Source organism: Pseudophryne corroboree, unplaced genomic scaffold, assembly GCF_028390025.1.
Source record: "Pseudophryne corroboree isolate aPseCor3 unplaced genomic scaffold, aPseCor3.hap2 scaffold_412, whole genome shotgun sequence".
In the NCBI taxonomy this organism is placed as follows: Eukaryota; Metazoa; Chordata; class Amphibia; order Anura; family Myobatrachidae; genus Pseudophryne; species Pseudophryne corroboree.
The window spans coordinates 496691-568220 of record NW_026970046.1 but is presented as its reverse complement, the minus strand read 5'-3'; the positions used below and the strand labels follow the sequence as shown (position 1 = coordinate 568220).

The following is a 71530-nucleotide window of genomic DNA, read 5'->3' as shown; positions in this document are numbered from 1 at the left end:
TTTGCATATATAGATATAGTGCAGCAGAATATATTGGTGGTTGTAGTCAATTGTAATTACCTGTAGGTGACAAGAAGAGAAGAAACGTCAATTCACAATCAATATCAGCTGAAGATAAATTAACGCTGATTGAACGCTGCTGTTATGTGTCAATTTTATCACGCTTTGATAAAAATGCACGCTTAGATCAATAAATGCACAGCCTACACCATTGGACTTAAGTAGAAGACTATCACAAGTGAAACCAATAATTGAAATCTGTAACCACACCCCACCCCCTCAAATGCCAGGCAATAAATTATCGTAAAAACAACAACCAGGCATTCCACAAAGATTAAACTGGGTCTATATCATTCAAAACTTTAAAAAAGTACTTCAAAATCACATACTATGCAATAATGTTTCAATTTGCATAACCCAGCAGAATTAGCTTTGCATATATAGATATAGTGCAGCAGAATATATTGGTGGTTGTAGTCAATTGTAATTACCTGTAGGTGACAAGAAGAGAAGAAACGTCAATTCACAATCAATATCAGCTGAAGATAAATTAACGCTGATTGAACGCTGCTGTTATGTGTCAATTTTATCACGCTTTGATAAAAATGCACGCTTAGATCAATAAATGCACAGCCTACACCATTGGACTTAAGTAGAAGACTATTACAAGTGAAACCAATAATTGAAATCTGTAACCACACCCCACCCCCTCAAATGCCAGGCAATAAATTACCTTAAAAACAACAACCAGGCATTCCACAAAGATTAAACTGGGTCTATATCATTCAAAACTTTAAAAAAGTACTTCAAAATCACATACTATGCAATAATGTTTCAATTTGCATTACCCAGCAGAATTAGCTTTGCATATATAGACATAGTGCAGCAGAATATATTGGTGGTTGTAGTCAATTGTAATTACTCAGCAGAATTAGCTTTGCATATATAGATATAGTGCAGCAGAATATATTGGTGGTTGTAGTCAATTGTAATTACCCAGCAGAATTAGCTTTGCAAATATAGATATAGTGCAGCAGAATAAATTGGTGGTTGTAGTCAGTTGTAATTACCCAGCAGAATTAGCTTTGCATATATATAGTGCAGCAGAATATATTGGTGGTTGTAGTCAATTGTAATTACCCAGCAGCAGCTCTACTGCACTCAACATCACCAGTGCTCACAATATATATAATGCTATATACTATGCCATAGTGGTGCTTACTATATAACACCTCCTACTGCGTTCCCCCTGGCAATGAGCATGACACCCAGAGAGTGAAACCCCTGGCAATGAGCATGACACCCAGCACGTGAAACTCTTGGCATTGAGCAGTTTTTGTAAAAGTAATTAGAAGCTTTACTGTAGGGCATAGTGTATCACAGATATTGTGGTGAGTGACATAATATGTTCCAAAGGGCATTAATGTGTGGGGCTTAACATGGTGGAAATTACTGTACTTTTTTCCCTGTGGTGGCCGAGGTCTGTTGGTGCAGGGTCAAGAACTGGGGTGTAAGGTAGTCTTTGCCTGCAAGGCTACGCCCATTTTATGGAGACCATACCCATTTTTGCGAGGTCACGCCCCCCCATCCCGTCCGGAGCGCTCACGCAAATATAGTTTTTTATATATATATATATATGGGGGAGGGGCACAATTTTTAATGCCAATGGTGGCGGGGGGCACGCATTTGAAGCCAAATTGTTTAGAAACACCCCTGCAAGAAAATATCTGCAAATCCAATGTTACCATAAGTGTGGCATATACCTGCGCTTGCTCGCGGGGTGAGAACATCTCCCTAATTGAATTCAGCGATATGAATAGAGGTTGTGCAGCAGCCACAGAAAGGGTTAATCTCTGCAGCTTGTCACGAAATTACATTGTTGCAATTTTAGCTGGGAGCTGCAATAATTACTCTAATACATAACACAGCCAACACTTCTATATTCACACAATATACTGCATGGTGAATATAGAAGTGGTGCTTACTAAACAGCACCTCCTACTGCATTCCACATCACCGCTGGTCACACTCATATCAGGCCCATAATGCTGTATACTATGCCATAGTGGTGCTTACTATATAACACCAGGTGCTGTGCAGTGGTCAAAACACACTAACTGGTCCCATGCTGTTGTTGAACTAAAGGCCTATACACACACGATGAGATTCGGTCTTTGCTAATAGGTTTAAAAAGGTTACATAAAAGCTACTTTATGTATTTATTCATTAAAGTTTTTAAGTTGTATTTTACAACCATACAATGATATGATATATAATGTATCGTATAATCATTACATAATGTTGATGGCATTGAATTGTCTCTGCCTTGACTAGTGGCAGCAGCTTCAGCACTAGGTGGAAGTGGATCTTGATCTTTCCCTATTTTCTCTGACGTCCTAAGTGGATGCTGGGGACTCCGTCAGGACCATGGGGAATAGCGGCTCCGCAGGAGACAGGGCACAAAAGTAAAAGCTTTAGGATCAGGTGGTGTGCACTGGCTCCTCCCCCTATGACCCTCCTCCAAGCCTCAGTTAGATTTTTGTGCCCGGCCGAGAAGGGTGCAATCTAGGTGGCTCTCCTAAAGAGCTGCTTAGAGTAAAAGTTTTGTTAGGTTTTTTTTATTTTCAGTGAGTCCTGCTGGCAACAGGCTCACTGCATCGAGGGACTTAGGGGAGAGAAGTGAACTCACCTGCATGCAGGATGGATTGGCTTCTTAGGCTACTGGACACCATTAGCTCCAGAGGGAGTCGGAACACAGGTATCACCCTGGGGTTCGTCCCGGAGCCGCGCCGCCGACCCCCTTGCAGATGCCGAAAAGTGAAGAGGTCCAGAAACCGGCGGCAGAAGACTTTTCAGTCTTCATAAGGTAGCGCACAGCACTGCAGCTGTGCGCCATTGTTGTCAGCACACTTCATAGCAGCGGTCACTGAGGGTGCAGGGCGCTGGGGGGGGCGCCCTGGGCAGCAATGATAGTACCTTATTCTGGCTAAAAATACATCACATATAGCCCCTGGGGGCTATATGGATGTATTTAACCCCTGCCAGGTCTCAGAAAAACGGGAGAAGAAGCCCGCCGAAAAGGGGGCGGGGCCTATTCTCCTCAGCACACAGCGCCATTTTCCCTCACAGAAATGCTGGTGGGAAGGCTCCCAGGCTCTCCCCTGCACTGCACTACAGAAACAGGGTTAAAACAGAGAGGGGGGGCACTTATTTGGCGATATGACTATATATATTAAAATGCTATAAGGGAAAAACACTTATATAAAGGTTGTCCCTGTATAATTATAGCGTTTTTGGTGTGTGCTGGCAAACTCTCCCTCTGTCTCCCCAAAGGGCTAGTGGGGTCCTGTCCTCTATCAGAGCATTCCCTGTGTGTGTGCTGTGTGTCGGTACGTGTGTGTCGACATGTATGAGGACGATGTTGGTGAGGAGGCGGAGCAATTGCCTGTAATGGTGATGTCACTCTCTAGGGAGTCGACACCGGAATGGATGGCTTATTTAAGGAATTACGTGATAATGTCAACACGCTGCAAGGTCGGTTGACGACATGAGACGGCCGGCAAACCAATTAGTACCTGTCCAGGCGTCTCAAACACCGTCAGGGGCGTTAAAACGTCCTTTTACCTCAGTCGGTCGACACAGACACGGACACTGACTCCAGTGTCGACGGTGAAGAAACAAACGTATTTTCCTTTAGGGCCACACGTTACTTGTTAAGGGCAATGAAGGAGATGTTACATATTTCTGATACTACAAGTACCACAAAAAAGGGTATTATGTTGAGTGTGAAAAAACTACATGTGGTTTTTCCTGAATCAGATAAATTAAATGAAGTGTGTGATGATGCGTGGGTTTCCCCCGATAGAAAATTATTGGCGGTATACCCTTTCCCGCCAGAAGTTATGGCGCGTTGGGAAACACCCCTTAAGGTGGATAAGGCGCTCACACGCTTATCAAAACAAGTGGCGTTACCGTCTCCAGATACGGCCGCCCTCAAGGAGCCAACTGATAGGAGGCTGGAAAATATCCTAAAAAGTATATACACACATACTGGTGTTATACTGCGACCAGCGATCGCCTCAGCCTGGATGGGCAGCGCTGGGGTGGCTTGGTCGGATTCCCTGACTGGAAATATTGATACCCTTGACAGGGACAGTATTTTATTGACTATAGAGCATTTAAAGGATGCATTTCTATATATGCGAGATGCACAGAGGGATAATTGCACTCTGGCATCAAGAGTAAGTGCGATGTCCATATCTGCCAGAAGATGTTTATGGACACGACAGTGGTCAGGTGATGCAGATTCCAAACGGCACATGGAAGTATTGCCGTATAAAGGGGAGGAGTTATTTGGGGTCGGTCCATCGGACCTGGTGGCCACGGCAACAGCTGGAAAATCCACCTTTTTTACCCCAAGTCACATCTCAGCAGAAAAAGACATCGTCTTTTCAGCCTCAGTCCTTTCGTCCCCATAAGGGCAAGCGGGCAAAAGGCCAGTCATATCTGCCCAGGGATAGAGGTAAGGGAAGAAGACTGCAGCAGGCAGCCCATTCCCAGGAACAGAAGCCTTCCACCGCTTCTGCCAAGTCCTCAGCATGACGCTGGGGCCGTACAAACAGGTGCGGTGGGGGGTCGTCTCAAGAGTTTCAACACGCAGTGGGCTCACTCGCAAGTGGACCCCTGGATCCTACAAGTAGTATCCCAGGGGTACAGATTGGAAATTCGAGACGTCTCCCCCTCGCAGGTTCCTGAAGTTTGCTTTACCAACGTCTCCCTCCGACAGGGAGGCAGTATTGGAAACAATTCACAAGCTGTATTCCCAGCAGGTGATAATCAAAGTACCCCTCCTACAACAAGGAAAGGGGTATTATTCCACACTATATTGTGGTACTGAAGCCAGACGGCTCGGTGAGACCTATTCTAAATCTGAAATATTTGAACGCTTACATACAAAGGTTCAAATCAAGATGGAGTCACTCAGAGCAGTGATAGCGAACCAGGAAGAAGGGGACTATATGGTGTCCCTGGACATCAAGGATGCTTACCTCCATGTCCCAATTTGCCCTTCTCACCAAGGGTACCTCAGGTTCGTGGTACAAAACTGTCACTATCAGTTTCAGACGCTGCCGTTTGGATTGTCCACGGCACCCCGGGTCTTTACCAAGGTAATGGCCGAAATGATGATTCTTCTTCAAAGAAAAGGCGTCTTAATTATCCCTTACTTGGACGATCTCCTGATAAGGGCAAGGTCCAGAGAACAGTTGGAGGTCGGAGTAGCACTATCTCAAGTAGTTCTACGACAGCACGGGTGGATTCTAAATATTCCAAAATCGCAGCTGTCTCCGACGACACGTCTGCTGTTCCTAGGGATGATTCTGGACACAGTCCAGAAAAAGGTGTTTCTCCCGGAGGAGAAAGCCAGGGAGTTATCCGAGCTAGTCAGGAACCTCCTAAAACCAGGAAAAGTGTCAGTGCATCATTGCACAAGGGTCCTGGGAAAAATGGTGGCTTCTTACGAAGCGATTCCATTCGGCAGATTTCACGCAAGAACTTTTCAGTGGGATCTGCTGGAAAAATGGTCCGGATCGCATCTTCAGATGCATCAACGGATAACCCTGTCTCCAAGGACAAGGGTGTCTCTTCTGTGGTGGCTGCAGAGTGCTCATCTACTAAAGGGCCACAGATTCGGCATTCAGGACTGGGTCCTGGTGACCACGGATGCCAGCCTGAAAGGCTGGGGAGCAGTCACACAAGGAAAAAATTTCCAGGGAGTGTGATCAAGTCTGGAGACTTCTCTCCACATAAATATACTGGAGCTAAGAGCAATTTACAATGCTCTAAGCTTAGCAAGACCTCTGCTTCAAGGTCAGCCGGTATTGATCCAGTGGGACAACATCACGGCAGTCGCCCACGTAAACAGACAGGGAGGCACAAGAAGCAGGAGGACAATGGCAGAAACTGCAAGGATTCTTCGCTGGGCGGAAAATCATGTGATAGCACTGTCAGCAGTGTTCATTCCGGGAGTGGACAACTGGGAAGCAGATTTCCTCAGCACGACCTCCACCCGGGAGAGTGGGGACTTCATCGGGAAGTCTTCCACATGATTGTGAACCGTTGGGAAAGGCCAAAGGTGGACATGATGGCGTCCCGCCTGAACAAAAAACTGGACAGGTATTGCGCAGGTCAAGAGACCCTCAGGCAATAGCTGTGGACGTTCTGGTAACACCGTGGGTGTACCAGTCGGTGTATGTGTTCCCTCCTCTGCTTCTCATACCTAAGGTACTGAGAATTATAAGACGTAGAGGAGTAAGAACTATACTCGTGGCTCCGGATTGGCCAAGAAGGACTTGGTACCCGGAACTTCAAGAGATGCTCACAGAGGACTCATGGCCTCTGCCGCTAAGAAGGGACTTGCTTCAGCAAGTACCATGTCTGTTCCAAGACTTAACGCGGCTGCGTTTGACGGCATGGCGGTTGAACGCCGGATCCTAAGGGAAAAAGGCATTCCGGAAGAGGTCATTCCTACCCTGGTCAAAGCCAGGAAGGAGGTGACCGCACAACATTATCACCACATGTGGCGAAAATATGTTGCGTGGTGTGAGGCCAGGAAGGCCCCACGAAGAAATTTCAACTCGGTCGATTCCTGCATTTCCTGCAAACAGGAGTGTCTATGGGCCTCAAATTGGGGTCCATTAAGGTTCAAATTTCGGCCCTGTCGATTTTCTTCCAGAAAGAATTGGCTTCAGTTCCTGAAGTCCAGAAGTTTGTCAAGGGAGTACTGCATATACAACCCCCTTTTGTGCCTCCAGTGGCACTGTGGGATCTCAACGTAGTTCTGGGATTCCTCAAATCACATTGGTTTAAACCGCTCAAATCTGTGGATTTGAAATATCTCACATGGAAAGTGACCATGATGTTGGCCCTGGCCTCGGCCAGGCGAGTGTCAGAATTGGCGGCTTTGTCTCACAAAAGCCCATATCTGATTGTCCATTCGGACAGGGCAGAGCTGCGGACTCGTCCCCAGTTTCTCCCTAAGGTGGTGTCAGCGTTTCACCTGAACCAGCTTATTGTGGTACCTGCGGCTACTAGGGACTTGGAGGACTCCAAGTTGCTAGATGTTGTCAGGGCCCTGAAAATATAGGTTTCCAGGACGGCTGGAGTCAGGAAAACTGACTTGCTGTTATCCTGTATGCACCCAACAAACTGGGTGCTCTTGCTTCTAAGCAGACGATTGCTAGTTGGATGTGTAGTACAATTCAGCTTGCACATTCTGTGGCAGGCCTGCCACAGCCAAAATATGTAAATGCCCATTCCACAAGGAAGGTGGGCTCATCTTGGGCGGCTGCCCGAGGGGTCTCGGCTTTACAACTTTGCCGAGCTGCTACTTGGTCAGGGGCACACCCTGGCTGAGGAGGACCTGGAGTTCTCTCACTCGGTGCTGCAGAGTCATCCGCACTCTCCCGCCCGTTTGGGAGCTTTGGTATAATCCCCATGGTCCTGACGGAGTCCCCAGCATCCACTTAGGACGTCAGAGAAAATAAGAATTTACTTACCGATAATTCTATTTCTCGTAGTCCGTAGTGGATGCTGGGCGCCCATCCCAAGTGCGGATTGTCTGCAATACTTGTACATAGTTATTGTTACAAAAATCGGGTTATTATTGTTGTGAGCCATCTTTTCAGAGGCTCCGCTGTTATCATGCTGTTAACTGGGTTCAGATCACAGGTTGTACAGTGTGATTGGTGTGGCTGGTATGAGTCTTACCCGGGATTCAAAATCCTTCCTTATTGTGTACGCTCGTCCGGGCACAGTATCCTAACTGAGGCTTGGAGGAGGGTCATAGGGGGAGGAGCCAGTGCACACCACCTGATCCTAAAGCTTTTACTTTTGTGCCCTGTCTCCTGCGGAGCCGCTATTCCCCATGGTCCTGACGGAGTCCCCAGCATCCACTACGGACTACGAGAAATAGAATTATCGGTAAGTAAATTCTTATTTTACCCTCCACCTTTTTGTTCTCCATTTTTTAATGTGTGGAATTATATGCCAGTAATATATCTGGAATTAGACGGTGGTAATGTCTGGAATTAGATACCACTAGATAGATACCAGATATCACTGCATACCCTCCAACATTTTACACACAAAAATCGGTACAAATTAGAAAAAGGGGCGTGGTCACAGGTAAAGGGGCGTGGTCACGCCCCTTTTCCTATACTTTCAATGGAAGTTTGGAGAGCCAAAAATAGGTACAGACCATGAAAAAAAGGTACTGTACCTATTAAAAAGATACAGTTGGAGGGTATGTCACTGTGACTGGAATGATGACATATGCACAGTGACAGGACACTACCACAGCACCCTACAGCAGCCATATGCGGCACAAGACACTGGAGTATTAGTAATGTACTGTAGTATACTGAGCACCACAAGACAATGAGCAGTGATACGGAGCACTGATGAGATTACTAGAACTGACACAGAGCAGCCAGATGCAGCACTGGACTATTAGTAATGTTCTGTAGTATACTGAGCACCACAATGCAGCACAAAACAATGAGCAGTGATACTGAGCACTGATGAGGATACTAGAACTGACACTGAGCAGCAAGATGCAGCACTGGACTATTAGTAATGTACTCTAGTATACTGAGCACCACAATGCAGCACAAGACAATGAGCAGTGATACTGAGCACTGATGAGGATACTACTGAGAACTGACACTGAGCAGGAGAGACACACTACAATTTCATCTTGCGCCTCTTTTTTTATTTATCTTTGCATCATGTGCTGTTTGGGGCTATTTTTTTAAGTGCCATCCTCTCTGACACTGCAGTGCCACTCCTAGATGGGCCAGGTGTTTGTGCTGCCCACTTGGGTCGCTTAGCTTAGTCATCCAGGGACCTTGGTGCAAATTTTAGGACTAAAAATAATATTGGGAGGTGTGAGGTGTTCAGAATAGACTGGAAAGGAGTAGAAATTGGTTATTGAGCTTAATACTATAGGATCAAAATTACCCCCAAATTCTATGATTTTAGCTGTTTGAGGTTTTAAAAAAAAATCACCCGAATCCAAAACCCGAAAGTGTGGTTTTGCCAAAACGCGTCCGTATCCAAAACACAACTGCGGATCCGAAACCAAAACCAAAACATGAAACACGAAAAATGCCCGCTGCACATCTCTAGTTAGGGGAGAAGCATGTAGCCTTGTAGACTATGCACAGCTATATCTAGAAAAATATACGATCTAATCTTTAACCAACCAACGCAAGAAAGTATTTAATGTGAAAATACGAAACACTAGACTAATTGGAGGTGCGCCCTAAAGCAAATTACAATGTTAGGATTAGGGGGTTCGGAAAGACCTCTAGTGTATACACTACTATATACATTTTAAGATAGGAAGGTACAAATTACATATTCACATTGCATCTATGGGCTGGATTCAAATGTCCCTTTCCTCCCTCAATCGTGCCCGTCAGCAGCTATTCTAATGTTGCTGCCAACGGGTGCGACATGTTTATTTCAGCTCGCTACCCCCAGGGGAAACAAGCTGAAATGTGTGCAAAGAGACCCATTTGGGCAACCAAACGGTGTCTTTTCACGATCGCGCCCATTACTTTATTCAGGTTTAGGTGCTTTGTGCACCTAAACCAGAGTGTAATGGGCGCAATAATTGAGGGCATTTGAATTTCCCTTATATGTGTGTGTGTGATATACACATAGACACACATACTGTATTTCTTTATATAATGGACACCTCAGTTTCTATTCATTCATGTCCTGCCCCCTACTCTGTCAGACCCCTTCCCCTCTACTTTTCTGACCCCAAACGCCACTCATTCTTGTTGAGTGCTGGTGGGCCCATTCAGAATTTTGCTATGGGGCCCACAAAGGTCTTGTTACGCCACTGGGCAGGGTTATAGAGGAGGCGGTGCAAGGCATCCTGGGAACAGTCAAAGCTTTAGCCTGTTGGTGCCTTGGATCAACATCCAACTCTACACCCCGATGTTAGTGTAGTGCCTTTTGGGGTTAAGGTTTTACAGAAAGTTACAGGTTTTTTTAATTTAGTAAAATATGCCCCATTTTAAAGATAGGGCATTTAAATTTGTTGCACCTGTGCAGTACATAGCAGCCTGCAGGGCATGTACAGTGGCTTCATTTGGGTGCACATACATTGCCGGCTCCTGGTCGCAAACTGAAATGATTGTGTGTAAGTGGAATAGCGGTGTTTATGTCATACAGGGGGGTGGGGGAGGTTTGTGGTTGGCGGGGGGCACGCTGTGCGATTATTATCCTGCATCTATACATACATGCGCTAACACCTGGACATACACTGATGTACCCACACCTAATATCCATACATACACGCCCTGACACCTGGACATACACCAACATTCCCACACCTGCATCTATACATACACATGCTGACACCTGGACATACACCAACATACAAGCACCTGCATCTATATATACACGCGCTGACAAATGGACATACACCGACGTACCCACACTTGCATCTATACATATATGCACTGACATCTGGACATACAAGCACCTGCATCTATACATACACGCGCTGACACCTGAACCTACACTGACGTTCCCACACCTGCATCTATACATACACATTCTGACACCTGGACATACACAGACGTACCCACACCTGCATCTATACATACACGCGTTGACACCTGGACGTACACTGACGTACACACACCTACATCTATATATGCATGGATGCAAATGTGGGTACGTCTGTATACGTCCAGTTGTTAGCATGTGTATGTATAGATGTTAGGTGTGGGTACATCAGTGTATGTCCAGGTGTCAGCACATGTATGTATAGATTCACATGTGGGTACGTTGGTGTACGTTTAGGGGTCAGCGTGTTTATGTATAGATGTTGGTGTGTGTATGTCAGTGTACGTACAGATATAGGTGTGTGTATGTATGTATGTATGTATATGTATAGAGGAAGGTGTGATACATACATATAACACATACATGATAGATACATACATATATCACACACACGATAGATAGATAGATAGATAGATAGAACACATACCTACAAGATAGATACATACATACATACATGATAGATACATATATACACACACATACGATAGATAGATAGATAGATAGATACATATATATATATCAAAAAATAGGGGAGAGTTTATTGCGCCACTTGTGTACAGCACCAAATAATCTAGAGTCCACGTAAGAATTAACGACACTCCCTAGGAATTAGCACAGGGCGTCAGCTGTCCCCCAGAAAACACAGGGATGGTAGTTCCCTGAAACAACGAGTAATGCACACAGGGGGGTGGGGGATATAGCGACCGTCGGTGTCTTAAAAATAGTTCAGAAATTGTGGAGTTAAAATCGTATCTAAAATGAGTAACCAGATCTAGAAATTATTTAAAAAAGGGGGGTGATGTTTATTTAAACACTAAAACAGACAAATTAATTACATACAATCTCTAAAATTTAAGCAGCAACAATTCTTAAAAAATGGGATAAAAACAATAAACACAATGCTATAAATACCAGTTAAAAGATATAAAACAATTTTAACTTAACTTGGTATGAGGTCACTGCCAGGTAGCGACCTCATACCAAGTTAAGTTAAAATTGTTTTATATCTTTTAACTGGTATTTATAGCATTGTGTTTATTGTTTTTATCCCATTTTTTAAGAATTGTTGCTGCTTAAATTTTAGAGATTGTATGTAATTAATTTGTCTGTTTTAGTGTTTAAATAAACATCACCCCCCTTTTTTAAATAATTTCTAGATCTGGTTACTCATTTTAGATACGATTTTAACTCCACAATTTCTGAACTATTTTTAAGACACCGACGGTCGCTATATCCCCCACCCCCCTGTGTACATATATATATATATATATATATATATAGAGAAAGCAATTCAGAGGGGGCACTCACCAGACTTCTTTATATTTTACCAAATGTTCATTTATTGAAGATAATACTTTACATGATCAGCAATTCCTCAAGCGCTTTCGGCCCAAAACAAGGGCCTTCCTCAGGAGGTACTGTATAAAGATCACCAATTCCACCAACCGTGAACAATGAATCCAGACATCCAGCAGCAACACTGGTTCTGCCTGACTGGCCCTAAATACCCCAATCACTTGAAAATAGCGCCAAAACCGAATATGATGTCATCAGAGAGCGACACAAGGTTTCTCCACTGTGTAATTACCCAACCCTATGAGGGAAAAAGATGCAACAAACTAAACTCACCCCCAACACAAGACACAGGTGAATAGGCTCATGTCCGCTTGGTCTGGAGCATCAAAGGATGCCACCATAGCACATCGTGCACCGCCGGGACTCTGGAGCGGCCACTTCCGGTCTGTGAAACGCACATGTCGCACGGCCGGAAGTGTGCCTATGGAACGCAAACAGGAAGTAAAGTTCCGTTTTATCGGACACCACTGAGCCACATCAGAATTTGATTCCAAATCAATCCACTGGGTATAATTAAAGTTATAGCGTCTATAAGTGATACAGTGCATATGACATGCACCCGTAGGGTACTAGAGCCAGGCAGTGCAGAATAGAGGATTCCTATTATAAAATCACATAACACATCAACAACAGACAGACAACATGCATATTTGTCCAGATCCTCAAGGTACAGTTTCTCCACTGTGTAATTTCCCTCATAGGGTTGGGTAATTACACAGTGGAGAAACCTTGTGTCGCTCTCTGATGACATCATATTCGGTTTTGGCGCTATTTTCAAGTGATTGGGGTATTTAGGGCCAGTCAGGCAGAACCAGTGTTGCTGCTGGATGTCTGGATTCATTGTTCACGGTTGGTGGAATTGGTGATCTTTATACAGTACCTCCTGAGGAAGGCCCTTGTTTTGGGCCGAAAGCGCTTGAGGAATTGCTGATCATGTAAAGTATTATCTTCAATAAATGAACATTTGGTAAAATATAAAGAAGTCTGGTGAGTGCCCCCTCTGAATTGCTTTCTCTATATTTGGATGCCTCGGTATCCGGGTTGACACCCCAGCGTATGCATTTGGAAGATGTGAGTGCAATCATACATTGGATATATCTAAGGAAATGGCTTTTTAGAATAAGGACCGTCTCCTGATTAGTCACCCATCCGTTATTACACCTGAAACTACATCCTGGATAATTAGAGTCTTTGGACATCCAACACAGCAACTGCTGGTTTTTTGCAGTTGGTATTCCTTTTTGAATACCTTTATTTTTAACCAATTTTCTTGTTTTTGAGGTTTTTTTGCATCGGGCATGATAGGGCTAGTACCGTCCCATTGATTTTTATGTACTCTTTGTGATAGCAGCTTTTGTTTCATGATACATTGAATAGTGTCTATATTGTTTCTGTGGAGCTGAATGACTGCTATATGAAATGTCCCAGTCTGGCACGGTGGGTTTTGATGAGGGATTGTTATTTGCGGCAGAAAATCAGTTGGTATCACTAACTGACGATGATGCTGAGAAAGTATATTTCCATCACTTTGAGTTTACTAGCCTTCCAGCAGAAAAACCAATTGATCTCTTTCACAAGGTACTACGTTTAAAACGTAGAGAGGTGGAATTAACACTCCACGGCCAATTCTTATCCGAATACCACCGAACTAAACGCATACCACGTGGATTTCGAGTGAGCAACACCCCCACCATCGGTAGAACTAATGCAGCCTTCTGCAGTAAATGGTGTGGTGTTTTAAATAAATGCTCACTCGACTTAATCCTCTTGGTCATTGAAGAAGTGGGGATAGAATTGGTTAAAATCAGGGAGGAAATTGAGACCTTTGAGAAAAAATATCTACAAACCTTGAAGGCAGATAAAACGGAAACCTGGTGTGACAAATTGCAATCACAATTAGATACGTTCAAGGACCAGTTGGTGACTTTTAAAAGGAAAAAGTTACAAATTGTCACTCAGGATTACACTACCCATCAAGTCTATAGGTGGTTAACAGGTGGTACAGGGGTGACTAGACGCTTTAGACAGAATAGGCCCTATCACAATAGATTCCAACAGAATAGTGATTCCTCGACATCACAGTCAGCTTCAGATTCTGAAGCTAGAGGGACTCGCCCACCGAGTGGTTTTTTAGGCAGAGGTACGCGTCCACCTCCCTCAAGAGATCCAGCAGACCAAGAAGACCCCACCCAAGAAGAGGCAGCTTTAAAAAGAAGAGCGAGGAGAAAGAAGGATTGAACAGCATTTTCAATCTATCTGATCACGTTCTGACGAAAGGGGAGATTTCACTCCTGTCATTAGGTCTTTCTTTTGTACCCACCTCCAGACACGACGATTTCAACTTAGCGGTTGATCATTATAAATTTGGGCGTAAGCTGCGCTTACGCGAGTTCTTTGGGGACAAAATTATGAAAGAGGGTGTGGATTTAACTGACCCCAAAATACTTAAAAAACCCAGTCTGTTTGATCCCCCCTCATCCAGCCCAAGTATACGGACCTTTTTAAGGATGACCGAAAATGACTTTAGAAATGATACCTCTAGGGGATTCCCAAATTTGACACCTGACCAACGTACAGCTTTAAGATCTCTGAGAAATAATGATAAGATTATTATTCGGCCCGCTGACAAAGGCGGTGCCGTGGTGATTCAGAATCTTGATAGCTATGATGCTGAGGTCAGGCGGCAACTCGCGAATCCTGAAGTTTATTCTAAATGTACGCATAATCCCATGCCTCTGGTGAAAAGAAAGGTTGATACATTAATTGACAGATCGGTCAGCATGGGTTGGCTGACGGAACAGATGGCGACCTACTTAAAGGTAGATTTTCCTATCTGCCCGATGCTTTACACGCTTCCCAAGGTCCATAAGTCTTTGGTCAACCCCCCTGGCAGACCTATCATCTCTGCTAGGGGGTCGCTTCTACAACCTTTAGCCATATTCTTGGATGGTTTCCTTCAAGAATTAATACCATTTATACCAAGCTATCTTAAAGATACTGGTGACTTTCTGGACAGAATTGTGGACCTTGGGGACATTAAAGAGAATGTGTTACTTGCAACACTAGACGTATCGTCACTGTATACGATCATTCCCCATAGGCTAGGCCTAGAGGCAGTAAGGAATTTACTTGTATCTACTGACTTTGGTACCATTCCTATTGATTGTATTCTGGCATTCTTAGAGATGATATTAACTAACAATCATTTTATGTATCAAGGAGAGTACTATATGCAATGCTCAGGGACCGCCATGGGTTCAAACGTGGCGCCTGTTTATGCAGGTATATTTATGCATGAGTATGAAACGGTAAACATCATGCCGAAATATAGCACTAAGATTGTGTATTATAAGCGTTTCATAGATGATGTGTTTTTGCTATGGGACGGTACTGAACTTGAGTTTAATGAGATGTTAGAATATCTGAATAACCTGGATTCCACCGTGCGTCTTACGGGACATTCAGACATGAAGTCTGTCAATTTTTTGGACTTGACTATTTTTCGGGCCGGAACTAAATTGGGGACTACACTATTCAGAAAAGAGACGGACCGTAACACGATTCTGCACGCCACAAGTAACCATCCGCCAGCTTTAAGATCAAGCCTTCCAATCTCACAATTTATGCGAGTCTTGAGAAACAATACGAATCCAATGACTGCTGAAGAGCAGATTGAAGAGATGAAGGCTCGTTTTATTCAGAGGGGGTACAGCAATGACACCATCAGCAAATGTTTGGAAAGAGCACGATCACGCGTTGGTGAAGCTAAACCGACCAAAGAACAGCGGATGATATATGTCACACAATTTGACGCTAAGTCGCCAGCCATTAGATCATCACTAAGGAAGCACTGGCCTATCTTAAATTCAGATCCGAAATTTAAGAAAGTTTTGGAACATCCACCTATGCTAGCATTTAGACGTGGCCGAAACCTGAAACAGCTGTTGATGCACCCTACAAGACAGACTGGTGACTCGGCAAAGAATTGGTTACACAAAACAAGAAAAGGCTGCGTCAAATGTTTGGGTTGTGTGACATGTCGCTCAATGCTGGTCGGAGATAAGTTCCCACATCCGTTGAGTGGAAAACCAATTACCATCCGTTACCGGTTACACTGTCGGATGGACCATGTTGTCTATATGTTACTATGCCCATGTGGACTGCCATATGTGGGAATGACCACCTGTTCATTCAGGGAGCGAATGGCTAACCACCGCAGCTCAATTCATCAAGCGCTACAAACAGGCAGTACCGACAAACCGGTGGCCTTACACTTCCTGAAGGAAGGACACCAAGTGGCATCTTTAAAGTGCAGAATCATAGATTGGGTCCCCATCCCCACTAGAGGGGGAGATCGCTCACTCCTCCTTAGAAAACTTGAAGCAAGATGGATACACAGACTTGGTTCCGTAACACCGAATGGTCTGAATGAGTCCAACCCGCTTAATATATTTTTACGTTAGATTCTATTCTTAGGCCTTTTTTGCCCGATGCATGCTTTTTTATTGCTTTTTCTTTTGTAAAAAAATTTTTTATATATATTTTTTGGTGTTATTATACACAGTGTCAGTATTATAATGAATATTCCCACAACAGGGACACTGTATTGTGCTTATATAGATATATAAAAAACACTAAAAAATCTGTTTGGTTTTAATCATGCATGTTTGATTTGATCCCCTTGGTACAGTTTGAAATCTAGAAGGGTGCATTATATTACGGATTAGTAGCCCAGGAATGGGTGTATAAATTAATTAATAATAGCGGTGTCCGTGTTTTTACTGTACCTTGAGGATCTGGACAAATATGCATGTTGTCTGTCTGTTGTTGATGTGTTATGTGATTTTATAATAGGAATCCTCTATTCTGCACTGCCTGGCTCTAGTACCCTACGGGTGCATGTCATATGCACTGTATCACTTATAGACGCTATAACTTTAATTATACCCAGTGGATTGATTTGGAATCAAATTCTGATGTGGCTCAGTGGTGTCCGATAAAACGGAACTTTACTTCCTGTTTGCGTTCCATAGGCACACTTCCGGCCGTGCGACATGTGCGTTTCACAGACCGGAAGTGGCCGCTCCAGAGTCCCGGCGGTGCACGATGTGCTATGGTGGCATCCTTTGATGCTCCAGACCAAGCGGACATGAGCCTATTCACCTGTGTCTTGTGTTGGGGGTGAGTTTAGTTTGTTGCATCTTTTTCCCTCATAGGGTTGGGTAATTACACAGTGGAGAAACCTTGTGTCGCTCTCTGATGACATCATATTCGGTTTTGGCGCTATTTTCAAGTGATTGGGGTATTTAGGGCCAGTCAGGCAGAACCAGTGTTGCTGCTGGATGTCTGGATTCATTGTTCACGGTTGGTGGAATTGGTGATCTTTATACAGTACCTCCTGAGGAAGGCCCTTGTTTTGGGCCGAAAGCGCTTGAGGAATTGCTGATCATGTAAAGTATTATCTTCAATAAATGAACATTTGGTAAAATATAAAGAAGTCTGGTGAGTGCCCCCTCTGAATTGCTTTCTCTATATTTGGATGCCTCGGTATCCGGGTTGACACCCCAGCGTATGCATAATTGGAAGATGTGAGTGCAATCATACATTGGATATATATATATATATATATATGTATCTATCACAAACATATATGATTCATACATATATCACACACACATACATGATACATACATGAGAAAGACCTGGGATGGTGATGAGGCCCGGGCCCCCTGCTGATGTTGCGTTGAGGAAGGCAGTGTTCCAGGGCGGATGCCAGTCGGGGAGAGCGCCGCGCAGCCCGGGAAAAATACTGCTGAGGAGCTACATCTGGAAGAGCCCCAGGGAGGGAGAGTGTCACATGCCCCATCCTGCGCGGCACACTCTGCAGGCCTGCACATGGGAAGGGAGGTCTCTGGCCACACATACTCACCCTGCTGCTGAAGCCCCGCTGCTGTCCCCATCAGCGCTCTCCAGCGGGGAGCGGGGCCAGGATGAACCTCAACCTGTGAGAACTATCTTCATGATCAAGAGATCTCATATGCAAGATAAGTATATGTTGGGAAAGGGCTGGGGAGGGCGGCTGCTCGGGCACACCCTCGTCAAGTTAAGGAGATTTAACTGAGGAAGCACAAGGGAACTCTCGTCTGGGGACAACAACTGCAGGGAGACCACATCTTTTCAGATGAACATGGGAGGGCGGAAGGCTGCCTAATACTGAAGCACCCTCAGACATTAAACCATATGCAACAACTATTGCAAGCATTCCTGGGGGAAGGTCTGCAGCAGACGGATTTGCATTCGGTGATGTCATCCAAGCAGTGGGCCAAAGTTGGCTGGAACCCTCATCTGTATATGAAAAGAGAAAAGGAGCATGCGGGGCATGGCGGTCTTTGCGGCGCTTGGATAACCCCAAGTTTGCATTAAACACCCCCACCCTCCTTCGGTGTGGGGCTCATGTTGGCCATGCCCAAGCCCCTGAAGCATTCAAGCTGATTTCTTGCAGCAGCTGGGCACTGTAACAGCTTCAGAGCTGCTCTACAAGACAAGTAAAAGGGTGTGGGCCCTGCAGCACCACCGGTAGTTTGCATACACACATATATAGGACAGCATCTCTTATATGCCTCAGGGTCAATAAAATAGTATCCTTGTCTAGGCTATCCATCCCCTCAGATAAGGCATTTGTCCATGCCGCTACAGCACTACACACCCTGGTCGACGCAATTGCCGGTCTGAGTAAGGTACCTGAATGTGTATAAATGGACTTCAGGGTAATCTCCTGTTTGCGGTCAGCACACTCTTTGAGGGTAGCCGTATCCTGGGACGGGAGGGCTACCTTCTTGGATAAGCGTGTTAATGCTTTGTCCACCCTAGGGGAGGATTCCCATCGTAACCTATCCGTTGATGGGAAAGGATACGCCATAAGAATCCTTTTGGAAATCTGCAGTCTTTTATCTGGAGATTTCCAAGCTTTTTCACATAACTCGTTCAGCTCGTGTGAGGGGGGAAAGGTTACCTCAGGCTTCTTTCCCTTGTACATATGTACCCTCTTGTCAGCGACAGGGGGTTACTCTGTGATGTGCAAAACCTTTTTTATTGCCATAATCATAAATCGAATGGATTTTGCCAATTTTGGCTGTAACTTTGCATCATCGTAATCGACACTGGAGTCAGAATCCGTGTCGGTATCTGTGTCAACAAACTGGGATAGTGGGCGCTTATGAGACCCTGACAGTCCCTGCAACATAGGATCAGGCATGGGTTGAGACCCTGACTGTCCCAAAGCTTCTGCCTTGTCTAATCTTTTGTGCAATGAGTTTACACTAGCATTTAAAACATTCCACATATCCATCCAATCAGCTGTCGGCGGAGACACCACATTCATTTGCTCCCGCTCCTCTCTAATATAGCCTTCTTCCTCAGACATGTCGACACACGTGTACCGACACACCACACACACAGGGAATGCTTTTTCTGAAGACAGTTTCCCCACAAGGCCCTTTGGAGAGACAGAGAGGGAGTATGCCAGCACACACCCCAGCGCTATATAACCCAGGAATAAAACAGTAACTTAATGTTTGCCCAGTAGTGCTGCTGTATGTAATTTGCGAATTATGTGCCCCCCCCCCCTCTTTTCAACCCTCTTGTCTAACGTGGTATAAGCAGGGTAGAGTCCGGGGAGCTTCCTCTCAGCGGTGCTGTGGAGAAAAAATGGCGCTGGTGAGTGCTGAGGGAGAAGCCCCGCCCCCTCAGAGGCGGGCTTCTGTCCCGCTTAAACTGTAAAATTGGTGGGGGCTCATACATATATACAGTGCCCAGCTGTATATATGTTATATTTTTGCGAAATAGGTTTATATTGCTGCCCAGGGCGCCCCCCCTGCGCCCTGCACCCTTACAGTGACCGGAGTATGTGAGGTGTATGGGAGCAAAGGCACACAGCTGCAGTGCTGTGCGTTACCTCAGTGAAGATCATGAAGTCTTCTGCCGCCTCTGAAGTCTTCTTTTCTTCTCATACTCACCCGGCTTCTATCTTCCGGCTCTGCGAGGGGGACGGAGGCGCGGCTCTGGGACGGACGGTGAGGGTGAGATCCTGCGTACCAATCCCTCTGGAGCTAATGGTGTCCAGTAGCCTAAGAAGCAGGACCTTGCAACTCAGAGAGTAGGGCTGCTTCTCTCCCCTCAGTCCCTCGATGAGGGAGTCTGTTGCCAGCAGTGCTCCCTGAAAATTAAAAACCTAACAAAATACTTTCTGTCAGAAAGCTCAGGAGAGCTCATGAAAAGCACCCAGTCTCCACTGGGCACAGTATCAAACTGAGGTCTGGAGGAGGGGCATAGAGGGAGGAGCCAGTGCACACCCAGAACTAAAGTCTTTCTTAAAGTGCCCATGTCTCCTGCGGAGCCCGTCTATCCCCATGGTCCTTACGGAGTCCCCAGCATCCTCTAGGACTTTAGAGAAAATAGGATTTTAATACCTACTGGTAAATCCTTTTCTCTTAGTCCGTAGAGGATGCTGGGCACCCGTCCCAGTGCGTACTGTGTCTGCAGTTATTAAATGGCCCTTAACTCCAGAACATTTATGTGGAGACAACTTTCCTGACTTGACCATCTTCCTTGGATGTTTTCCCCCTGTGTGACCGCTCCCCAGCCTCGGAGGGTTGCATCCGTGGTCCCTAGGATCCCGTCCTGGATCCCAAACCATCGCCCCTCTAGGTGGTGAGAACTGTGCAGCCACCAATGGAGTGAGATTCTGGTCTTGGAAGACAGGATTATCCTCCGGTGCATGTGTAGGTGGGATCCGGACCACTTGTCCAACAGGTCCCACTGGAACACTCTGGCATGGAGCCTGCCAAACTGAATGGCCTCGTAGGCCGCAACCATCTTCCCCAGCAACCGAATGCATTGATGGATTAACACTCTTGCTGGTTTCAGAATTTGTTTGACCAGACTCTGGATCTCCAGAGCCATTCCACTAGAAGAAAACCTCTTCTGTGTCCAGTATCACTCCCAAAAACAACAACCGCGTCATTAGGACCAACTGCGATTTTGGCAAGTTTAGGAGCCAACCATGTTGTTAAAGAACTGTCAGGGAGAGTAGATGTTTTGCACCAACTGGTACCTGGATCTCACCTTTATCAGGAGATCATCCAAGTACGGGATAATTGTGACTCCTTGCTTGCGAAGGAGAACCATCATTTCCGCCATCACCCTGGTGAAAATCCTCGGAGCCGTGGACAGACCAAACGGCAACGTCTGAAATTGGTAATGACAATCCTGAATTGCAAACCTCAGGTAGCTTGATGCAGTGGCTAAATGGGAACATGTAAGTAGGCATCCTTTATGTCTACCAAAACCAGGAAATCTCCTTTATCCCCCGGACTGGAGATCACTACCCTGAGAGATTCCATCTTGAAATTGAATTTCTTTAGGTAGAAATTAAGGGATTTCAGATTTAAGATTGGTCTGACTGAGCCGTCCGGCTTCGGGACCACGAAGAGGCTTGAATAAAAACCTTCTCCCTGCTGACTAAGGCTGATTTGAACAATCGGTGAGGGGGAACTTCTTGAAACCCCAGTGTGTACCCTTGGGACACTATTTGTAAAACCCACGAGTCCAGGTCCGAATGAATCCAGAACTGACTGAAGAGTTTTAGACGTGCCCCCCAGTGGTGGAACTAGCGAGCAGTGGGCCCATGTGCGACAAAATGGCTTGGGCCCCCCCCCCCCCCATCCCTTCCCATCCAAGTCCACCCCCTCACCCCTGGAGAGGATCTGGTGAGGGGGGCCTGCTCAGGGAAGTGGATACCTAGCAACAGTGCCGTAACTAGACATTTTAGCAGTGTGTGCAAGAAACTGCATTGGAGCCCCACCCCTGCATGCAAAACAGGGGCAGTGCGCGCTGTAGGCGCGCGCAAAAAAACATAGTGGCGTGGCTTCGTGGTTAAGGGGTGTGGCCACAAAATAATACCAATTCATAAAACGGTGCACAGTAGTCTCCATTATTCAAATTACGCCGCACAGTAGCACCACTACACCAGGTAGAGACCCTTTTACACCTCACGGCGGACAGATTCCTCTTTTTACACATTACAGCAGACAGCGTCCTCTTTTTACACATTACAGCAGACAGCGTCCCCTTTTTACACATTACGGCAGACAGCATCCCCCTTTTTTACACAACGGCAGACAGCGTGCCCTTGTTACACATAGCGGCAGACAGCGTACATTTTTTTCACATAACGGCAGACAGCCTGCCCTTGTTAAACATAGCGGCAGACAGCGTACACTTTTTACACATAACGGCAGACAGCCTGCCCTTGTTAAACATAGCGGCAGACAGCGTACACTTTTTTCACATAACAGCAGTCAGCCTGCCCTTGTTACACATAATGGCAGACATCGTACACTTTTTACACATTACAGCAGACAGCTTGCCCTTGTTACACATTACAGCAGACAGCTTGCCCTTGTTACACATTATGGCAGACAGCGTGCCCTTGTTACACATTACGGCAGACAGCATCCCCCTTGTTACACATTACGGCAGGCAGATTCCCCCTTGTTACACATTGCGGCAAGCAGATTCCCCCTTTTTACACATTGCGGCAAGCAGCTTCCCCCTTTTTACACATTGCGGCAGGCAGATTCCCCCTTTTTACACATTGCGGCAGGCAGTCCCCCTTTTTACACATAGCTGCAGGCAGATTCCCCCTTTTTACACATAGCGGCAGGCAGATTCCCCCTTTTTACACATTGCGGCAGGCAGTCCCCCTTTTTACACATAGCTGCAGGCAGATTCCCCCCTTTTACACATAGCTGCAGGCAGATTCCCCCCTTTTACACATAGCTGCAGGCAGATTCCCCCTTTTTACACATAGCGGCAGGCAGATTCCCCCTTTTTACACATAGCGGCAGGCAGATTCCCCCTTTTTACACATAGCGGCAGGCAGATTCCCCCTTTTTACACATAGCGGCAGGCAGTCCCAACAAAGAAAGAAAGAGTCGAAAGAAAGAAAGAAAGAAAGAAAGAAAGAAAGAGAAAGAAAGAAAGAAAGAAAGAAGAATTATACTTACCCTCTCCGCTGGCTCAGGCTTCTCGTGCAGCTTGACGATTCCCGGGCAGTAGAGAAGGAGGAGGAGGGAGGTGGAGGAGGGAGCCGCAGCAGCGCTGTCTTATTGGTGGAGGCGCTGCTGCTGCTGCCCCTCTGCTTCACTATAGGCTGTTCTCGGAAGACAGCCTATAGTGAAGCAGAGGGGCAGCAGCAGCAGCGCCTCCACCAGTAACAAAGCGCTGCTGCGGCTCCTTCCTTCACCTCCCTCCTCCTCCTCCTCCCCCCCGTGCCGCTGCTCCTCTCATCTCCAAGCGACCCTCCTCCCTCTTCGTGTGTTACAGAGGCGGCAGCGTGTCTGGTGCTGCGGCTGCTGCCCGTAGTGCCCTGGCCTGATCTGTTCGTTACGACGGGCGGGCGGCGGGAGTCGCAGGACGCATACCTGACGGGAGCGCTGGTGTGCGGCTGCGGCATGATACAATGAGTCATTGTGACTCATTGTAATGCCGGCGGCTGTGGGCCCTTGAGTGCGGCGGGGCCCCAGTGCAATGCACTGCCTGCCCTGCCAGTAGTTTCGCCCCTGGTGCCCCCCACTGGTGTGGGCTCCTGCAAGAGAGCCCCAGCGTCATGCAGTGGATTTGGCAGAAGCAGAGGACTCTGCTCCTGCGATCTTGAAGAGGCTTCTTGGAGTCAGCATCAGCATTCCCTTGGTGAATCCACAATGCCCTCCTATCCGAGACTGCCATGAAATTGGCCCGTGAGCACTTGTGCCCGGTGTAGGATTTTTAAATATGTGTAGTTTACTGTATGCAAGGGTTTAAAACCTTTTAGGAACTGAGATCTAAGGTGTATTACATGTAGTTTAAAAAAAACAAAAAAGGTTTATTTTATGGCAGTAGTTTCCAAACTGGGGTTCTTGCACTGGTAGCATAGTTTGGTGGTCCAGGACCAATTAAAATTATTTATACTTTATTAAATTGGCAAAACCATTCCCTCACAACATAACTGAACCTGAGGATGACATGCTATAAACACAATTTACTTGATTTTATATTTTTTTCTGAATTTCTCAATAAAAAAAACTTTGGCCTAGGGGTGCCGTGAAACAAATTTTGATACTATTTATTTATATAGTGCTCTTTCTCCAACAGGACTTGAGATATGGCTTCTGGAACTGAACACAGGATTCTAAATGTGGCTGTACCAAGGACCTATACAGTGGCATTACAGGTTGAGTATCCCTTATCCAAAATGCTTGGGACCAGAGGAATTTTGGATATCGGATTTTTCTGTATTTTGGAATAATTGCATACCATAACGAGATATTATGGTGATGGGACCTAAATCTAAGCACAGAATGCATTTATGTTTCATATATACCATATACACACAGCCTGAAGGTCATTTTAGCCAATATTTTTTATAACTTTGTGCATTAAACAAAGTGTGTGTACATTCACAGAATTCATTTATGTGTCATATACACCTTATACACACAGTCTGAAGTTCATTTAATACAATATTTTTAATAACTTTGAGTATTAAACAAAGTTTGTGTACACTGAGCCATCAAAAAACAAAGGTTTCACTATCTCAGTCTCACTCAAAAAAGTCCGTATTTCGGAATATTCCGTATTTCGGAATATTTGGATATGGGATACTCAACCTGTATTACTTTTTTCTGCTACTGGTTCTTTACCTATGCAAACAAGCATCTGACTTGCCTTTCCTATTGCTTTGTTACATTGCTCACCTGAAATAGTAATACTTAGATAGCTTTCCTCTTGCCATTATAATGCCCTTAATATTATAGTTAGCCTTTGTATTTTTGAGACGTGTATGATTTTGCATTTTTTGGCATTAAATGTTGCCATGTTCTTGACCATTCCTCTAGTCCAGGGGCGGAACTGCCAGAGACAACGGAGTCAGTTGCCGCCGGGCCCCAGCCCTAAAGGGGCTTCCTCCATTGCCCTCCGGCTGTTACGTGCCCTTCCTACTAAATAGACAAAGGCGCTACCAGCAGGGTCTCGCAGTTTGTACATTCCATGCCGTAACACCCTTCTTTCCACCTTTTTCAAGACCCAGCCCAGCAGCCTCGCCGCTGCCACCACCGCTAGCTGCAGCACTGCCAGCGGTGGGGTGCCCCTGCTTCTTCTCACACCACAGATAGCTGGGCAGCACTGCAACTGCCTGCCTGATTGCTCCGCCCCCTTCCGGCTCCCAAGCACCTCTGCTGCCCAGTGATCCAGGAGCCTGCTGCTAGGAAGAAGTGGCCGAGCTTCAGCAAGCGAGTCTGGACACTGGCGGAGGAAGCCATGATAACCAGATAATGGGGAGTGGAGAGCCAGTTCCAAGGTAATACTTTATACAGCTGGTTGAGATCCTGGTCGGTGGATATGGATTCCAAGAAAACCCTGGAGGTGCTTCCTTTCAAGGGAGACACTCTCTTTGGAGAAGACCTCAATAAGATTGTAGCTGATCTGGCTACTGCTAAAACAGCTTGCCTACCTAGTATGACTCCTACCACGCAGAAGGCTAAAAGTACTTTCCCTTGGCCCTTTCATCCTCAAGGTAAAGCGTACCCAAGGTCAGGCATACCCAAAGCAAGCTCATGCTTCCAGACCTGCCAAGCCCAGACTGAAGCAAGCCTGGGCTGCCCATCAGCCTGCTTCCAAAACGGACAAGCCTGCCGCATGACGGTGCAGGCCTCCCTCTGGGGGATCCCAGGGTGGGGGGCCCGACTTCTAGGTTTGGCATAATTCTAAGCTAGAGAATTCTGTTTGGAGCTCACCTTGTACTTTGTGAAGAAATAATCAGCATTGTGGCTGAGCAGATACATGTAGTGTGTGGCTGCAAACTGCATGGATCTCCTGCGTTGTAATGCTGATACTTTTTTTTTCAAAGTACCAATAGCTTCATATAATGTTCACAATTTTTATGCAGGATCAAATAGCTCAATAGGTAGGGTGTTTGATTAGAATTCAACAGGTTATAGGTTTGAATCCTGGGTATGGTAGTTTGAGATGTGTTATTTAATAAAGTATGTTGTTCTGACTGCCGGCATCCTATCACCTGGGATATCATACTAAATAAATGGAGTTGATCAATTTTTTTTTATTTTTTTTTTAAACCAGGGACAATTTCCAGATACTTTTCTTTATAACTGAGATTGCCCCCTGGAACTTCACATCAGTTGACAACTATGCATGAGTGAGCAGTGCTTGCTCTGGATCTGCCCACCCATTTATGTGCCGTCATAAAAGAAAGCACAACTGACAGTTATCCTGGGCGTACACTACACAATTATCTGTCAGGCTATCTATCCAGTCTGGATGGATGGAATGAAAATCTGGTAATGTATAGGAGCAAATGTCAATTAACCATTTGCTCCCAAACACTAGAAAAGTGGTCAAAAATGGTCATTACACAAATTGGTTAAACCCAAAATTTAACCAATTTGTTTAGGGGACCATTTTTGTCCATTTTCTAGTGTTTGAGAGTAAATCGTTGATGGTCATTTGCTCACATAGATAACCGGATTTCTATTCCAACCAGCCAGTGTTGGAGATATGGTCTGCCAGATTACATAATGCATACCAGAGCCATAACTAGACTTTTTGGTGCCCTGTGACAGATAATTATATGCCCCCCCCCCTCCCCATTTTTGCAATATGGACAAAAGGCGCATGCCTTGTGGGGAAGGGGCATAACAAGATTGGTCTCAGAGAAAGCACATGAGATATGAAGATATATCTAGTATACTTGACACTCAATGGTTTGTGGTATTGCCGGGGTGCCCTCCTTAAATGCATATACAGTCACACATGGCGTGTTTGTGCAAATGGCATATCAGCAGTCAGCACTAACTGGTGACATGCCATTTGTACAAGTAAGCCATGTGTGACTAATATATAAACATACTTTATTAAATAACACCTCAACTATCATACCCAGGATTCAAACCTATAACCTGTTGAATTCTAATCAAATACCCTACCCATTGAGCTACTTGATCCTGCATCTATTCTAACCTCCAAAAACAGATTCAGTTGCATTTTCCAGCGTGTTTTGTTTGCGCCTTTGCAAATGTCTTACATCGACAAACTTATTCAGTACTATTTTGCAAATAGGGTTACATTGTCGCAACATTGTGTTCCCTAATTGCTTGATTTTTTTAAATGCAACAATTGATAAAGACACCTGATAATTGCTCTGTGGAGTCTTATTTTGTGTCTACTTCTAATCTACATTTAATTCCCTACCTCTAATCAAGGCATTTTTAAATGCTGGGGGCTGCCAGGACGTGAGGCCTACCTAGACTTTAGATCTGAATTTGAATGTACTTGTGAACTAACTTAATTTCCTACTTCTAAATTCATTCCTAAATTCACTACTTACATGAATCCTGTAGTTGGGCATTTTGGGACTTCGATTGTGGGCATTGTTTTGTGTCCAGACCAGCAGCAGGTGGTGTGCATTTGCTGGAAAGGCATCGAAGACCTCCGATATGCTGCATCTCCTGATGTGTGTCTCCCTCAAGTGTCTGTCAGCAAATGCCTGCTAGACACCCCATTCCAAGCTGATTGTGACATCACGGTACATGCATCATAGAACAGGCATGCTAGAACATGGGTCTTCAACCTGCGACCCTCCAGCTGCTGTGGAACTACACATCCCAGCATGTCCTGCCTCAGTTTTAGCATACCTTAATAGCAAAACTGTGGCAGGGCATGCTGGGATGTGTAGTTTCACAGCAGCTGGAGGGCCACAGGATGAAGACCCATGTGCTAGAGCCAAGCCGCAGGTACATTGAATGCTAGCAAGCTGAATATTTAAATCCTTTTTGTTCCGCAGCATTCCAATGTGGAAGATTCCATGGAACCAGAGATCCTTCCATTGAGAAGGACATGCTGCCTGGATGACTACACTGTGCAAATTAAATCACGGAGCCAGTTGGTTTGTGGGTGGCTCTGGTGACTGGGTGGTTGGGTGGGTGGTGTGTCGGAGGTGGAGCACATGCAAATGATTGTGTATCATCCAGCTAGTGAGAGAGAAAACTCATGCAGGAGTGTGCCTGCTTGTCAGTGGGTTATGCACCTTGCCAGACGTCAAATCTACATAGAGCAGCTGGAGGGGACAAGAGCAGGTTTGCAAAATATAGATAGAAGAGCATATATGCTGGCACATTCTCCATGATTGTGTCAGCTTATGTTTTGGTGCACTGCACTTTCCTCCACTAAGTTTTAGCCATTTTTGTTAAGCTCAAGTGTAGTTGCTTCTCGGCCTTTTGGCTGTGATCTTGTATCGTGGTTGAAGGGTCTGCTGGAGGGAGGGATTGTTTTCTTCATTGGCGAAAAACCAAAGATATTCCAGGATGGAAGGCTTGGGAACACTATCCGTTTTTCAGTTGTGGAAGAGCACAGAGGTCGGATTAGACTACATTCTATAGTAAAGGATACCTTTCTATTTATTGCCCCTCCCCTTATATGTGTCTGTGTTACAATAAAGCTTCGGTCTTGTGATTCCCTCACCCTCTTACACTCCACACACATAGCCTTATTAACTGTTGTATTATTGTATAGTTTAAATGTATAGTGCAGTTCATGATTTATAGTGTAGGCTGGCCTGTGCTGTAGTTCTTGAACTGTACTATACCGACAGCATTTGTATTGTGTTTTATCTGTGCTGCAACACAGTACTTATGTGTGTAATGTTTATGTATGTTTTTTTGCTTCTTTATGTCAATAAAGACTGCTTTTTCAATACAATATCTGAAAACAATCAATGTTTATCTTTGATGGCAATAGAAGTGGTATGATATTTGCTGCTTTTGAAAGGCAATATCTGATATGTCCCCTATCTGGGAACCATATATTAAATGGCTTTTCAGAAAAGGGAGATGGTAGAAGAGCTTTCAGTACTTGTAGGACCGATGCACATTTCCTATTCTAGCCTCCAAAAACAGATTCAGTTGCATTTTCCAGCGTGTTTTGGATGCGCCTTTGCAAATGTCTTACATCGACAAACTTATTCAGTACTATTTTGCAAATAGGGTTACATTGTTGCAACATTGTGTTCCCTAATTGCTTGATTTTTTAAATGCAACAATTGATAAAGACACCTGATAACTGCTCTGTGGAGTCTTATTTTGTGTCTACTTTTTATCTACATTGAATTCTCTACCTCTAATCAAGGCATTTTTAAGTGCTGGGGGCTGCCAGGACGTGAGGCCTACCTAGACTTTAGATCTGAATTTGAATGTACTTGTGAACTAACTTAATTTCCTACTTCTAAATTCATTCCTAAATTCACTACTTACATGAATCCTGTAGTTGGGCATTTTGGGACTTCGATTGTGGGCATTGTTTTGTGTCCAGACCAGCAGCAGGTGGTGTGCATTTGCTGGAAAGGCATCGAAGACCTCCGATATGCTGCATCTCCTGATGTGTGTCTCCCTCAAGTGTCTGTCAGCAAATGCCTGCTAGACACCCCATTCCAAGCTGATTGTGACATCACGGTACATGCATCATAGAACAGGCATGCTAGAACATGGGTCTTCAACCTGCGACCCTCCAGCTGCTGTGGAACTACACATCCCAGCATGCCCTGCCTCAGTTTTAGCATACCTTAATAGCAAAACTGTGGCAGGGCATGCTGGGATGTGTAGTTTCACAGCAGCTGGAGGGCCACAGGATGAAGACCCATGTGCTAGAGCCAAGCCGCAGGTACATTGAATGCTAGCAAGCTGAATATTTAAATCCTTTTTGTTCCGCAGCATTCCAATGTGGAAGATTCCATGGAACCAGAGATCCTTCCATTGAGAAGGACATGCTGCCTGGATGACTACACTGTGCAAATTAAATCACGGAGCCAGTTGGTTTGTGGGTGGCTCTGGTGACTGGGTGGTTGGGTGGGTGGTGTGTCGGAGGTGGAGCACATGCAAATGATTGTGTATCATCCAGCTAGTGAGAGAGAAAACTCATGCAGGAGTGTGCCTGCTTGTCAGTGGGTTATGCACCTTGCCAGACGTCAAATCTACATAGAGCAGCTGGAGGGGACAAGAGCAGGTTTGCAAAATATAGATAGAAGAGCATATATGCTGGCACATTCTCCATGATTGTGTCAGCTTATGTTTTGGTGCACTGCACTTTCCTCCACTAAGTTTTAGCCATTTTTGTTAAGCTCAAGTGTAGTTGCTTCTCGGCCTTTTGGCTGTGATCTTGTATCGTGGTTGAAGGGTCTGCTGGAGGGAGGGATTGTTTTCTTCATTGGCGAAAAACCAAAGATATTCCAGGATGGAAGGCTTGGGAACACTATCCGTTTTTCAGTTGTGGAAGAGCACAGAGGTCGGATTAGACTACATTCTATAGTAAAGGATACCTTTCTATTTATTGCCCCTCCCCTTATATGTGTCTGTGTTACAATAAAGCTTCGGTCTTGTGATTCCCTCACCCTCTTACACTCCACACACATAGCCTTATTAACTGTTGTATTATTGTATAGTTTAAATGTATAGTGCAGTTCATGATTTATAGTGTAGGCTGGCCTGTGCTGTAGTTCTTGAACTGTACTATACCGACAGCATTTGTATTGTGTTTTATCTGTGCTGCAACACAGTACTTATGTGTGTAATGTTTATGTATGTTTTTTTGCTTCTTTATGTCAATAAAGACTGCTTTTTCAATACAATATCTGAAAACAATCAATGTTTATCTTTGATGGCAATAGAAGTGGTATGATATTTGCTGCTTTTGAAAGGCAATATCTGATATGTCCCCTATCTGGGAACCATATATTAAATGGCTTTTCAGAAAAGGGAGATGGTAGAAGAGCTTTCAGTACTTGTAGGACCGATGCACATTTCCTATTCTAGCCTCCAAAAACAGATTCAGTTGCATTTTCCAGCGTGTTTTGGATGCGCCTTTGCAAATGTCTTACATCGACAAACTTATTCAGTACTATTTTGCAAATAGGGTTACATTGTTGCAACATTGTGTTCCCTAATTGCTTGATTTTTTAAATGCAACAATTGATAAAGACACCTGATAACTGCTCTGTGGAGTCTTATTTTGTGTCTACTTTTTATCTACATTGAATTCTCTACCTCTAATCAAGGCATTTTTAAGTGCTGGGGGCTGCCAGGACGTGAGGCCTACCTAGACTTTAGATCTGAATTTGAATGTACTTGTGAACTAACTTAATTTCCTACTTCTAAATTCATTCCTAAATTCACTACTTACATGAATCCTGTAGTTGGGCATTTTGGGACTTCGATTGTGGGCATTGTTTTGTCTCCAGACCAGCAGCAGGTGGTGTGCATTTGCTGGAAAGGCATCGAAGACCTCCGATATGCTTCATCTCCTGATGTGTGTCTCCCTCAAGTGGCTGTCAGCAAATGCCTGCTAGACACCCCATTCCAAGCTGATTGTGACATCACGGTACATGCATCATAGAACAGGCATGCTAGAACATGGGTCTTCAACCTGCGACCCTCCAGCTGCTGTGGAACTACACATCCCAGCATGCCCTGCCTCAGTTTTAGCATACCTTAATAGCAAAACTGTGGCAGGGCATGCTGGGATGTGTAGTTTCACAGCAGCTGGAGGGCCACAGGATGAAGACCCATGTGCTAAAGCCAAGCCGCAGGTACATTGAATGCTAGCAAGCTGAATATTTAAATCCTTTTTATTCCGCAGCATTCCAATGTGGAAGATTCCATGGAACCAGAGATCCTTCCATTGAGAAGGACATGCTGCCTGGATGACTACACTGTGCAAATTAAATCACGGAGCCAGTTGGCTTGTGGGTGGCTCTGGTCACTGGGTGGTTGGGTGGGTGGTGTGTCGGAGGTGGAGCACATGCAAATGATTGTGTATCATCCAGCTAGTGAGAGAGAAAACTCATGCAGGAGTGTGCCTGCTTGTCAGTGGGTTATGCACCTTTCCAGACGTCAAATCTACATGGAGCAGCTGGAGAGGACAAGAGCAGGTTTGCAAAATATAGACAGAAGAGCTCTCCAGCCTAGTTTGCTGTCTGTTTCCACTTCTCTTTTCTTGAGCCGCTCCCTTCTATGCCCTTGCGCACTATCCTGACTTCTCCCATCTGCTTACTTTGTGCCTTCCAACGCACAATGCGAATTACAGGTAGTGCTGCAGGGCCCACACCCTTTTACTTGCCATACAGAGCAGCTCTGGAGCTGTTACAGTGCCCAGCTTCTGCAAGAAATCAGCTTGAATGCTTCAGGGGCTGGGGCATAGCCAACATGAGCCCCACACCGAAGGAGGGTGGAGGTGTTTAATGCAAACTATAGGTCATCCAAGCGCCGCAAAAGGCCGCCATGCCCTGCACGCCCCTTTTCTCTTTTCATATGCAGACGAGGGTTGAAGCCAACTTTGACCCACTGCTTGGATGACATCACCATATGCAAATCCATCTGCTGCAGGCCTTCCCGCAGGAATGCTTGCACTAGTTGTTGCATTTGGTTTGTTGTTTGGGGGTGCTTCAGTGTTAGGCAGCCTTCTGCCCTCCCATGTTCATCTGAAAATATGTGTTCTCCCTGCAGTTGTTGTCCCCAGATGAGAGTTCCCTTGTGCTGCCTAATGATTTTGAATTGAAGTGGTTCATGTAGGTGCTATTTTAATCTGATTTTATATATGCATTTTAGTATATTTTTTTTTTTGCTTTACCATATTTATCTTTTTATTCTAGAACCACTATTTGTCTGATCAGTTATTTAATATTGGAACCAGTAGATATAAGGTGGATTTTATATGTTAATTAAACACTTTTAATTGACTGTAAAGAAGTCTACGCCAGCTTATCTCTGATTACGGACATTGGAATAGAAGTATACTGAAGAGAGATGAGCGTCGTGCGGCAAGTTGTCATGACAACGGACTCCAAGACGACGTAACCGGAAGTGACGTATCGCTAGACCTAGCGACTACGAGAAAAAGATCTAGGACTCCGGAGGCGGAAGTGACGGAGTGGGAGTTCAGGTTGCTATGGTAACCCGGCGGTTTCCGAACATGACGCCAGGTGGAATCAATTTGGAATCTGGCTGTGATTTGCTATTTAAATCTGGATGTGTGGTGCAGTGAGTATTCAGCCTCGAAAAAGACTCCAGGAATAGGAGTTGAAACGCGTCGGCGTATTCCATCTGTGACTGGCATTTACGGTGGTCTGCACTTCTAAGAACCAGAGGACTTTCCAGCTCCAGCCCGGGCGGTTTTGGGATTTAAAAGAACTTGTTTGAGAACTTTTTTGGGTTCTCAAACCCTCTGGTAATTGCTCTGCATATCTCTTTGTGGCTGTCACATTTTGGAGAATCATTCTGCACATTTTTACCCTACCTGTTTATTGTGTTATGTCCATGTTCCCCGATATGTGTCATTAAAAAACTTTATTGCACATGTGGTTCCCCTCTCCCCTCTGTTTTACATGCTACTACATTGAGAGGAGGAGGAGTGAGGAGTAAGAACCTGGACTTTCACGGTGACCTTAAGGGTTGTATGTTTTGTTTTTTTATTGCATGCAAGCACTTTATGCATTCATTTATGCACTGTTACTAGGTGCCTGTTGGTACCCGCAGCCTAATTTGTTTATTGTTCATTCATTTCTGGTGCTCTGGAGAGGCACTTATCCTGGTTGCGGGGGCTATTGTGCAGCCTTGTTTTAGACTGCGCGACACGTGGATAAAACTAGACAGATTCTTTGTTATACATTCCCTGCATACCCCTTTTCTCTTTTCATATGCAGATGAGGGTTCCAGCCAACTTTGGCCCACTGCTTGGATGACATCACTGTATGCAAATACATCTTCTGCAGACCTTCCCCCAGGAATGCTTGTACTAGTTGTTGCATTTGGTTTGTTGTTTGGGGGTGCTTCAGTATTAGGCAGCCTTCTGCCCTCCCATGTTCATCTGAAAATATGTGTTCTCCCTGCAGTTGTTGTCCCCAGATGAGAGTTCCCTTGTGCTGCCTCAGTTGAATCTCCTTTACTTGACAGAGATGTGCCTGAGCAGCGGCCCTCCCCAGCCCTATCCCAAATCATACTTATTTTGCATAGGAGATATCATGGTAATGAAGACTGTTATCCCAGGGTGAGGTTCATTCATTGCATTCTGGGTATGCTGACCCCTGTGATTTCCCCAAATGTGGGAAACTTGACTGCATTATTTGTGGTAGTGGGGGACTGTGTTTGTGCTTTCCTCTGGTCAGCTCTGGTAAAAGTCAGATTTCTTTGTCTCAGATCTTCCTCTAGCCTTGTTCTTCTTTCGAGAGTTCCCTTGTGCTGACTCAGTTGGATCTCCTTCACTTGACAGGGAAGTGCCCGAGCAGCGACCCTACCCAGCTCTAGCCCAACTCCTACTTACCTGCCAGGTGAGATACTATGATCATGAAGGTGTTCTCCCAGGGCAAGGCTCACCCATTGCACTCTGGGTGTGCTGCTCTTGCGATTTCCCCAAATGTGGGAAACTTGACTGCATAATTTGTGTTTCCCCTGGTCGGCTCTCGTATAATTCAGATCTCTTTGTCTCAGGTCTCTCTCCAGCCTAGTTTGCTGTCTGTTTCCACTTCTCTTTTCTTGAGCCGCTCCCTTCTATGCCCTTGCGCACTATTATGACCTCTCCTGTCTGCTTACTTTGTGCCTTCCAACGTCAATGCAAACTACAGGTAGTGCTGCAGGGCCCACACCCTTTTACATGCTTTACAGAGCAGCTCTGGAGCTGTTAAAGTGCCCAGCTGCTGCAAGAAATCAGCTTGAATGCTTCAGGGGCTGGGGCATAGCCAACATGAGCCCCACACCGAAGGAGGGTGGAGGTGTTTAATGTGAATTAGGGGTCATCCAAGCGCCGCAAAAGGCCGCCATGCCCTGCACATCCCTTTTTTCTTTTCATATGCAGACGAGGGTTGAAGCCAACTTTGACCCACTGCTTGGATGACATCACCATATGCAAATCCATCTGCTGCAGGCCTTCCCCCAGGAATGCTTGCACTAGTTGTTGCATTTGGTTTGTTGTTTGGGGGTGCTTCAGTATTAGGCAGCCTTCTGCCCTCCCATGTTCATCTGAAAATATGTGTTCTCCCTGCAGTTGTTGTCCCCAGATGAGAGTTCCCTTGTGCTGCCTCAGTTGAATCTCCTTTACTTGACAGAGATGTGCCTGAGCAGCGGCCCTCCCCAGCTCTATCCCAAATCATACTTATTTTGCATAGGAGATACCATGGTCATGAAGATTGTTCTCCCAGGTTGAGGTTCATTCATTGCATTCTGGGTATGCTGACCCCTGTGATTTCCCCAAATGTGGGAAACTTGACTGCATTATTTGTGGTAGTGGGGGACTGTGTTTGTGCTTTCCTCTGGTCAGCTCTGGTAAAAGTCAGATTTCTTTGTCTCAGATCTTCCTCTAGCCTTGTTCTTCTTTTGAGAGTTCCCTTGTGCTGCCTCAGTTGGATCTCCTTCACTTGACAGGGGGGTGCCCGAGCAGCGACCCTCCCCAGCTCTAGCCCATCTCCTACTTACCTGCCAGGTGAGATACTATGATCATGTAGGTGCTTCTCCCAGGGCAAGGCTCACCCATCGCACTCTGGGTGTGCTGCCCCTGTGATTTCTCCAAATGTGGGAAACTTGACTGCATAATTTGTGTTTCCCCTGGTCGGCTCTCGTATAATTCAGATGTCTTTGTCTCAGGTCTCTCTCCAGCCTAGTTTGCTGTCTGTTTCCACTTCTCTTTTCTTGAGCCGCTCCCTTCTATGCCCTTGCGCACTATCCTGACTTCTCCCGTCTGCTTACTTTGTGCCTTCCAACGCACAATGCGAACTACAGGTAGTGCTGCAGGGCCCACACCCTTTTACTTGCCTTACAGAGCAGCTCTGGAGCTGTTACAGTGCCCAGCTGCTGCAAGAAATCAGCTTGAATGCTTCAGGGGCTGGGGCATAGCCAACATGAGCCCTACACCGAAGGAGGGTGGAGGTGTTTAATGCGAACTAGGGGTCATCCAAGCGCCGCAAAAGGCCGCCATGCCCTGCACGCCCCTCTTCTCTATTCATATGCAGATGAGGGTTGAAGCCAACTTTGACCCACTGCTTGGATGACATCACCATATGCAAATCCATCTGCTGCAGGCCTTCCCCCAGGAATGCTTGCACTAGTTGTTGCATTTGGTTTGTTGTTTGGGGGTGCTTCAGTATTAGGCAGCCTTCTGCCCTCCCATGTTCAACTGAAAATGTGTTCTCCCTGCAGTTGTTGTCCCCAGATGAGAGTTCCCTTGTGCTGCCTCAGTTGAATTTCCTTTACTTGACAGAGATGTGCCTGAGCAGCGGCCCTCCCCAGCTCTATCCCAAATCATACTTATTTTGCATAGGAGATACCATGGTCATGAAGATTGTTTTCCCAGGGTGAGGTTCATTCATTGCATTCTGGGTATGCTGACCCCTGTGATTTCCCCAAATGTGGGAAACTGGACTGCATTATTTGTGGTAGTGAGGGACTGTGTTTGTGCTTTCCTCTGGTCAGCTCTGGTAAAAGTCAGATTTCTTTGTCTCAGATCTTCCTCTAGCCTTGTTCTTCTTTCGAGTTGCTCCCTCGGTGTGGGGCTCATGATGGCTATGCCCCAGCCCCTGAAGCATTCAAGCTGATTTCTTGCAGCAGCTGGGCACTGTAACAGCTCCAAAGCTGCTCTGTAAGGCAAGTAAAAGGGTGTGGGCCCTGCAGCACTACCTGTAGTTTGCATTGTGCGTTGGAAGGCACAAAGTAAGCAGACAGGAGAAGTCAGGATAGTGCGCAAGGGCATAGAAGGGAGCAACTCAAGAAAAGAGAAGTGGAAACAGACTGCAAATTAGGCTGGAGAGAGACCTGAGACAAAGAGATCTGAATTATACGAGAGCCGACCAGGTGAAACACAAATTATGCAGTCAAGTGTCCAACATTTGGGGAAACCGCAGGAGTAGCACACCCAGAGTGCAATGGGTGAGCCTTGCCCTGGGAGAAGCACCTTCATGATCATAGTATCTCACCTGGCAGGTAAGTAGGAGTTGGGCTAGAGCTGGGGAGGGTCGCTGCTCGGGCACCCCCCTGTCAAGTGAAGGAGATCCAACTGAGGCAGCACAAGAGAACTCTCGAAAGAAGAACAAGGCTAGAGGAAGATCTGAGACAAAGAAATCTGACTTTTACCAGAGCTGACCAGAGGAAAGCACAAACACAGTCCCTCACTACCACAAATAATGCAGTCCAGTTTCCCACATTTGGGGAAATCACAGGGGTCAGCATACCCAGAATGCAATGAATGAACCTCACCCTGGGAAAACAATCTTCATGACCATGGTATCTCCTATGCAAAATAAGTATAATTTGGGATAGAGCTGGGGAGGGCCGCTGCTCAGGCACATCTCTGTCAAGTAAAGGAGATTCAACTGAGGCAGCACAAGGGAACTCTCATCTGGGGACAACAACTGCAGGGAGAACACATATTTTCAGATGAACATGGGAGGGCAGAAGGCTGCCTAATACTGAAGCACCCCCAAACAACAAACCAAATGCAACAACTAGTGCAAGCATTCCTGGGGGAAGGCCTGCAGCAGATGGATTTGCATATGGTGATGTCATCCAAGCAGTGGGTCAAAGTTGGCTTCAACCCTCATCTGCATATGAATAGAGAAGAGGGGCGTGCAGGGCATGGCGGCCTTTTGCGGCGCTTGGATGACCCCTAGTTCGCATTAAACACCTCCACCCTCCTTCGGTGTGGGGCTCATGTTGGCTATGCCCCAGCCCCTGAAGCATTCAAGCTGATTTCTTGCAGCAGCTGGGCACTGTAACAGCTCCAGAGCTGCTCTGTAAGGCAAGTAAAAGGGTGTGGGCCCTGCAGCACTACCTGTAGTTCGCATTGTGCGTTGGAAGGCACAAAGTAAGCAGACGGGAGAAGTCAGGATAGTGCGCAAGGGCATAGAAGGGAGCGGCTCAAGAAAAGAGAAGTGGAAACAGACAGCAAACTAGGCTGGAGAGAGACCTGAGACAAAGACATCTGAATTATACGAGAGCCGACCAGGGGAAACACAAATTATGCAGTCAAGTTTCCCACATTTTGGGAAATCACAGGGGCAGCACACCCAGAGTGCGATGGGTGAGCCTTGCCCTGGGAGAAGCACCTACATGATCATAGTATCTCACCTGGCAGGTAAGTAGGAGTTGGGCTAGAGCTGGGGAGGGTCGCTGCTCGGGCACCCCCCTGTCAAATGAAGGAGATCCAACTGAGGCAGCACAAGGGAACTCTCGAAAGAAGAACAAGGCTAGAGGAAGATCTGAGACAAAGAAATCTGACTTTTACCAGAGCTGACCAGAGGAAAGCACAAACACAGTCCCCCACTACCACAAATAATGCAGTCAAGTTTCCCACATTTGGGGAAATCACAGGGGTCAGCATACCCAGAATGCAATGAATGAACCTCAATCTGGGAGAACAATCTTCATGACCGTGGTATCTCCTATGCAAAATAAGTATGATTTGGGATAGAGCTGGGGAGGGCCGCTGCTCAGGCACATCTCTGTCAAGTAAAGGAGATTCAACTGAGGCAGCACAAGGGAACTCTCATCTGCGGACAACAACTGCAGGGAGAACACATATTTTCAGATGAACATGGGAGGGCAGAAGGCTGCCTAATACTGAAGCACCCCCAAACAACAAACCAAATGCAACAACTAGTGCAAGCATTCCTGGGGGAAGGCCTGCAGCAGATGGATTTGCATATGGTGATGTCATCCAAGCAGTGGGTCAAAGTTGGCTTCAACCCTCGTCTGCATATGAAAAGAAAAAAGGGATGTGCAGGGCATGGCGGCCTTTTGCGGCGCTTGGATGACCCCTAATTCACATTAAACACCTCCACCCTCCTTCGGTGTGGTGCTCATGTTGGCTATGCCCCAGCCCCTGAAGCATTCAAGCTGATTTCTTGCAGCAGCTGGGCACTGTAACAGCTCCAGAGCTGCTCTGTAAAGCATGTAAAAGGGTGTGGGCCCTGCAGCACTACCTGTAGTTTGCATTGACGTTGGAAGGCACAAAGTAAGCAGACAGGAGAGGTCATAATAGTGCGCAAGGGCATAGAAGGGAGCGGCTCAAGAAAAGAGAAGTGGAAACAGACAGCAAACTAGGCTGGAGAGAGACCTGAGACAAAGAGATCTGAATTATACGAGAGCCGACCAGGGGAAACACAAATTATGCAGTCAAGTTTCCCACATTTGGGGAAATCGCAAGAGCAGCACACCCAGAGTGCAATGGGTGAGCCTTGCCCTGGGAGAAGCACCTTCATGATCATAGTATCTCACCTGGCAGGTAAGTAGGAGTTGGGCTAGAGCTGGGTAGGGTCGCTGCTCGGGCACTTCCCTGTCAAGTGAAGGAGATCCAACTGAGTCAGCACAAGGGAACTCTCGAAAGAAGAACAAGGCTAGAGGAAGATCTGAGACAAATAAATCTGACTTTTACCAGAGCTGACCAGAGGAAAGCACAAACACAGTCCCCCACTACCACAAATAATGAAGTCGAGTTTCCCACATTTGGGGAAATCACAGGGGTCAGCATACCCAGAATGCAATGAATGAACCTCACCCTGGGATAACAGTCTTCATTACCATGATATCTCCTATGCAAAATAAGTATGATTTGGGATAGGGCTGGGGAGGGCCGCTGCTCAGGCACATCTCTGTCAAGTAAAGGAGATTCAACTGAGGCAGCACAAGGGAACTCTCATCTGGGGACAACAACTGCAGGGAGAACACATATTTTCAGATGAACATGGGAGGGCAGAAGGCTGCCTAATACTGAAGCACCCCCAAACAACAAACCAAATGCAACAACTAGTACAAGCATTCCTGGGGGAAGGTCTGCAGAAGACGGATTTGCATACAGTGATGTCATCCAAGCAGTGGGCCAAAGTTGGCTGGAACCCTCATCTGCATATGAAAAGAGAAAAGGGGTATGCAGGGAATGGCGGCTTTTTGCGGCGCTTAGATGACCCTTAGTTCGCATTAAACACCCCCACCCTCCTTCGGTGTGGGGCTCATGTTGGCAATGCCCCAGCCCCTGAAGCATTCAAGCTGATTTCTTGCAGCAGCTTGGCACTGTAACAGCTCCAGAGCTGCTCTGTAATGCAAGTAAAAGTTTGTGGGCCCTGCAGCACTACCTGTAGTTTGCATTGTGCATTGGAAGGCACAAAGTAAGCAGACAGGAGGAGAAGTCAGGATAGTGCACAAGGGTATAGAAGGGAGGGGCTCAAAAAAAAAAGAAGTGGAAACAGACTGCAAACTAGGCTGGAGAGAGACCTGAGACAAAGAGATCTGAATTATATGAAAGCCAACCAGTGGAAACACAAATTATGCAGTCAAGTTTCCCACATTTGGGGAAATCACAGGGGCAGCACACCCAGAGTGCAATGGGTGAGCCTTGCCCTGGGAGAAGCACCTTCATGATCATAGTATCTCACCTGGCAGGTAAGTAGGAGTTGGGCTAGAGCTGGGGAGGGTCGCTGCTCGGGCACCCCCCTGTCAAGTGAAGGAGATCCAACTGAGGCAGCACAAGGGAACTCTCGAAAGAAGAACAAGGCTAGAGGAAGATCTGAGACAAAGAAATCTGACTTTTACCAGAGCTGACCAGAGGAAAGCACAAACACAGTCCCCCACTACCACAAATAATGCAGTCAAGTTTCCCACATTTGGGGAAATCACAGGGGTCAGCATACCCAGAATGCAATGAATGAACCTCAATCTGGGAGAACAATCTTCATGACCATGGTATCTCCTATGCAAAATAAGTATGATTTGGGATAGAGCTGGGGAGGGCCGCTGCTCAGGCACATCTCTGTCAAGTAAAGGAGATTCAACTGAGGCAGCACAAGGGAACTCTCATCTGCGGACAACAACTGCAGGGAGAACACATATTTTCAGATGAACATGGGAGGGCAGAAGGCTGCCTAATACTGAAGCACCCCCAAACAACAAACCAAATGCAACAACTAGTGCAAGCATTCCTGGGGGAAGGCCTGCAGCAGATGGATTTGCATATGGTGATGTCATCCAAGCAGTGGGTCAAAGTTGGCTTCAACCCTCGTCTGCATATGAAAAGAAAAAAGGGATGTGCAGGGCATGGCGGCCTTTTGCGGCGGTTGGATGACCCCTAATTCACATTAAACACCTCCACCCTCCTTCGGTGTGGTGCTCATGTTGGCTATGCCCCAGCCCCTGAAGCATTCAAGCTGATTTCTTGCAGCAGCTGGGCACTGTAACAGCTCCAGAGCTGCTCTGTAAAGCATGTAAAAGGGTGTGGGCCCTGCAGCACTACCTGTAGTTTGCATTGACGTTGGAAGGCACAAAGTAAGCAGACAGGAGAGGTCATAATAGTGCGCAAGGGCATAGAAGGGAGCGGCTCAAGAAAAGAGAAGTGGAAACAGACAGCAAACTAGGCTGGAGAGAGACCTGAGACAAAGAGATCTGAATTATACGAGAGCCGACCAGGGGAAACACAAATTATGCAGTCAAGTTTCCCACATTTGGGGAAATCGCAAGAGCAGCACACCCAGAGTGCAATGGGTGAGCCTTGCCCTGGGAGAAGCACCTTCATGATCATAGTATCTCACCTGGCAGGTAAGTAGGAGTTGGGCTAGAGCTGGGTAGGGTCGCTGCTCGGGCACTTCCCTGTCAAGTGAAGGAGATCCAACTGAGTCAGCACAAGGGAACTCTCGAAAGAAGAACAAGGCTAGAGGAAGATCTGAGACAAATAAATCTGACTTTTACCAGAGCTGACCAGAGGAAAGCACAAACACAGTCCCCCACTACCACAAATAATGAAGTCGAGTTTCCCACATTTGGGGAAATCACAGGGGTCAGCATACCCAGAATGCAATGAATGAACCTCACCCTGGGATAACAGTCTTCATTACCATGATATCTCCTATGCAAAATAAGTATGATTTGGGATAGGGCTGGGGAGGGCCGCTGCTCAGGCACATCTCTGTCAAGTAAAGGAGATTCAACTGAGGCAGCACAAGGGAACTCTCATCTGGGGACAACAACTGCAGGGAGAACACATATTTTCAGATGAACATGGGAGGGCAGAAGGCTGCCTAATACTGAAGCACCCCCAAACAACAAACCAAATGCAACAACTAGTACAAGCATTCCTGGGGGAAGGTCTGCAGAAGACGGATTTGCATACAGTGATGTCATCCAAGCAGTGGGCCAAAGTTGGCTGGAACCCTCATCTGCATATGAAAAGAGAAAAGGGGTATGCAGGGAATGGCGGCTTTTTGCGGCGCTTAGATGACCCTTAGTTCGCATTAAACACCCCCACCCTCCTTCGGTGTGGGGCTCATGTTGGCAATGCCCCAGCCCCTGAAGCATTCAAGCTGATTTCTTGCAGCAGCTTGGCACTGTAACAGCTCCAGAGCTGCTCTGTATGGCAAGTAAAAGGGTGTGGGCCCTGCAGCACTACCTGTAGTTCGCATTGTGCGTTGGAAGGCACAAAGTAAGCAGATGGGAGAAGTCAGGATAGTGCGCAAGGGCATAGAAGGGAGCGGCTCAAGAAAAGAGAAGTGGAAACAGACATCAAACTAGGCTGGAGAGCTCTTCTGTCTATATTTTGCAAACCTGCTCTTGTCCTCTCCAGCTGCTCCATGTAGATTTGACGTCTGGAAAGGTGCATAACCCACTGACAAGCAGGCACACTCCTGCATGAGTTTTCTCTCTCACTAGCTGGATGATACACAATCATTTGCATGTGCTCCACCTCCGACACACCACCCACCCAACCACCCAGTGACCAGAGCCACCCACAAGCCAACTGGCTCCGTGATTTAATTTGCACAGTGTAGTCATCCAGGCAGCATGTCCTTCTCAATGGAAGGATCTCTGGTTCCATGGAATCTTCCACATTGGAATGCTGCGGAATAAAAGGATTTAAATATTCAGCTTGCTAGCATTCAATGTACCTGCGGCTTGGCTTTAGCACATGGGTCTTCATCCTGTGGCCCTCCAGCTGCTGTGAAACTACACATCCCAGCATGCCCTGCCACAGTTTTGCTATTAAGGTATGCTAAAACTGAGGCAGGGCATGCTGGGATGTGTAGTTCCACAGCAGCTGGAGGGTCGCAGGTTGAAGACCCATGTTCTAGCATGCCTGTTCTATGATGCATGTACCGTGATGTCACAATCAGCTTGGAATGGGGTGTCTAGCAGGCATTTGCTGACAGACACTTGAGGGAGACACACATCAGGAGATGCAGCATATCGGAGGTCTTCGATGCCTTTCCAGCAAATGCACACCACCTGCTGCTGGTCTGGACACAAAACAATGCCCACAATCGAAGTCCCAAAATGCCCAACTACAGGATTCATGTAAGTAGTGAATTTAGGAATTAATTTAGAAGTAGGAAATTAAGTTAGTTCACAAGTACATTCAAATTCAGATCTAAAGTCTAGGTAGGCCTCACGTCCTGGCAGCCCCCAGCACTTAAAAATGCCTTGATTAGAGGTAGAGAATTAAATGTAGATAAAAAGTAGACACAAAATAAGACTCCACAGAGCAGTTATCAGGTGTCTTTATCAATTGTTGCATTTAAAAAATCAAGCAATTAGGGAACACAATGTTGCAACAATGTAACCCTATTTGCAAAATAGTACTGAATAAGTTTGTCGATGTAAGACATTTGCAAAGGCGCATCCAAAACACGCTGGAAAATGCAACTGAATCTGTTTTTGGAGGCTAGAATAGGAAATGTGCATCGGTCCTACAAGTACTGAAAGCTCTTCTACCATCTCCCTTTTCTGAAAAGCCATTTAATATATGGTTCCCAGATAGGGGACATATCAGATATTGCCTTTCAAAAGCAGCAAATATCATACCACTTCTATTGCCATCAAAGATAAACATTGATTGTTTTCAGATATTGGATTGAAAAAGCAGTCTTTATTGACATAAAGAAGCAAAAAAACATACATAAACATTACACACATAAGTACTGTGTTGCAGCACAGATAAAACACAATACAAATGCTGTCGGTATAGTACAGTTCAAGAACTACAGCACAGGCCAGCCTACACTATAAATCATGAACTGCACTATACATTTAAACAATACAATAATACAACAGTTAATAAGGCTATGTGTGTGGAGTGTAAGAGGGTGAGGGAATCACAAGACCGAAGCTTTATTGTAACACAGACACACATAAGGGGAGGGGCAATAAATAGAAAGGTATCCTTTACTATAGAATGTAGTCCAATCCGACCTCTGTGCTCTTCCACAACTGAAAAACGGATAGTGTTCCCAAGCCTTCCATCCTGGAATATCTTTGGTCTTTCGCCAATGAAGAAAACAATCCCTCCCTCCAGCAGACCCTTCAACCACGATACAAGATCACAGCCAAAATGCCGAGAAGCGACTACACTTGAGCTTAACAAAAATGGCTAAAACTTAGTGGAGGAAAGTGCAGTGGACCAAAACATAAGCTGACACAATCATGGAGAATGTGCCAGCATATATGCTCTTCTATCTATATTTTGCAAACCTGCTCTTGTCCCCTCCAGCTGCTCTATGTAGATTTGATGTCTGGCAAGGTGCATAACCCACTGACAAGCAGGCACACTCCTGCATGAGTTTTCTCTCTCACTAGCTGGATGATACACAATCATTTGCATGTGCTCCACCTCCGACACACCACCCACCCAACCACCCAGTCACCAGAGCCACCCACAAACCAACCGGCTCCGTGATTTAATTTGCACAGTGTAGTCATTCAGGCAGCATGTCCTTCTCAATGGAAGGATCTCTGGTTCCATGGAATCTTCCACATTGGAATGCTGCGGAACAAAAAGGATTTAAATATTCAGCTTGCTAGCATTCAATGTACCTGCGGCTTGGCTCTAGCACATGGGTCTTCATCCTGTGGCCCTCCAGCTGCTGTGAAACTACACATCCCAGCATGCCCTGCCACAGTTTTGCTATTAAGGTATGCTAAAACTGAGGCAGGGCATGCTGGGATGTGTAGTTCCACAGCAGCTGGAGGGTCGCAGGTTGAAGACCCATGTTCTAGCATGCCTGTTCTATGATGCATGTACCGTGATGTCACAATCAGCTTGGAATGGGGTGTCTAGCAGGCAATTGCTGACAGACACTTGAGGGAGACACACATCAGGAGATGCAGCATATCGGAGGTCTTCGATGCCTTTCCAGCAAATGCACACCACCTGCTGCTGGTCTGGACACAAAACAATGCCCAATGCCCACAATCGAAGTCCCAAAATGCCCAACTACAGGATTCATGTAAGTAGTGGATTTAGGAATGAATTTAGAAGTAGGAAATTAAGTTAGTTCACAAGTACATTCAAATTCAGATCTAAAGTCTAGGTAGGCCTCACGTCCTGGCAGCCCCCAGCATTTAAAAATGCCTTGATTAGAGGTAGAGAATTAAATGTAGATAAGAAGTAGACACAAAATAAGACTCCACAGAGCAGTTATCAGGTGTCTTTATCAATTGTTGCATTTAAAAAATCAAGCAATTAGGGAACACAATGTTGCAACAATGTAACCCTATTTGCAAAATAGTACTAAATAAGTTTGTCGATGTAAGACATTTGCAAAGGCGCATCCAAAACACGCTGGAAAATGCAACTGAATCTGTTTTTGGAGGCTAGAATAGGAAATGAGCATCGGTCCTACAAGTACTGAAAGCTCTTCTCCCATCTCCCTTTTCTGAAAAGCCATTTAATATATGGTTCCCAGATAGGGGACATATCAGATATTGCCTTTAAAAAGCAGCAAATATCATACCACTTCTATTGCCATCAAAGATAAACATTGATTGTTTTCAGATATTGGATTGAAAAAGCAGTCTTTATTGACATAAAGAAGCAAAAAAACATACATAAACATTACACACATAAGTACCGTGTTGCAGCACAGCCAAAACACAATACAAATGCTGTCGGTATAGTACAGTTCAAGAACTACAGCACAGGCCAGCCTACACTATAAATCATGAACTGCACTATACATTTAAATACAATAATACAACAGTTAATAAGGCTATGGGTGTGGAGTGTAAGAGGGTGAAGGAATCACAAGCCCGAAGCTTTATTGAAAGACAGACACATATAAATGGAGGATTAATAAATACAAAGATATCCTTTACTATAGAATGTAGTCCAATCCGGTCTTTCAACTCTTCCACAACTGAAAAACGGATAGTGTTCCCAAGCCTTCCATCCTGGAATATCTTCAGTCTCTCGCCAATGAAGAAAACAATCCCTCCAGCAGACTCTTCAACCACGATACAAGATCACAGCCAAAAGGGCGAGAAGCAACTACACTTGCGTTTAACCAAAATGGCTAAAACTTAGTGAAGGAAAGTGCAGTGCACCAAAACATAAGCTGACACAATCATGGAGAATGCGCCAGCATATATGCTCTTCTATCTATATTTTGCAAACCTGCTCTTGTCCCCTCCAGCTGCTCCATGTAGATTTGACGCCTGGCAAGGTGCATAACCCACTGACAAGCAGGCACACTCCTGCATGAGTTTTCACTCTCACTAGCTGGATGATACACATTCATTTGCATGTGCTCCACCTCCGACACACCGCCCACCCAACCACCCAGTCACCAGAGCCACCCACAAGCCAACTGGCTCCGTGATTTAATTTGCACAGTGCAGTCATCAAGGCAGCATGTCCTTCTCAATGGAATAATCTCTGGTTCCATGGAATCTTCCGCATTGGAATGCTGCGGAACAAAAATGATTTAAACATTCAGCTTGCTAGCATTCAATGTACCTGCGGCTTGGCTCTAGCACATGGGTCTTCATCCTGTGGCTCTCCAGCTGCTGTGAAACTACACATCCCAGCATGCCCTGCCACAGTTTTGCTATTAAGGTATGCTAAAACTGAGGCAGGGCATGCTGGGATGTGTAGTTTCACAGCAGCTGGAGGGTCGCAGGTTGAAGACCCATGTTCTAGCATGCCTGTTCTATGATGCATGTACCGTGATGTCACAATCAGCTTGGAATGGGGTGTCTAGCAGGCATTTGCTGACAGACACTTGAGGGAGACACACATCAGGAGATGCAGCATATCGGAGGTCTTCGATGCCTTTCCAGCAAATGCACACCACCTGCTGCTGGTCTGGACACAAAACAATGCCCACAATCGAAGTCCCAAAATGCCCAACTACAGGATTCATGTAAGTAGTGGATTTAGGAATGAATTTAGAAGTAGGAAATTAAGTTAGTTCACAAGTACATTCAAATTCAGATCTAAAGTCTAGGTAGGCCTCACGTCCTGGCAGCCCCCAGCATTTAAAAATGCCTTGATTAGAGGTAGAGAATTAAATGTAGATAAGAAGTAGACACAAAATAAGACTCCACAGAGCAGTTATCAGGTGTCTTTATCAATTGTTGCATTTAAAAAATCAAGCAATTAGGGAACACAATGTTGCAACAATGTAACCCTATTTGCAAAATAGTACTAAATAAGTTTGTCGATGTAAGACATTTGCAAAGGCGCATCCAAAACACGCTGGAAAATGCAACTGAATCTGTTTTTGGAGGCTAGAATAGGAAATGAGCATCGGTCCTACAAGTACTGAAAGCTCTTCTCCCATCTCCCTTTTCTGAAAAGCCATTTAATATATGGTTCCCAGATAGGGGACATATCAGATATTGCCTTTAAAAAGCAGCAAATATCATACCACTTCTATTGCCATCAAAGATAAACATTGATTGTTTTCAGATATTGGATTGAAAAAGCAGTCTTTATTGACATAAAGAAGCAAAAAAACATACATAAACATTACACACATAAGTACCGTGTTGCAGCACAGCCAAAACACAATACAAATGCTGTCGGTATAGTACAGTTCAAGAACTACAGCACAGGCCAGCCTACACTATAAATCATGAACTGCACTATACATTTAAATACAATAATACAACAGTTAATAAGGCTATGGGTGTGGAGTGTAAGAGGGTGAAGGAATCACAAGCCCGAAGCTTTATTGAAAGACAGACACATATAAATGGAGGATTAATAAATACAAAGATATCCTTTACTATAGAATGTAGTCCAATCCGGTCTTTCAACTCTTCCACAACTGAAAAACGGATAGTGTTCCCAAGCCTTCCATCCTGGAATATCTTCAGTCTCTCGCCAATGAAGAAAACAATCCCTCCAGCAGACTCTTCAACCACGATACAAGATCACAGCCAAAAGGGCGAGAAGCAACTACACTTGCGTTTAACCAAAATGGCTAAAACTTAGTGAAGGAAAGTGCAGTGCACCAAAACATAAGCTGACACAATCATGGAGAATGCGCCAGCATATATGCTCTTCTATCTATATTTTGCAAACCTGCTCTTGTCCCCTCCAGCTGCTCCATGTAGATTTGACGCCTGGCAAGGTGCATAACCCACTGACAAGCAGGCACACTCCTGCATGAGTTTTCACTCTCACTAGCTGGATGATACACATTCATTTGCATGTGCTCCACCTCCGACACACCGCCCACCCAACCACCCAGTCACCAGAGCCACCCACAAGCCAACTGGCTCCGTGATTTAATTTGCACAGTGCAGTCATCAAGGCAGCATGTCCTTCTCAATGGAATAATCTCTGGTTCCATGGAATCTTCCGCATTGGAATGCTGCGGAACAAAAATGATTTAAACATTCAGCTTGCTAGCATTCAATGTACCTGCGGCTTGGCTCTAGCACATGGGTCTTCATCCTGTGGCTCTCCAGCTGCTGTGAAACTACACATCCCAGCATGCCCTGCCACAGTTTTGCTATTAAGGTATGCTAAAACTGAGGCAGGGCATGCTGGGATGTGTAGTTTCACAGCAGCTGGAGGGTCGCAGGTTGAAGACCCATGTTCTAGCATGCCTGTTCTATGATGCATGTACCGTGATGTCACAATCAGCTTGGAATGGGGTGTCTAGCAGGCATTTGCTGACAGACACTTGAGGGAGACACACATCAGGAGATGCAGCATATCGGAGGTCTTCGATGCCTTTCCAGCAAATGCACACCACCTGCTGCTGGTCTGGACACAAAACAATGCCCACAATCGAAGTCCCAAAATGCCCAACTACAGGATTCATGTAAGTAGTGGATTTAGGAATGAATTTAGAAGTAGGAAATTAAGTTAGTTCACAAGTACATTCAAATTCAGATCTAAAGTCTAGGTAGGCCTCACGTCCTGGCAGCCCCCAGCATTTAAAAATGCCTTGATTAGAGGTAGAGAATTAAATGTAGATAAGAAGTAGACACAAAATAAGACTCCACAGAGCAGTTATCAGGTGTCTTTATCAATTGTTGCATTTAAAAAATCAAGCAATTAGGGAACACAATGTTGCAACAATGTAACCCTATTTGCAAAATAGTACTAAATAAGTTTGTCGATGTAAGACATTTGCAAAGGCGCATCCAAAACACGCTGGAAAATGCAACTGAATCTGTTTTTGGAGGCTAGAATAGGAAATGAGCATCGGTCCTACAAGTACTGAAAGCTCTTCTCCCATCTCCCTTTTCTGAAAAGCCATTTAATATATGGTTCCCAGATAGGGGACATATCAGATATTGCCTTTAAAAAGCAGCAAATATCATACCACTTCTATTGCCATCAAAGATAAACATTGATTGTTTTCAGATATTGGATTGAAAAAGCAGTCTTTATTGACATAAAGAAGCAAAAAAACATACATAAACATTACACACATAAGTACCGTGTTGCAGCACAGCCAAAACACAATACAAATGCTGTCGGTATAGTACAGTTCAAGAACTACAGCACAGGCCAGCCTACACTATAAATCATGAACTGCACTATACATTTAAATACAATAATACAACAGTTAATAAGGCTATGGGTGTGGAGTGTAAGAGGGTGAAGGAATCACAAGCCCGAAGCTTTATTGAAAGACAGACACATATAAATGGAGGATTAATAAATACAAAGATATCCTTTACTATAGAATGTAGTCCAATCCGGTCTTTCAACTCTTCCACAACTGAAAAACGGATAGTGTTCCCAAGCCTTCCATCCTGGAATATCTTCAGTCTCTCGCCAATGAAGAAAACAATCCCTCCAGCAGACTCTTCAACCACGATACAAGATCACAGCCAAAAGGGCGAGAAGCAACTACACTTGCGTTTAACCAAAATGGCTAAAACTTAGTGAAGGAAAGTGCAGTGCACCAAAACATAAGCTGACACAATCATGGAGAATGCGCCAGCATATATGCTCTTCTATCTATATTTTGCAAACCTGCTCTTGTCCCCTCCAGCTGCTCCATGTAGATTTGACGCCTGGCAAGGTGCATAACCCGCTGACAAGCAGGCACACTCCTGCATGAGTTTTCACTCTCACTAGCTGGATGATACACATTCATTTGCATGTGCTCCACCTCCGACACACCGCCCACCCAACCACCCAGTCACCAGAGCCACCCACAAGCCAACTGGCTCCGTGATTTAATTTGCACAGTGCAGTCATCAAGGCAGCATGTCCTTCTCAATGGAATAATCTCTGGTTCCATGGAATCTTCCGCATTGGAATGCTGCGGAACAAAAATGATTTAAACATTCAGCTTGCTAGCATTCAATGTACCTGCGGCTTGGCTCTAGCACATGGGTCTTCATCCTGTGGCTCTCCAGCTGCTGTGAAACTACACATCCCAGCATGCCCTGCCACAGTTTTGCTATTAAGGTATGCTAAAACTGAGGCAGGGCATGCTGGTATATGTAGTTCCACAGCAGCTGGAGGGTCGCAGGTTGAAGACCCATATTCTAGCATGCCTGTTCTATGATGCATGTTCCGTGATGTCACAATCAGCTTGGAATGGGGTGTCTTGCATGCATTTGCTGACAGCCACTTGAGGGAGACACACATCAGGAGATGCAGCATATCGGAGGTCTTCGATGCCTTTCCAGCAAATGCACACCACCAGCTGCTGGTTTGGACACAAAACAATGCCCACAATTGAAGGCTCAAAATGCCCAACTACAGGATTAATGTAAGTAGTGAATTTAGGAATGAATTTAGAAGTAGGAAATTAAGTTAGTTCACAAGTACATTCAAATTCAGATCTAAAGTCTAGGTAGGCCTCACGTCCTGGCAGCCCCCAGCATTTAAAAATGCCTTAATTAGAGGTAGGGAATTAAATGTAGATAAGAAGTAGACACAAAATAAGACTCCACAGAGCAATTATCAGGTGTCTTTATCAATTGTTGCATTTAAAAAAATCAAGCAATTAGGGAACACAATGTTGCGACAATGTAACCCTATTTGCAAAATAGTACTAAATAAGTTTGTCGATGTAAGATATTTGCAAAGGCGCAAACAAAACACGCTGGAAAATGCAACTGAATCTATTTTTGGAGGTTAGAATAGATGCAGGATCAAGTAGCTCAATGGGTAGGGTATTTGATTAGAATTCAACAGGTTATAGGTTTGAATCCAGGGTATGATAGTTTGAGGTGTTATTTAATAAAGTATGTTTATATATTAGTCACACATGGCTTACTTCAGTGGTTTCCAAACTTTTTTGAATCACGGCGCCCTAGAATATCAGAATTTTTTTCACGGCACCACTAGGCCAAAAATTTCTTATTGAGAAATTTAGAAAGAAATATTACATTAAGTTGATCACGTTTATATGTCATCCTAAAGGTCAGTTGTGTGGTGAGGGACAAGATTTGATTCTGTTTGGCCACATATTTTATGACTGGCAGCCACCAGCACTGGTTTTGCCTATTATATTGACCATGAATAATTTGAATTGGTCCTGGACCACCAACCCAGGGCACCCCTGCAAGTGTCCCGAGGCACCCCAGGGAGCCACGGCACACAGTTTGGGAACCTCTGGCTTACTTGTACAAATGGCATGTCACCAGTTAGTGCTGACTGCTGATATGCCATTTGCACAAACACGCCATGTGTGACTGTATATGCATTTAAGGAGGGCACCCCGGCAATACCACAAACCATTGAGTGTCAAGTATACTAGATATATCTTCATATCTCATGTGCTTTCTCTGAGACCAATCTTGTTATGCCCCTTCCCCACAAGGCATGCGCCTTTTGTCCATATTGCAAAAATGGGGAGGGGGGGGGCATATAATTATCTGTCACAGGGCACCAAAAAGTCTAGTTATGGCTCTGGTATGCATTATGTAATCTGGCAGACCATATCTCCAACACTGGCTGGTTGGAATAGAGATCCGGTTATCTATGTGAGCACATGACCATCAACGATTTACTCTCAAACACTAGAAAATGGACAAAAATGGTCCCCTAAACAAATTGGTTAAATTTTGGGTTTAACCAATTTGTGTAATGACCATTTTTGACCACTTTTCTAGTGTTTGGGAGCAAATGGTTAATTGACATTTGCTCCTATACATTACCAGATTTTCATTCCATCCATCCAGACTGGATAGATAGCCTGACAGATAATTGTGTAGTGTACGCCCAGGATAACTGTCAGTTGTGCTTTCTTTTATGACGGCACATAAATGGGTGGGCAGATCCAGAGCAAGCACTGCCCACTCATGCATAGTTGTCAACTGATGTGAAGTTCCAGGGGGCAATCTCAGTTATAAAGAAAAGTATCTGGAAATTGTCCCTAGTTTAAAAAAAAAATAAAAAAAAATTGATCAACTCCATTTATTTAGTATGATATCCCAGGTGATAGGATGCCGGCAGTCAGAACAACATACTTTATTAAATAACACATCTCAAACTACCATACCCAGGATTCAAACCTATAACCTGTTGAATTCTAATCAAACACCCTACCTATTGAGCTATTTGATCCTGCATAAAAATTGTGAACATTATATGAAGCTATTGGTACTTTGAAAAAAAAAGTATCAGCATTACAACGCAGCAGATCCATGCAGTTTGCAGCCACACACTACATGTATCTGCTCAGCCACAATGCTGATTATTTCTTCACAAAGTACAAGGTAAGCTCCAAACAGAATTCTCTAGCTTAGAATTATGCCAAACCTAGAAGTCGGGCCCCCCACCCTGGGATCCCCCAGAGGGAGGCCTGCACCGTCATGCGGCAGGCTTGTCCGTTTTGGAAGCAGGCTGATAGGCAGCCCAGGCTTGCTTCAGTCTGGGCTTGGCAGGTCTGGAAGCATGAGCTTGCTTTGGGTATGCCTGACCTTGGGTACGCTTTACCTTGAGGATGAAAGGGCCAAGGGAAAGTACTTTTAGCCTTCTGCGTGGTAGGAGTCATACTAGGTAGGCAAGCTGTTTTAGCAGTAGCCAGATCAGCTACAATCTTATTGAGGTCTTCTCCAAAGAGAGTGTCTCCCTTGAAAGGAAGCACCTCCAGGGTTTTCTTGGAATCCATATCCACCGACCAGGATCTCAACCAGCTGTATAAAGTATTACCTTGGAACTGGCTCTCCACTCCCCATTATCTGGTTATCATGGCTTCCTCCGCCAGTGTCCAGACTCGCTTGCTGAAGCTCGGCCACTTCTTCCTAGCAGCAGGCTCCTGGATCACTGGGCAGCAGAGGTGCTTGGGAGCTGGAAGGGGGCGGAGCAATCAGGCAGGCAGTTGCAGTGCTGCCCAGCTATCTGTGGTGTGAGAAGAAGCAGGGGCACCCCACCGCTGGCAGTGCTGCAGCTAGCGGTGGTGGCAGCGGCGAGGCTGCTGGGCTGGGTCTTGAAAAAGGTGGAAAGAAGGGTGTTACGGCATGGAATGTACAAACTGCGAGACCCTGCTGGTAGCGCCTTTGTCTATTTAGTAGGAAGGGCACGTAACAGCCGGAGGGCAATGGAGGAAGCCCCTTTAGGGCTGGAGCCCGGCGGCAACTGACTCCGTTGTCTCTGGCAGTTCCGCCCCTGGACTAGAGGAATGGTCAAGAACATGGCAACATTTAATGCCAAAAAATGCAAAATCATACACGTCTCAAAAATACAAAGGCTAACTATAATATTAAGGGCATTATAATGGCAAGAGGAAAGCTATCTAAGTATTACTATTTCAGGTGAGCAATGTAACAAAGCAATAGGAAAGGCAAGTCAGATGCTTGTTTGCATAGGTAAAGAACCAGTAGCAGAAAAAAGTAATACAGGTTGAGTATCCCATATCCAAATATTCCGAAATACGGAATATTCCGAAATACGGACTTTTTTGAGTGAGACTGAGATAGTGAAACCTTTGTTTTTTGATGGCTCAGTGTACACAAACTTTGTTTAATACTCAAAGTTATTAAAAATATTGTATTAAATGAACTTCAGACTGTGTGTATAAGGTGTATATGACACATAAATGAATTCTGTGAATGTACACACACTTTGTTTAATGCACAAAGTTATAAAAAATATTGGCTAAAATGACCTTCAGGCTGTGTGTATATGGTATATATGAAACATAAATGCATTCTGTGCTTAGATTTAGGTCCCATCACCATAATATCTCGTTATGGTATGCAATTATTCCAAAATACAGAAAAATCCGATATCCAAAATTCCTCTGGTCCCAAGCATTTTGGATAAGGGATACTCAACCTGTAATGCCACTGTATAGGTCCTTGGTACAGCCACATTTAGAATCCTGTGTTCAGTTCCAGAAGCCATATCTCAAGTCCTGTTGGAGAAAGAGCACTATATAAATAAATAGTATCAAAATTTGTTTCACGGCACCCCTAGGCCAAAGTTTTTTTTATTGAGAAATTCAGAAAAAAATATAAAATTAAGTAAATTGTGTCTATAGCATGTCATCCTCAGGTTCAGTTATGTTGTGAGGGAATGGTTTTGCCAATTTAATAAAGTATAAATAATTTTAATTGGTCCTGGACCACCAAACTATGCTACCAGTGCAAGAACCCCAGTTTGGAAACTACTGCCATAAAATAAACCTTTTTTGTTTTTTTTAAACTACATGTAATACACCTTAGATCTCAGTTCGTTTTAAACCCTTGCATACAGTAAACTACACATATTTAAAAATCCTACACCGGGCACAAGTGCTCACGGGCCAATTTCATGGCAGTCTCGGATAGTAGGGCATTGTGGATTCACCAAGGGAATGCTGATGCTGACTCCAAGAAGCCTCTTCAAGATCGCAGGAGCAGAGTCCTCTGCTTCTGCCAAATCCACTGCATGACGTTGGGGCTCTCTTGCAGGAGCCCACACCAGTGGGGGGCACCAGGGGTGGAACTACTGGCAGGGCAGGCAGTGCATTGCACTGGGGCCCCGCCGCACTCAAGGGCCCACAGCCGCCGGCATTACAATGAGTCACAATGACTCATTGTATCATGCCGCAGCCGCACACCAGCGCTCCCGTCAGGTCTGCGTCCTGCGACTCCCGCCGCCCGCCCGTCGTAACGAACAGATCAGGCCAGGGCACTACGGGCAGCAGCCGCAGCACCAGACACGCTGCCGCCTCTGTAACACACGAAGAGGGAGGAGGGTCGCTTGGAGATGAGAGGAGCAGCGGCACGGGCGGGAGGAGGAGGAGGAGGGAGGTGAAGGAAGGAGCCGCAGCAGCGCTTTGTTACTGGTGGAGGCGCTGCTGCTGCTGCCCCTCTGCTTCACTATAGGCTGTCTTCCGAGAACAGCCTATAGTGAAGCAGAGGGGCAGCAGCAGCAGCGCCTCCACCAATAAGACAGCGCTGCTGCGGCTCCCTCCTCCACCTCCCTCCTCCTCCTTCTCTACTGCCCGGGAATCGTCAAGCTGCACGAGGAGCCTGAGCCAGCGGAGAGGGTAAGTATAATTCTTCTTTCTTTCTTTCTTCTTTCTTTCTTTCTTTCTTTCTTTCTTTCTTTCTTTCTTTCTTCTCTTTCTTTCTTTGTTGGGACTGCCTGCCGCTATGTGTAAAAAGGGGGAATCTGCCTGCCGCTATGTGTAAAAAGGGGGAATCTGCCTGCCGCTATGTGTAAAAAGGGGGAATCTGCCTGCCGCTATGTGTAAAAAGGGGGAATCTGCCTGCAGCTATGTGTAAAAGGGGGGAATCTGCCTGCAGCTATGTGTTAAAAGGGGGAATCTGCCTGCAGCTATGTGTAAAAAGGGGGACTGCCTGCCGCAATGTGTAAAAAGGGGGAATCTGCCTGCCGCTATGTGTAAAAAGGGGGAATCTGCCTGCAGCTATGTGTAAAAAGGGGGACTGCCTGCCGCAATGTGTAAAAAGGGGGAATCTGCCTGCCGCAATGTGTAAAAAGGGGGAAGCTGCTTGCCGCAATGTGTAAAAAGGGGGAATCTGCTTGCCGCAATGTGTAACAAGGGGGAATCTGCCTGCCGTAATGTGTAACAAGGGGGATGCTGTCTGCCGTAATGTGTAACAAGGGCACGCTGTCTGCCATAATGTGTAACAAGGGCAAGCTGTCTGCTGTAATGTGTAACAAGGGCAAGCTGTCTGCTGTAATGTGTAAAAAGTGTACGATGTCTGCCATTATGTGTAACAAGGGCAGGCTGACTGCTGTTATGTGAAAAAAGTGTACGCTGTCTGCCGCTATGTTTAACAAGGGCAGGCTGTCTGCCGTTATGTGTAAAAAGTGTACGCTGTCTGCCGCTATGTTTAACAAGGGCAGGCTGTCTGCCGTTATGTGAAAAAAATGTACGCTGTCTGCCGCTATGTGTAACAAGGGCACGCTGTCTGCCGTTGTGTAAAAAAGGGGGATGCTGTCTGCCGTAATGTGTAAAAAGGGGACGCTGTCTGCTGTAATGTGTAAAAAGAGGACGCTGTCTGCTGTAATGTGTAAAAAGAGGAATCTGTCCGCCGTAAGGTGTAAAAGGGTCTCTACCTGGTGTAGTGGTGCTACTGTGCGGCGTAATTTGAATAATGGAGACTACTGTGCACCGTTTTATGAATTGGTATTATTTTGTGGCCACACCCCTTAACCACGAAGCCACGCCACTATGTTTTTTTGCGCGCGCCTACGGCGCGCACTGCCCCTGTTTTGCATGCAGGGGTGGGGCTCCAATGCCGTTTCTTGCACACACTGCTAAAATGTCTAGTTACGGCACTGTTGCTAGGTATCCACTTCCCTGAGCAGGCCCCCCTAACCAGATCCTCTCCAGGGGTGAGGGGGTGGACTTGGATGGGAAGGGAAGGGGGGGGGGCCCAAGCCATTTTGTCGCACATGGGCCCACTGCTCGCTAGTTCCACCACTGGGGGGCACGTCTAAAACTCTTCAGTCAGTTCTGGATTCATTCGGACCTGGACTCGTGGGTTTTACAAATAGTGTCCCAAGGGTACAAACTGGGGTTTCAAGAAGTTCCCCCTCACCGATTGTTCAAATCAGCCTTAGTCAGCAGGGAGAAGGTTTTTATTCAAGCCTCTTCGTGGTCCCGAAGCCGGACGGCTCAGTCAGACCAATCTTAAATCTGAAATCCCTTAATTTCTACCTAAAGAAATTCAATTTCAAGATGGAATCTCTCAGGGTAGTGATCTCCAGTCCGGGGGATAAAGGAGATTTCCTGGTTTTGGTAGACATAAAGGATGCCTACTTACATGTTCCTGACACAGAAGAGGTTTTCTTCTAGTGGAATGGCTCTGGAGATCCAGAGTCTGGTCAAACAAATTCTGAAACCAGCAAGAGTGTTAATCCATCAATGCATTCGGTTGCTGGGGAAGATGGTTGCGGCCTACGAGGCCATTCAGTTTGGCAGGCTCCATGCCAGAGTGTTCCAGTGGGACCTGTTGGACAAGTGGTCCGGATCCCACCTACACATGCACCGGAGGATAATACTGTCTTCCAAGACCAGAATCTCACTCCATTGGTGGCTGCACAGTTCTCACCACCTAGAGGGGCGATGGTTTGGGATCCAGGACGGGATCCTAGGGACCACGGATGCAACCCTCCGAGGCTGGGGAGCGGTCACACAGGGGGAAAACATCCAAGGAAGATGGTCAAGTCAGGAAAGTTGTCTCCACATAAATGTTCTGGAGTTAAGGGCCATTTAATAACTGCAGACACAGTACGCACTGGGACGGGTGCCCAGCATCCTCTACGGACTAAGAGAAAAGGATTTACCAGTAGGTATTAAAATCCTATTTTCTCTAAAGTCCTAGAGGATGCTGGGGACTCCGTAAGGACCATGGGGATAGACGGGCTCCGCAGGAGACATGGGCACTTTAAGAAAGACTTTAGTTCTGGGTGTGCACTGGCTCCTCCCTCTATGCCCCTCCTCCAGACCTCAGTTTGATACTGTGCCCAGTGGAGACTGGGTGCTTTTCAGGAGCTCTCCTGAGCTTTCTGACAGAAAGTATTTTGTTAGGTTTTTAATTTTCAGGGAGCACTGCTGGCAACAGACTCCCTCATCGAGGGACTGAGGGGAGAGAAGCAGCCCTACTCTCTGAGTTGCAAGGTCCTGCTTCTTAGGCTACTGGACACCATTAGCTCCAGAGGGATTGGTACGCAGGATCTCACCCTCGCCGTCCGTCCCAGAGCCGCGCCTCCGTCCCCCTCGCAGAGCCGGAAGATAGAAGCCGGGTGAGTATGAGAAGAAAAGAAGACTTCAGAGGCGGCAGAAGACTTCATGATCTTCACTGAGGTAACGCACAGCACTGCAGCTGTGTGCCTTTGCTCCCATATACCTCACATACTCCGGTCACTGTAAGGGTGCAGGGCGCAGGGGGGGGCGCCCTGGGCAGCAATATAAACCTCTTTCGCAAAAATATAACATATATACAGCTGGGCACTGTATATATGTATGAGCCCCCACCAATTTTACAGTTTAAGCGGGACAGAAGCCCGCCTCCGAGGGGGCGGGGCTTCTCCCTCAGCACTCACCAGCGCCATTTTTTCTCCACAGCACCGCTGAGAGGAAGCTCCCCGGACTCTACCCTGCTTATACCACGTTAGACAAGAGGGTTGAAAAGAGGGGGGGGGGGCACATAATTCGCAAATTACATACAGCAGCACTACTGGGCAAACGTTAAGTTACTGTTTTATTCCTGGGTTATATAGCGCAGGGGTGTGTGCTGGCATACTCCCTCTCTGTCTCTCCAAGGGGCCTTGTGGGGAAACTGTCTTCAGAAAAAGCATTCCCTGTGTGTGTGGTGTGTCGGTACACGTGTGTCGACATGTCTGAGGAAGAAGGCTATATTAGAGAGGAGCGGGAGCAAATGAATGTGGTGTCTCCGCCGACAGCTGATTGGATGGATATGTGGAATGTTTTAAATGCTAGTGTAAACTCATTGCACAAAAGATTAGACAAGGCAGAAGCTTTGGGACAGTCAGGGTCTCAACCCATGCCTGATCCTCTGTTGCAGGGACTGTCAGGGTCTCATAAGCGCCCACTATCCCAGTTTGTTGACACAGATACCGACACGGATTCTGACTCCAGTGTCGATTACGATGATGCAAAGTTACAGCCAAAATTGGCAAAATCCATTCGATTTATGATTATGGCAATAAAAAATGTTTTGCACATCACAGAGTAACCCCCTGTCGCTGACAAGAGGGTACATATGTACAAGGGAAAGAAGCCTGAGGTAACCTTTCCCCCCTCACACGAGCTGAACGAGTTATGTGAAAAAGCTTGGAAATCTCCAGATAAAAGACTGCAGATTTCCAAAAGGATTCTTATGGCGTATCCTTTCCCATCAACGGATAGGTTACGATGGGAATCCTCCCCTAGGGTGGACAAAGCATTAACACGCTTATCCAAGAAGGTAGCCCTCCCGTCCCAGGATACGGCTACCCTCAAAGAGTGTGCTGACCGCAAACAGGAGATTACCCTGAAGTCCATTTATACACATTCAGGTACCTTACTCAGACCGGCAATTGCGTCGACCTGGGTGTGTAGTGCTGTAGCGGCATGGACAAATGCCTTATCTGAGGGGATGGATAGCCTAGACAAGGATACTATTTTATTGACCCTGGGGCATATAAGAGATGCTGTCCTATATATGTGTGTATGCAAACTACCGGTGGTGCTGCAGGGCCCACACCCTTTTACTTGTCTTGTAGATCAGCTCTGAAGCTGTTACAGTGCCCAGCTGCTGCAAGAAATCAGCTAGAATACTTCAGGGGCTTGGGCATGGCCAACATGAGCCCCACACCGAAGGAGGGTGGGGGTGTTTAATGCAAACTTGGGGTTATCCAAGCGCCGCAAAAGACCGCCATGCCCCACATGCCCCTTTTCTCTTTTCATATACAGATGAGGGTTCCAGCCAACTTTGGCCCACTGCTTGGATGACATCACCGAATGCAAATCCGTCTGCTGCAGACCTTCCCCCAGGAATGCTTGCAATAGTTGTTGCATATGGTTTAATGTCTGAGGGTGCTTCAGTATTAGGCAGCCTTCCGCCCTCCCATGTTCATCTGAAAAGATGTGGTCTCCCTGCAGTTGTTGTCCCCAGACGAGAGTTCCCTTGTGTTCCTCAGTTAAATCTCCTTAACTTGACGAGGGTGTGCCCGAGCAGCCGCCCTCCCCAGCCCTTTCCCAACACATACTTATCTTGCATATGAGATCTCTTGATCATGAAGATAGTTCTCACAGGTTGAGGTTCATCCTGGCCCCGCTCCCCGCTGGAGAGCGCTGATGGGGACAGCAGCGGGGCTTCAGCAGCAGGGTGAGTATGTGTGGCCAGAGACCTCCCTTCCCATGTGCAGGCCTGCAGAGTGTGCCGCGCAGGATGGGGCATGTGACACTCTCCCTCCCTGGGGCTCTTCCAGATGTAGCTCCTCAGCAGTATTTTTCCCGGGCTGCGCGGCGCTCTCCCCGACTGGCATCCGCCCTGGAACACTGCCTTCCTCAACGCAACATCAGCAGGGGGCCCGGGCCTCATCACCATCCCAGGTCTTTCTCATGTATGTATCATGTATGTGTGTGTGATATATGTATGAATCATATATGTTTGTGATATATATATATATATATATATATATAAATATCCATGTAGTGGCCGGCACTCAGAACACCTCCATGGGCTATCTGGCTCAGGTGCCATCCTATGAGGTTGCACCTCCATCCATATTCCAAAAGAAGGCGGCACTCAGAGACTTGTTAAATCACACAAAATTCTTTAGTAAACAAACTGCATGGATTACATCATCAACGTTTCGGGGCGTATAGCCCCTTCATCAGGATGATGAAGGGGCTATACGCCCCGAAACGTTGATGATGTAATCCATGCAGTTTGTTTACTAAAGAATTTTGTGTGATTTAACAAGTCTCTGAGTGCCGCCTTCTTTTGGAATATATATATATATATATGTATCTATCTATCTATTTATCTATCTATCGTATGTGTGTGTATATATGTATCTATCATGTATGTATGTATGTATGTATCTATCTTGTATGTATGTGTTCTATCTATCTATCTATCTATCTATCTATCTATCTATCTATCTATCTATCGTGTGTGTGATATATGTATGTATCTATCATGTATGTGTTATATGTATGTATCACACCTTCCTCTATACATATACATACATACATACATACATACATACATACACACACCTATATCTGTACGTACACTGATATACACACACCAACATCTATACATAAACACGCTGACCCCTAAACGTACACCAACGTACCCACATGTGAATCTATACATACATGTGCTGACACCTGGACATACACTGATGTACCCACACCTAACATCTATACATACACATGCTAACAACTGGACGTATACAGACGTACCCACATTTGCATCCATGCATATATAGATGTAGGTGTGTGTACGTCAGTGTACGTCCAAGTGTCAACGCGTGTATGTATAGATGCAGGTGTGGGTACGTCTGTGTATGTCCAGGTGTCTGAATGTGTATGTATAGATGCAGGTGTGGGAACGTCAGTGTAGGTTCAGGTGTCAGCGCGTGTATGTATAGATGCAGGTGCTTGTATGTCCAGATGTCAGTGCATGTATGTATAGATGCAAGTGTGGGTACGTCGGTGTATGTCCATTTGTCAGCGCGTGTATATATAGATGCAGGTGCTTGTATGTTGGTGTATGTCCAGGTGTCAGCATGTGTATGTATAGATGCAGGTGTGGGAATGTTGGTGTATGTCCAGGTGTCAGGGCGTGTATGTATGGATATTAGGTGTGGGTACATCAGTGTATGTCCAGGTGTTAGCGCATGTATGTATAGATGCAAAATAATAATCGCACAGCGTGCCCCCCGCCAACCACAAACCTCCCCCACCCCCCTGTATGACATAAACACCGCTAATTCCACTTACACACAATAATTTCAGTTTGCGACCAGGAGCCGGCAATGTATGTGCACCCAAATGAAGCCACTGTACATGCCCTGCTGGCTGCTATGTACTGCACAGGTGCAACAAATTTAAATGCCCTATCTTTAAAATGGGGCATATTTTACTAAATTAAAAAAACCTGTAACTTTCTGTAAAACCTTAACCCCAAAAGGCACTACACTAACATCGGGGTGTAGAGTTGGATGTTGATCCAAGGCACCAACAGGCTAAAGCTTTGACTGTTCCCAGGATGCCTTGCACCGCCTCCTCTATAACCCTGCCCAGTGGCGTAACTAGACCTTTGTGGGCCCCATAGCAAAATTCTGAATGGGCCCACCAGCACTCAACAAGAATGAGTGGCGTTTGGGGTCAGAAAAGTAGAGGGGAAGGGGTCTGACAGAGTAGGGGGCAGGACATGAATGAATAGAAACTGAGGTGTCCATTATATAAAGAAATACAGTATGTGTGTCTGTGTGTATATCACACACACACATATAAGGGAAATTCAAATGCATTCAATTATTGCGCCCATTACACTCTGGTTTAGGTGCACAAAGCACCTAAACCTGAATAAAGTAATGGGCGCGATCGTGAATTGAAAAGACACCGTTTGGTTGCCCAAATGGGTCTCTTTGCACACATTTCAGCTTGTTTCCCCTGGGGGTAGCGAGCTGAAATAAACATGTCGCACCCGTTGGCAGCAACATTAGAATAGCTGCTGACGGGCACGATTGAGGGAGGAAAGGGACATTTGAATCCAGCCCATAGATGCAATGTGAATATGTAATTTGTACCTTCCTATCTTAAAATGTATATAGTAGTGTATACACTAGAGGTCTTTCCGAACCCCCTAATCCTAACATTGTAATTTGCTTTAGGGCGCACCTCCAATTAGTCTAGTGTTTCGTATTTTCACATTAAATACTTTCTTGCATTGGTTGGTTAAAGATTAGATCGTATATTTTTCTAGATATAGCTGTGCATAGTCTACAAGGCTACATGCTTCTCCCCTAACTAGAGATGTGCAGCGGGCATTTTTCGTGTTTCATGTTTTGGTTTTGGTTTCGGATCCGCAGTTGTGTTTTGGATACGGACGCGTTTTGGCAAAACCACACTTTCGGGTTTTGAATTCGGGTGATTTTTTTTTAAAACCTCAAACAGCTAAAATCATAGAATTTGGGGGTAATTTTGATCCTATAGTATTAAGCTCAATAACCAATTTCTACTCCTTTCCAGTCTATTCTGAACACCTCACACCTCCCAATATTATTTTTAGTCCTAAAATTTGCACCAAGGTCCCTGGATGACTAAGCTAAGCGACCCAAGTGGGCAGCACAAACACCTGGCCCATCTAGGAGTGGCACTGCAGTGTCAGACAGGATGGCACTTAAAAAAATAGCCCCAAACAGCACATGATGCAAAGATAAATAAAAAAAGAGGCGCAAGATGAAATTGTAGTGTGTCTCTCCTGCTCAGTGTCAGTTCTCAGTAGTATCCTCATCAGTGCTCAGTATCACTGCTCATTGTCTTGTGCTGCATTGTGGTGCTCAGTATACTAGAGTACATTACTAATAGTCCAGTGCTGCATCTTGCTGCTCAGTGTCAGTTCTAGTATCCTCATCAGTGCTCAGTATCACTGCTCATTGTTTTGTGCTGCATTGTGGTGCTCAGTATACTACAGAACATTACTAATAGTCCAGTGCTGCATCTGGCTGCTCTGTGTCAGTTCTAGTAATCTCATCAGTGCTCCGTATCACTGCTCATTGTCTTGTGGTGCTCAGTATACTACAGTACATTACTAATACTCCAGTGTCTTGTGCCGCATATGGCTGCTGTAGGGTGCTGTGGTAGTGTCCTGTCACTGTGCATATGTCATCATTCCAGTCACAGTGACATACCCTCCAACTGTACCTTTTTAATAGGTATTTTCTCTGACGTCCTAGTGGATGCTGGGACTCCGTAAGGACCATGGGGAATAGCGGCTCCGCAGGAGACAGGGCACAAGAATAAAAGCTTTAGGATCAGGTGGTGTGCACTGGCTCCTCCCCCTATGACCCTCCTCCAAGCCCCAGTTAGATTTTTGTGCCCGAACGAGAAGGGTGCAGGCTAGGTGGCTCTCCTGAGCTGCTTAGAATAAAAGTATATTTTAGGTTTTTTATTTTCAGTGAGTCCTGCTGGCAACAGGCTCACTGCATCGTGGGACTAAGGGGAGAAGAAACGGACTCACCTGCGTGCAGAGTGGATCGGGTTTCTTAGGCTACTGGACATTAGCTCCAGAGGGACGATCACAGGTTCAGCCTGGATGGGTCCCGGAGCCGCGCCGCCGGCCCCCTTACAGAGCCAGAAGAGCGAAGAGGTCCGGTGAAATCGGCGGCAGAAGACGATCCTGTCTTCAGACTAAGGTAGCGCACAGCACCGCAGCTGTGCGCCATTGCTCTCAGCACACTTCACACTCCGGTCACTGAGGGTGCAGGGCGCTGGGGGGGAGCGCCCTGAGATGCAATATAACATGATATACCTTAGATTGGCTAAAGAATACATCACATATAGCTCTGGGGCTATATGGATGTATTTTAACCCCTGCCATTTTTTACAGAAAAAGCGGGAGATAAGGACGTCGTGAAGGGGCGGAGCCTATCTCCTCAGCACACAAGCGCCATTTTCCCTCACAGCTCCGCTGGAAGGACGGCTCCCTGACTCTCCCCTGCAGACTTGCTACTGAATCAGGGTAAAAAAGAGAAGGGGGGGCACTATTGGCAGCTAAAAACTATATAAACAGCAGCTATAAGGGATTAACACTTATATAAGGTTATCCCTGTATATATATATAGCGCTTGGTGTGTGCTGGCAGACTCTCCCTCTGTCTCTCCAAAGGGCTTGTGGGGTCCTGTCCTCTATCAGAGCATTCCCGGTGTGTGTGCTTTGTGTCGGTACGTGTGTGTCGACATGTATGAGGAGGAAAATGATGTGGAGGCGGAGCAATTGCCTTGGTTAGTGATGTCACCCCCTAGGGAGTCGACACCTGACTGGATGATCGTATTTAAAGAATTAAGTGATAATGTCAGCACTTTGCAAAGAACGGTTGATGACATGAGACAGTCGGCAAATCAATTAGTGCCTGTCCAGGCGTCTCAGACACCGTCAGGGGCCCTAAAACGCCCGTTACCTCAGTGGGTCGACACAGATCCAGACACAGATACTGAGTCTAGTGTCGTCGGTGAGGAGACAAACGTAATGTCCAGTAGGGCCACACGTTACATGATCACGGCAATGAAGGAAGCATTGAACATTTCTGACACTACAAGTACCACAAAGAAGGGTATTATGTGGGGTGTGAAAAAACTACCAATAGTTTTCCCTGAGTCAGATGAGTTAAATGAGGTGTGTGATAAAGCGTGGGTTTCCCCCGACAAAAAACTGCTAATTTCTAAAAAATTATTGGCACTATATCCTTTCCCGTTAGAGGTTAGGACACGTTGGGAAACACCCCCTAGGGTAGATAAGGCACTCACACGTTTATCTAAACAAGTAGCGTTACCATCTCCTGATACGGCCACCCTCAAAGAACCAGCAGATAGAAGGCTGGAAAATATTCTTAAAAGTATATACACACATACTGGTGTTATACTGCGACCAGCAATCGCTTCAGCCTGGATGTGCAGTGCTGGCGTCGCGTGGTCGGATTCCCTGACTGAAAATATTGATACCCTGGATAGGGACAATATACTGTTAACTATAGAGCATTTGAAGGATGCATTACTATATATGCGTGATGCACAGAGGGATATTTGCACCCTGGCATCAAGAGTAAGTGCTATGTCCATTTCTGCCAGAAGAGCGTTATGGACGCGACAGTGGTCAGGCGATGCGGATTCCAAACGACATATGGAAGTATTGCCGTATAAAGGGGAGGAGTTATTTGGGGCTGGTCTATCGGACCTGGTGGCCACGGCAACGGCTGGAAAATCCACCTTTTTACCCCAGGTCACTTCACATCAGCAGAAAAAGACACCGTCTTTTCAAACTCAGTCCTTTCGTTCCCATAAGTACAAGCGAGCTAAAGGCCTTTCCTTCCTGCCCCGGGGCAGAGGAAGGGGAAAAAGACTGCACCATGCAGCCGCTTCCCAGGAGCAGAAGCCATCCCCTGCTTCTGCCAAGTCTTCAGCATGACGCTGGGGCTTTACAAGCAGACTCAGACATGGTGGGGGCCCGTCTCAAGAATTTCAACGCGCAGTGGGCTCACTCGCAAGTGGACCCCTGGATTCTACAGGTGGTATCGCAGGGGTACAAACTGGAATTCGAGGCGTTTCCCCCTCGCCGGTTCCTGAAGTCTGCTCTACCAAAGTCTCCCTCCGACAGGGAGGCAGTTTTGGAAGCCATTCACAAGCTGTATTCCCAGCAGGTGATAATCAAGGTACCCCTCCTACAACAGGGAAAGGGGTATTATTCCACGCTGTTTGTGGTACCGAAGCCGGACGGCTCGGTGAGACCAATTTTAAATCTAAAATCCCTGAACACTTACATAAAGAGGTTCAAATTCAAGATGGAATCACTCAGAGCGGTGATAGCAAACCTGGAAGAAGGGGACTATATGGTGTCTCTGGACATCAAGGATGCTTATCTCCACGTCCCAATCTACCCGTCTCACCAAGGGTACCTCAGGTTTGTAGTACAAAACTGTCATTATCAGTTTCAGACGCTGCCGTTTGGGTTGTCCACGGCACCTCGGGTCTTTACCAAGGTAAAGGCCGAAATGATGATTCTTCTTCGAAGAAAAGGAATCTTAATTATCCCTTACTTGGACGATCTCCTGATAAGGGCAAGGTCCAGGGAACAGTTAGAAGTCGGAGTAGCACTATCTCAGGTAGTGTTACGTCTGCACGGGTGGATCCTAAATATTCCAAAATCGCAGCTGATTCCAACGACACGTCTACTGTTCCTAGGAATGATTCTGGACACAGTCCAGAAAAAGGTGTTTCTCCCGGAGGAGAAGGCCAGGGAGTTATCCGAGCTAGTCAGGAACCTCCTAAAACCAGACCAGGTGTCAGTGCATCAGTGCACGAGGGTCCTGGGAAAAATGGTGGCTTCTTACGAAGCGATTCCATTCGGAAGATTCCATGCAAGAACGTTTCAGTGGGATCTACTGGACAAATGGTCCGGATCGCATCTTCAGATGCATCAGCGGATAACCCTGTCGACAAGGACAAGGGTGTCTCTTCTGTGGTGGCTGTAGAGTGCTCATCTACTAGAGGGCCGCAGATTTGGCATTCAGGATTGGGTCCTGGTGACCACGGACGCCAGCCTGAGAGGCTGGGGGGCAGTCACACAGGGAAAAAATTTCCAGGGCTTGTGGTCAAGCATGGAAACATCTCTTCATATAAACATTCTGGAACTAAGGGCCATTTACAATGCCCTAAGTCAAGCGAAACCCCTTCTTCAGGGTCAGGCGGTATTGATCCAATCGGACAACATCACGTCAGTCGCCCACGTAAACAGACAGGGCGGCACGAGAAGCAGGAGGGCAATGGCAGAAGCTGCAAGGATTCTTCGCTGGGCGGAAAATCATGTGGTAGCTCTGTCAGCAGTGTTCATTCCGGGAGTGGACAACTGGGAAGCAGACTTCCTCAGCAGACACGACCTTCACCCGGGAGAGTGGGGACTTCACCCAGAAGTCTTCCACCTGATTGTAAACCGTTGGGAAAAACCAAAGGTGGACATGATGGCGTCACGTCTAAACAAAAAACTAGACAGATATTGCGCCAGGTCAAGGGACCCTCAGGCAATAGCGGTGGACGCTCTGGTGACACCGTGGGTGTACCAGTCAGTGTATGTGTTCCCTCCTCTGCCTCTCATACCAAAAGTACTGAGAATCATAAGAAGGAGAGGAGTAAGAACGATACTCGTGGTTCCGGATTGGCCAAGAAGGACTTGGTACCCGGAACTTCAAGAGATGCTCACGGAAGACCCGTGGCCTCTACCTCTAAGAAAGGACCTGCTCCAACAGGGGCCTTGTCTGTTCCAAGACTTACCGCGGCTGCGTTTGACGGCATGGCGGTTGAACGCCGGATCCTGAAGGAAAAAGGCATTCCAGATGAAGTCATCCCTACCCTGGTCAAAGCCAGGAAGGATGTAACCGCAAAACATTATCACCGCATTTGGCGAAAATATGTTGCGTGGTGTGAGGCCAAGAAGGCCCCTACAGAGGAATTTCAACTGGGTCGTTTCCTCCATTTCCTGCAAACAGGACTGTCTATGGGCCTAAAATTAGGGTCCATTAAGGTTCAAATTTCGGCCCTGTCGATTTTCTTCCAGAAAGAACTGGCTTCAGTACCTGAAGTTCAGACATTTGTAAAAGGGGTACTGCATATACAACCTCCTTTTGTGCCTCCAGTGGCACCTTGGGAACTCAATGTTGTTTTGAGGTTCCTTAAGTCACATTGGTTTGAACCACTCACCACTGTGGACTTAAAATATCTCACATGGAAGGTGACGATGCTGTTAGCCCTGGCTTCAGCCAGGCGTGTGTCAGAATTGGCGGCTTTATCATATAAAAGCCCTTACTTAATTTTTCATTCTGACAGGGCAGAATTGAGGACTCGTCCTCAATTTCTCCCTAAGGTGGTTTCTGCTTTTCACATGAACCAACCTATTGTGGTGCCTGCGGCTACTAGGGACTTGGAGGACTCCAAGTTACTTGACGTTGTCAGGGCCCTGAAAATATATGTTTCCAGGACGGTGGGAGTCAGAAAGTCTGACTCGCTGTTTATCCTGTATGCACCCAACAAGCTGGGTGCTCCTGCTTCTAAGCAGACTATTGCTCGTTGGATTTGTAGTACAATTCAACTTGCACATTCTGTGGCAGGCCTGCCACAGCCAAAATCTGTGAAAGCCCATTCCACAAGGAAAGTGGGCTCATCTTGGGCGGCTGCCCGAGGGGTCTCGGCTTTACAACTTTGCCGAGCAGCTACTTGGTCAGGGGCAAACACGTTTGCTAAATTCTACAAATTTGATACCCTGGCTGAGGAGGACCTGGAGTTCTCTCATTCGGTGCTGCAGAGTCATCCGCACTCTCCCGCCCGTTTGGGAGCTTTGGTATAATCCCCATGGTCCTTACGGAGTCCCAGCATCCACTAGGACGTCAGAGAAAATAAGATTTTACTTACCGATAAATCTATTTCTCGTAGTCCGTAGTGGATGCTGGGCGCCCATCCCAAGTGCGGATTGTCTGCAATACTTGTACATAGTTATTGTTACAAAAATCGGGTTATTATTGTTGTGAGCCTTCTTTTTAGAGGCTCCGCTGTTATCATGCTGTTAACTGGGTTCAGATCACAAGTTGTACAGTGTGATTGGTGTGGCTGGTATGAGTCTTACCCGGGATTCAATATCCTTCCTTATTATGTACGCTCGTCCGGGCACAGTATCCTAACTGAGGCTTGGAGGAGGGTCATAGGGGGAGGAGCCAGTGCACACCACCTGATCCTAAAGCTTTTATTCTTGTGCCCTGTCTCCTGCGGAGCCGCTATTCCCCATGGTCCTTACGGAGTCCCAGCATCCACTACGGACTACGAGAAATAGATTTATCGGTAAGTAAAATCTTATTTTTTCATGGTCTGTACCTATTTTTGGCTCTCCAAACTTCCATTGAAAGTATAGGAAAAGGGGCGTGACCACGCCCCCTTTACATGTGACCACGCCTCTTTTTCTAATTTGTCCCGATTTTTGTGTGTAAAATGTTGGAGGGTATGCAGTGATATCTGGTATCTATCTAGTGGTATCTAATTCCAGACATTACCACCGTCTAATTCCAGATATATTACTGGCATATAATTCCACACATTAAAAAATGGAGAACAAAAAGGTGGAGGGTAAAATAGGGAAAGATCAAGATCCACTTCCACCTAGTGCTGAAGCTGCTGCCACTAGTCAAGGCAGAGACAATTCAATGCCATCAACATTATGTAATGATTATACGATACATTATATATCATATCATTGTATGGTTGTAAAATACAACTTAAAAACTTTAATGAATAAATACATAAAGTAGCTTTTATGTAACCTTTTTAAACCTATTAGCATAGACCGAATCTCATCGTGTGTATAGGCCTTTAGTTCAACAACAGCATGGGACCAGTTAGTGTGTTTTGACCACTGCACAGCACCTGGTGTTATATAGTAAGCACCACTATGGCATAGTATACAGCATTATGGGCCTGATATGAGTGTGACCAGCGGTGATGTGGAATGCAGTAGGAGGTGCTGTTTAGTAAGCACCACTTCTATATTCACCATGCAGTATATTGTGTGAATATAGAAGTGTTGGCTGTGTTATGTATTAGAGTAATTATTGCAGCTCCCAGCTAAAATTGCAACAATGTAATTTAGTGACAAGCTGCAGAGATTAACCCTTTCTGTGGCTGCTGCACAACCTCTATTCATATCGCTGAATTCAATTAGGGAGATGTTCTCACCCCGCGAGCAAGCGCAGGTATATGCCACACTTATGGTAACATTGGATTTGCAGATATTTTCTTGCAGGGGTGTTTCTAAACAATTTGGCTTCAAATGCGTGCCCCCCGCCACCATTGGCATTAAAAATTGTGCCCCTCCCCCATATATATATATATATATAAAAAAAACTATATTTGCGTGAGCGCTCCGGACGGGATGGGGGGGCGTGACCTCGCAAAAATTGGTATGGTCTCCATAAAATGGGCGTAGCCTTGCAGGCAAAGACTACCTTACACCCCAGTTCTTCACCCTGCACCAACAGACCTCGGCCACCACAGGGAAAAAAGTACAGTAATTTCCACCATGTTAAGCCCCACACATTAATGCCCTTTGGAACATATTATGTCACTCACCACAATATCTGTGATACACTATGCCCTACAGTAAAGCTTCTAATTACTTTTACAAAAACTGCTCAATGCCAAGAGTTTCACGTGCTGGGTGTCATGCTCATTGCCAGGGGTTTCACTCTCTGGGTGTCATGCTCATTGCCAGGGGGAACGCAGTAGGAGGTGTTATATAGTAAGCACCACTATGGCATAGTATATAGCATTATATATATTGTGAGCACTGGTGATGTTGAGTGCAGTAGAGCTGCTGCTGGGTAATTACAATTGACTACAACCACCAATATATTCTGCTGCACTATATATATGCAAAGCTAATTCTGCTGGGTAATTACAACTGACTACAACCACCAATATATTCTGCTGCACTATATCTATATTTGCAAAGCTAATTCTGCTGGGTAATTAC

The 71530-nt window shown here is 45.9% G+C and overlaps 15 non-coding genes across 15 annotated transcripts; 5 read left to right on the top strand and 10 right to left on the bottom strand.

The window, feature by feature from the left end:
* The first annotated feature begins 34092 nt into the window (after positions 1–34092).
* Positions 34093–34256, top strand: LOC135025101 (U1 spliceosomal RNA). The gene has a single exon (XR_010221907.1). It is a non-coding gene; the product is annotated as a U1 spliceosomal RNA (small nuclear RNA).
* Positions 34257–34408: 152 nt separating this feature from the next.
* On the top strand, positions 34409–34570 carry LOC135025114 (U1 spliceosomal RNA). Its single transcript, XR_010221920.1, has one exon. It is a non-coding gene; the product is annotated as a U1 spliceosomal RNA (small nuclear RNA).
* Positions 34571–35240: 670 nt separating this feature from the next.
* LOC135025093 (U1 spliceosomal RNA) lies at positions 35241–35404 on the top strand. Its single transcript, XR_010221899.1, has one exon. It is a non-coding gene; the product is annotated as a U1 spliceosomal RNA (small nuclear RNA).
* Positions 35405–35556: 152 nt separating this feature from the next.
* Positions 35557–35719, top strand: LOC135025124 (U1 spliceosomal RNA). Its single transcript, XR_010221927.1, has one exon. It is a non-coding gene; the product is annotated as a U1 spliceosomal RNA (small nuclear RNA).
* Positions 35720–36388: 669 nt separating this feature from the next.
* LOC135025095 (U1 spliceosomal RNA) lies at positions 36389–36552 on the top strand. Its single transcript, XR_010221901.1, has one exon. It is a non-coding gene; the product is annotated as a U1 spliceosomal RNA (small nuclear RNA).
* A 357-nt stretch (positions 36553–36909) lies between these two features.
* Positions 36910–37072, bottom strand: LOC135025121 (U1 spliceosomal RNA). Its single transcript, XR_010221925.1, has one exon. It is a non-coding gene; the product is annotated as a U1 spliceosomal RNA (small nuclear RNA).
* Positions 37073–37224: 152 nt separating this feature from the next.
* LOC135025094 (U1 spliceosomal RNA) lies at positions 37225–37388 on the bottom strand. Its single transcript, XR_010221900.1, has one exon. It is a non-coding gene; the product is annotated as a U1 spliceosomal RNA (small nuclear RNA).
* Positions 37389–38059: 671 nt separating this feature from the next.
* Positions 38060–38222, bottom strand: LOC135025123 (U1 spliceosomal RNA). Its single transcript, XR_010221926.1, has one exon. It is a non-coding gene; the product is annotated as a U1 spliceosomal RNA (small nuclear RNA).
* A 152-nt stretch (positions 38223–38374) lies between these two features.
* LOC135025102 (U1 spliceosomal RNA) lies at positions 38375–38538 on the bottom strand. The gene has a single exon (XR_010221908.1). It is a non-coding gene; the product is annotated as a U1 spliceosomal RNA (small nuclear RNA).
* Positions 38539–39208: 670 nt separating this feature from the next.
* On the bottom strand, positions 39209–39371 carry LOC135025112 (U1 spliceosomal RNA). Its single transcript, XR_010221918.1, has one exon. It is a non-coding gene; the product is annotated as a U1 spliceosomal RNA (small nuclear RNA).
* Positions 39372–39523: 152 nt separating this feature from the next.
* Positions 39524–39687, bottom strand: LOC135025105 (U1 spliceosomal RNA). Its single transcript, XR_010221911.1, has one exon. It is a non-coding gene; the product is annotated as a U1 spliceosomal RNA (small nuclear RNA).
* Positions 39688–40362: 675 nt separating this feature from the next.
* On the bottom strand, positions 40363–40525 carry LOC135025113 (U1 spliceosomal RNA). The gene has a single exon (XR_010221919.1). It is a non-coding gene; the product is annotated as a U1 spliceosomal RNA (small nuclear RNA).
* Positions 40526–40677: 152 nt separating this feature from the next.
* LOC135025098 (U1 spliceosomal RNA) lies at positions 40678–40841 on the bottom strand. Its single transcript, XR_010221904.1, has one exon. It is a non-coding gene; the product is annotated as a U1 spliceosomal RNA (small nuclear RNA).
* Positions 40842–41511: 670 nt separating this feature from the next.
* Positions 41512–41674, bottom strand: LOC135025111 (U1 spliceosomal RNA). The gene has a single exon (XR_010221917.1). It is a non-coding gene; the product is annotated as a U1 spliceosomal RNA (small nuclear RNA).
* Positions 41675–41826: 152 nt separating this feature from the next.
* LOC135025104 (U1 spliceosomal RNA) lies at positions 41827–41990 on the bottom strand. The gene has a single exon (XR_010221910.1). It is a non-coding gene; the product is annotated as a U1 spliceosomal RNA (small nuclear RNA).
* Between the last annotated feature and the right edge of the window lie 29540 nt (positions 41991–71530).